The sequence below is a fragment of the Pinus tabuliformis genome, chromosome 6, assembly GCF_031772625.1.
Source record: "Pinus tabuliformis cultivar Carrire ecotype Pingquan chromosome 6, CPIR1, whole genome shotgun sequence".
In the NCBI taxonomy this organism is placed as follows: Eukaryota; Viridiplantae; Streptophyta; class Pinopsida; order Pinales; family Pinaceae; genus Pinus; species Pinus tabuliformis.
Genome location: NC_142292.1, coordinates 1,634,264,930 through 1,634,337,018, shown reverse-complemented (window position 1 = coordinate 1,634,337,018; position 72,089 = coordinate 1,634,264,930). Strand labels below are relative to the sequence as shown.

The 72,089-nt window shown below is 36.7% G+C and overlaps 1 protein-coding gene across 2 annotated transcripts; it reads right to left on the bottom strand.

Moving 5' to 3' along the window:
• Window positions 1-25,535: 25,535 nt before the first annotated feature.
• LOC149265190 (uncharacterized) lies at window positions 25,536-27,933 on the bottom strand. Of its 2 annotated transcripts, none has more exons than XM_089392193.1 (2): window positions 27,714-27,933; window positions 25,536-27,206 (listed from the first exon to the last, which is right to left on the bottom strand). In XM_089392193.1, the coding sequence occupies exons 1-2, from the start codon at window positions 27,805-27,807 to the stop codon at window positions 25,795-25,797; spliced, it is 1,506 nt and encodes a 501-aa protein (XP_089248319.1). In that variant the 5' UTR covers window positions 27,808-27,933; the 3' UTR covers window positions 25,536-25,794. The 2 variants fall into 2 exon arrangements, with proteins under 2 accessions (XP_089248319.1, XP_089248323.1); XM_089392197.1 differs by lacking the exon at window positions 27,714-27,933 and adding an exon at window positions 27,485-27,706.
• Window positions 27,934-72,089: the final 44,156 nt, after the last annotated feature.

Below are 72,089 nucleotides of genomic sequence, written 5' to 3'. Positions count from 1 at the left end.
CTGCCTGCTCCGCTTTCTGTGTGCTTTTGTTAGCTGTGACTGCAATAAGAAGATTTCTAGGTCTTTTGTTTTCAATAAAAGACTCACCTCCGATGCTTTTTCTATTGTTGCTGCCGAATAGGCTCCAGCATATTGTGATAGTTTTGTCAGGTCATCAGAGGGGTCAAATTCCTCCTTCCAAACCACATTGCCCGTGACCGTCTGTTCTAGGAAAAGGGAAGGTTGATCAGTCCTTCTTCTCTTCCTCTGTCGTTTTACTACAACTTTATGCCTTGCGCTATAGAGGACATCCAAGAGAGGAATCTCTTCTACCTGCAAAATGATTTTATCGGAGGGGTCCTTTGGTATTATTTCTACTTCCTTCGAACTGGGTAGGCTGCTGGTTCCACTTGGAACCTGTTGTGAAGTGGTTTCCTATGTGTCTACTGCTTTCTAAGTTTCGATGTCCTTTTAACATTCCAGACTGCTGATAATAGAATCAAATTGTTGCCATTCCTGGAGCAGTTTTGGATCAATATGAGTATCCACATTTACTTCAATGTTGCTCTGTTTCTGCTCTTTAGTCTGGGTCTCCTCCCGCACTTTCTCCTGCTCTTTAGTCTGAGTTTCCTCCTGTTGTTTTTCTTGTTCTTTTGTTGTAACTGTAGGTTCCTTTGACTGTTGCCGTTCAGGCTCACTTGATTCTGTTGTTGGGGTTGTTGCTAACAGATCTAGAGGCAAAGTTTGCAACCTCTGTTCTCTAAGTCTATTGAATTCAACCAACCCTTCATCTTGATATTTCATTCTGGCAAATGCCTTAACCTGCATTATTGACTCGACTGAGGAGAACAGGTCATCGAACATATCTTCTTTATGATCAAACTTTGCCAATTTGGCCTGTTGAAGTGCATTATAGGCGACTTTGTTGTGATAAAATTGCCTATTAGGGAGAGTTGCTAGAGTTAATGATTTTATCTTTGTAGCTTCTTTCTCTGCATGTTTGAAGTCATGCAACGTGTAGACACTGCATCTCAAAGGAAAAGAGGGCCGACCCTGCTTCTTATTTTTCTTGAGAGTCTATGTAACTCCCTAGGCAATGATCTGATAGGTTATTTCCCTCGCTAGCAGTTTATCAGGTATGTACAAGGGAAGGACATGAGGTTCGGCTTGGCTACCGAAAACTCTTATATAAGTAAACTTCTCCTCCCCGAACCATCTTCCTATTGATGTTAAATCAATCCCTGCTTGGTAGGAAATCTTGGGAGCAGGTTTATCAAAAATAGAGTAATGAATGGGTAACATAAAGCCATTGCAGACTTGGTGTAAATGGTGCTTATAAGAAGATTTCCACAATTTCTGATGGTATATGTGAATAGGCATGGGGTCTTATGATGTCCACCTCCAGCCGAGCACGGGAAATTCAGAATTAAAACACAGGGTATCTAGAATATAGGCATTGTAATAGAACAGGGGAATTAACCTTTCAGTAATGCGGGTCTTGTTTCTAAAATCAAGAACAGTTGTTGCTAGTTTATCTGACAGTATAGTTGCCCAATCCATTATTTCACTATTACACGCCAATTCCATCAAGGGAACCATTTCTATAGTGAAATTAGAGGAATCGTGCAACCCCCACAATCTACACATCATTATCACGGCATAACAATAAGTAGAACATAGGGAATCAACCGAGTACTTACCGGAAGATTCATGCTTGTGTTTGGCCGGATTTTGTCTCCAATCCTGGATGGGTTCGGATTCAATTTCATTCTCTTTTCGGAATTTCTCCAAAAACGCCTTGTTTTACTTCTTCTCTAGCTCAGGTAAATGATACATTTGCCTTAAATCATCAGCCTTGAATGAACCGAAGATTCTCCCATCTCTGGTGCAGAAAGTTCTGTCTGTGATTGGAATTTCCTCAATTGCCCACCTCACTACATCCGTATATGGGAGAATTTGTTCCCGAGCTGCTATCCGATGAAGGAAGGAGTCGGCTAAGTCCTTTAAAGTACCATCAGATTTCTGGGTCGCATCAGTAGTGGCTTGTACTGTTGTTACTTCAGTTTCTTCGGCTTCAATTAAATTATAGGTACTTTGCCAAGTAGTTTTGCCGAGACCAGAACACGTAATATCAGATATCAATCCTTTCTTTTTATTTTCTGGATGAGCGACGGCTTGTCCTGTGGCTGGCGCAGTGGAAGCGACTGTGGTTTTCTTAGACTTCTTCCCCATTCTGCTTGAGTTTTCTGCTTTGGAAGAATTCTGCACGGGAGTGAAAATAAGCGTAACACAGAGAATTGGTAGTGAAAATCAAATATGAGCGAGATATATTGATCAATGCGTGATGAGGGATTATCTTTGAAGTGGCCGCAGATACAATCTATGGGAAGATTTTAGGACTTACTATTACATTAAATGGTCGTTTAAAACCTGACAAACCTTTAAATGCCCATCATATCATTAATCGGCCGAATGATTTGTTTAAGCGTGCCTTGGATGTTTTGGCGGTTGAGCGCAGGTAAATCATTGTTCGACAGATAAGGCCTTTAATATGAATTAATCGTAATATCCCTCTGTTTTAACGGCTTTTTGAAGTTTGCGCTTCTGGCTTTATCGCAATCGGGCGTCGGGGAAAGCTTAAATCCTTATATTGGCACCTTTGGAAATCCCCGATCGCCGATAGCGATATCGCATCGCATCGGGAGTATGGGCACTTTACGAACGCATGGATGGTATATCGCCGATCGCCGATAGCGATATCGCATCGCATCGGGTGTATGACCTGGGGTGCTTTAAAAACATGCATAGTATATCGCCGATCGCCGATAGCGATATCGCATCGCATCGGAGCGAAAGGAACTTTATCGCATCGGGGAAAACCAATGGGCCTTTAAAGTATCCTCCTATGTCATTGCGATATGCGATCTTGCGATCGCTTTATCGCAATGATAAAAGATTGATTATTAATATTAAAAGGCCAAAATTGGTTAGTCCAAAAGGTTTTTTATAATGTCTTCATTTTGTTTTCGGACCTTTTTAAATAATACAAGGTTGATACTAATCAAAACTAAAAGGGACTCATTTCATATGATATTTTTTGTGAATAAAAATGATATGAAATGGGGGGTTGTTGTAGAGCACAACATGTTCATAATCCCTTGGGGTTTTCGTATTAATCCCTTGGGTTTATAATATCAATCCCTTGGTCTTATTATTCCCTTAGGTTTAAAATATCAATCATGGTCAACCATTGTCAATCATAGCCAACTATGGTCAACCATGGTTGAATGTCGCATTGTGACAAGGACACTCTCAGCATGAAAATAAACTATGATCAACCATGGTCCAACGTCGCATTGTGATAAATATTGTCTCGATATCAAAATTAACCTTGGTCAACTGTGGTCCAAAATGGCATTGTGATAAGGATTGTCTCAATATGAAAATCAACAATGGTGAATCATGGTTACTTTAGTGTTTATAATATTTATCTTAGGGATTATATACGTTGGGTCTATAATATTAGTCCCTTGGGTTTAATCTTATTCCCTTGGGTTCATTATCCCTTGGGGTTTTAGTATTAATCCCTTGGGTTTCTAATATAAATCCATTAGGTCTATAATATTAATCATGGTAAACCATGCTCAATTGATGCAGGAGCATGAGGGTTGAGGCAAAAAGGCTTCGAACTTATTCCAAAAATACAAAAACAGTTTACAAGCAAAGGAGTGGGATCCTTTAGCTGTCAATTTACAAGCTTTCTAGATAGTATTTGAGCTAGGATTTGGGGATTGAGTGATTTTGTAATTAATTCATGTAGTTTCGATTCAGTTGAGATTCTCGAGGAGAACATCGACCAGATTAGATATTGTTTAAGATTAGGCAAATTTGATATAGTGTTTAAGGATTTGATTGTTAGGATGAAATAGTATTTATGAAAGTTTTGAATGATTGTAAAAGGATTTTTTGACTAATTCGGCTTGTTTTGGCCATATATGATTAAGTTGCAGAAATTAAATCTCTGTGCATTTCTGTGTATAATTGGTCAATCCCAGGGGTGTTTCATCCGTGCGTAGTGTCTCTGTGTATTATTGAATTTCCAGTCAACCCTAAGAATTTAGAGTTCTGTGTGATTGCATTTAATCTCTTTTCGTCGTGTATTAGCAACTGCGGGGTTTGAAAGTGTACGGATTCCTTGATTGGGGTTGAAGTGCCATACTCAATCCTAACCATTGATTTCATTTTCAACACCTTGCGTCATAGTCAACAGCGGGGGTTGGCCCTGTTATTAAACCGTGTGTTAATAGAAGTCCCGTGAGTCGTAGGATCTAAGGGCCTCCATTAACCGATGGATATCGGGTCTTAAGATAATCGAACGTTAATCTAAGTACTGGACCCGAACTTTTATAGACCAAGGGTTTATAAACTTCATTAGATCTGTGAGGGTGGATAAACGTCGTGCACATTCCCGTGCGATATCACTACCGACCATTGGATCACTGATGACCACTGATTGTTCGATTAATCTCACATCGCATCATTATAAGTGAATGGACGTTGTCTTGAAGGAATTGGGAAATGCGATGTACGATATGAGGATCGCCGATTAATATCGCATCGCATCATTCATGAGTAAATGAACCCTACCCTGATGAAATTGCGATTGAATTGTGCGATGTTTTAAGTACTTGTAAGGCACTTTTTGTTGCAGCTAAATTAAGAAGTTTTTCTAATTTAGTAGAATAGATAACTTTAGAGGTAGATGACTGATACTCCGTAGGAAATCCAAGAAGAAATTATGCCTAAACTTGAAGAAATTGTTTTTGAATTTGAACGATTTTCCATTACACGTGCACCCAAGCCACCATTTGTGGTATCATAGTAGCCTAATGACACTGAACAGGATCTCAAGGATCAGAAAAATAATTCCAACATGGCTTTCAGAGTTGGAGGAAGAGGTGGTGGTTGAAGAAGAGGACGACCAGTTGCAAACGCTGAAGTGTTAGAAGCTATGCAATAGATGCAAGCTAGATTGGAAGTGGTGGAAATGGGAAGAGATGCAGATGCTGAGGATGGAAATGAACCTGAAGCTAGAGCTACAGAAGATGAAGAACCTGCAGATGTAACTCCTGAAATGAGATTCTTTGGGTCAGTATTGAGATCCACATTCAAGCCTAGACTTGAAGTCTCAATCTACACAGGAAGTTTGAGCCCTGAGGAATTGATAGACTAGATAAATGACATGGAGAAATTCTTCGATTATGAAGAAACAAATGAAGGAAAGAAGGTGAAGTTTGATGTCACAAAACTGAAAGGACATGTAGCACTTTGGTGGGATGGAGTATAGGTAGAAAGAAGAAGACTTGGAAAACAACCAATTATTAGCAAACTGAAAAGTAAGTTTCTGCCAAGTGATTATCAACAAACATTATTTAGACAGATGCAGAATCTTAGACAGAGATCTACAACAGTAAAGGAATACACAAAGGAATTCTACAAAGTGAGTATAAGAGTAGGACAAATCCAAGATACAGATGAGAAGGTTTCCATATATGTGAATGGTCTTAGAATGGACATTCAACATGAGATAAGTGTACTATCTCCTAAAACAGTAGGAGAGGCTTATCAAATGGTACTGAAGGTTGAAGAAAAACTCATGAGGAAGCAGTCTGCCAGAAATAGAGGTACTTTCTGAGGAAAGGGAAGACAAGGTGGTAGAGGAAGATCTACAGCACCTGGAGATGGAGCTAGCAGCAACTCAAGTCAGCATGCACCCACAAGAGGTGATGCAAGTGGCAGAGGGAGTTTTTCCAGAGGAAGAGGAGGCAGAGGTAGAGGAAGAGAAGTTAGATGTTACAGATGTAACAAGTTGGGACACAGAGCTTATGAGTGCCCAGAAAATATAGGAATGAATCAGAGGAATGCAATTGTTGCAAAAATTGAAGAGGAAGCAACAAAGGTAATATATGAAGAGAATGTACCAAAGAAAGGGGAATCTTTTGTAGTCAACAAAATTTTGTTAAAACTAGCTAAGGAAATTGTTGAACCAGCACAAAGGAAAACCTTGTTAAGGACTGTGTCTAAAGTTCAAGGGGAGTGTTGTCAGATGATAATAGACAGTAGTAGTACAGATAATTTGGTCTCCACATAAGTGGTGGAGAAGTTGAAATTGAAAACAAAGAAACATCCAACACCTTATAAGGTGTCATGGCTTCAAAAGGGATATCAGTTGGTACTAAATGAGCAATGTGAAGTGGAGTTGCAGTTGGGAAAATATAGAGACAAAATCCTATGCGATGTGATGCCTATGGATGTGTGTCATATATTTTTGGGTAGGCCATGGCAGTATGACAGAGGAGCTATGCATGATGGAAAGAAGAACACATACAAATTCAGCAAAGATAGTGTCAATCATACATTGTTTCCAATAGAGAAGAGGATACATCGAAGAAACCTGATCCAAAGACCCTTTTGTTGAGTGGAAAGGAGTACTTACAAAAGATGAGGGAAGATGAGGTAAGTCTTGCATTGGTTTGCAAACAGTTATTGTGATTTACCAATTGAAATTCAAGGGATGCTGGACAGTTATTGTGATATCATTGTAGATGACTTGCCTGATGAGTTACCACCCATTAGAAAAATCAGTCATCACATAGATTTGATTCCATGAGAAAATCTTCCTAATAAAGTAGCTTACAGGATGACTCCCATAGAGAATGAAGAGATCAGGAAACAGGTTCAGGAACTGTTAGACAAGGGACTGGTTAGAGAGAGTTTGAGTCCTTGTGCAGTGCCAACAGTGTTGAGCCCAAAGAAAGATGGAGGTTGGAGAATGTGCATTGATTCGAGAGCAATCAATAAGATAACAATCAGGTACAGATTTCCTTTACCTAGAATCAAATATTTGATGGATTGTTTGAGTGGAGCTAGATATTTTACAAAGTTAGATTTAAAAAGTGGTTATCATCAAATCAAAATTAGAGAGGGAGATGAGTGGAAAACTGCTTTTAAAACCAATGAAGGATTGTATGAGTGGATGGTAATGCCTTTTGGATTGTCAAATGCCCCTAGTACATTTATGAGACTTATGAATGAATTTTTGAAGGAATTTATTGGTAAATTTGTAATAGTATATCTGGACGATATATTAGTTTACAGCAAATCTAAGGAGGAACATGTGAGACATCTGAATTATGTCTTACAGAGGCTACAACAAGAAAAGTTATTGTTAAATTTAAAAAAATGTTCATTCATGAAGGAGGAGTTCGTGTATTTAGGCTTTGTTGTTTCTGTAGAGGGGTTCAAGATGGATCCAGAGAAGATCAAGGCTATCATGGAGTGGCCTTCACCAAAAGGTGTCTTTGAGGTAAGAAGTTTTCACGGTCTTGCTAGTTTTTATAGGAAATTCATAAGGAATTTTAGTAAGATTAATGCTTCAATTATTGACACAATAAAGAAGGACAGACAACCATTTAAATAGTTTGTTGGAGTAGAAAATAACTTCCAACTGTTGAAGAGAAATATTACTGAGAAACCTATTTTGATTTTTCCTGATTTTAATAAACCTTTTCAAGTGAAGTGTGATGCTAGTGGAGAAGCCATTGGAGCTGTTTTGAGTCAGGAGGACAGGCTTGTAGCTTATTTTAGTGAAAAGCTAAATGAGACAAAGAAGAAATATTCTTCTTATGACAAAGAGTTTTATGCAGTGGTGCAGTCTTTGAAGAAGTGGAGACATTACTTGATGTCCAAGGAGTTCATATTGTATTCAGATAACCATGCATTACAGTACATTATGCAACAACCAAAGCTTAACCAGAAGCATGCAAAATGGGTAGAATACCTGCAAAGTTTTAATTTTGTATTAAAACATATAACTGGTCAATCAAACAAAGTAGCAGATGCCTTAAGTAGAAAAAGCATTTTAGTTCAAGAAAGTCAAATTCAAGTGTTGGGTTTTGATTTCCTTAAAGAGTTATATGAGAAAGATCTAGATTTTAAAGAGGCATTTGAAGCTTGTAGAAATCTTGTTTTGTTAGACAGAAGCAAGTGGCTGGATTATTTCCTGCAAGAGGGACTGTTGTTTAAAAGAAATCAATTGTGCATACCAAGTTGTTCTATGAGGGAGAATTTGATCAAGGAGAAACATAGTGGAGGACTTGGAGGGCATTTTGGTGCAGACAAAACTTATGAACAGTTGAACAGGTTTTATTTTTGGCCGAAAATGAGGTCTGAAGTAGAAAGGTACGTGAAAAATTGTAAAGTCTGTCAGTACGCAAAGGGAAGGAGTCAAAACACAGGTTTGTATGTTCCATTACCTATTCCAGATAGGCCTTGGGATATGGTAAGTATGGACTTTGTTTTGGGTTTACCAAAAACTCAAAGAGGAAATGATTCAATTTATGTAGTAGTTGACAGATTTTCAAAAATGGCACATTTTATTCCATGTTATAAAACCAGTGATGCTACTCATATTGCTAATATGTTTTTTAAGGAGATTGTAAGATTACATGGGTTACCTAAGAGCATTGTTTCAGACAGATACACCAGATTTGTTTGACATTTCTGGAGGACATTGTGGAAGAAGCTTGGAACTAAATTGAGTTTCAGTTCTGCTTATCATCCTCAGACTAATGGATAGACTGAAGTTGTAAATAGAAGCTTAGGTAATCTTTTGAGAAGTCTTGTAGGTGAACATCCAAAACAATGGGATCAAGTATTGGCATAGGCATAATATGCATATAATGATTCTCCTAACAGGAGTACAGGGTAGAGTCTGTTCCATATAATCTTTGGAATGCACCCAAGAGGAGTGTTTGAATTGAGAGACTTGGGAAAAGCTGAAAGGAGAAGTGCTAAAGGAGAAGATTTTGCTATAGAAGTTCAAGCAATACATGAACAGGTAAAATAGCAACTACAACACAACAACCTAAAATACAAGGGCAGAGCATATTTGAAGAAAAGAGAAGGTAATTTTGAGGTTGGAGATTTGGTTTTAGCACACCTGAGGAAAGAAAGATTTCCAAAAAGGGAGTATAATAAGCAAAAGTTTAAGAAAATTGGACCATGCAGAGTCTTGAGAATTTTTTTTGCAAATGCATATGAAATTGAATTACCCCCTGATATTGGAATATCTCCAATTTTTAATGTTGCTGACTTATACAGGTATGAAAGGGAACAGGTAGATGACACAATAGAGGATCGAGAAGAACAAGAGATTGATTGGGTAAAACAGTTACCTATAGCAAAGGAATTGAAGCCAGAGAGGATTTTGGACAAGAAATGTTGAAGAACACAAGAGGACAGGAGCATTTTTAGTATTTGGTCAAAAGGAAGGAACAACCAATTGCTGAAGCTACTTGGATGAGAGATTCCATGCTACAGAAGTTGGGCAGTTATGTAGAAGAGCTCATGGACAGGAGCCCATGAAGAATTTTGTCCTCAGGAGTCTGATACAGGGGCACGAGGCTTGAAGGCAAAAGGCTTCGAACTTATTCCAAAAATACAAAAAAAGTTTACAAGCAAAGGAGTGGGATCCTTTAGCTGTCAATTTACAAGCTTTCTAGATAGGATTTGAGCTAGGATTTAGGGATTGAGTGATTTTGTACTTAATTCATGTAGTTTTGATTCGCTTGAGATTATCGAGGAGAACATCGACCAGATTAGATATTGTTTAAGATTAGCCAAATTCAATCCAGTGTTTAATGATCTGATTGTTAGGATGAAATAGTATTTATGAAAGTTCTGAATGATTGTAAAAGGATTTTGACTGATTCGGCTTGTTTTGGCCATATATGATTAAGTTGCAGAAATTAAATCTCTGTGCATTTCTGTGTATAATTGGTCAATCCCGGGGGTGTTGCATCCCTCCATAGTGTCTCTGTGTATTATTGAATTTCCAGTCAACCCTGAGAATTTAGAGTTTTGTGTGATCGCATTTAATCTCATTTTGCGGTGTATTAGCAACTGTGGGGTTTGAAAGTGTACGGATTCCTTGATTGAGGTTGAAGCGTCGTACTCATTCCTAATCGTTGATTTCATTTTCAACGCCTTGCGTCACAGTCAATGGCGGGGGTTGGCCTTGTTATTAAACCGTGTGTTAATAGAAGTCCCGCGAGCTGTAGGATCTAAGGGCCTTTGTTAACTGATGGATATCGGGTCTTAAGATGATCGAACGTTAATCTAAGTACTGGACCCGAACTTTTATAGACCAAGGGTTTATAAACCTCATCAGATCCGTGAGGGCGGATAAACGTCGCGCAGATTCCCATGTGATATCACTGCCGACCGTTGGATCACTAATCATTGCTGACCGTTGGATTAATCTCGCATCGCATCATTATAAGTGAATGGACCCTAGCCTGAAGGAATTGCAAAATGCGATGTGCGATACAAGGATCGCTGATTAATATCGCATCGCATCATTCATGAGTAAATGAACCCTGCCCTGATGAACTTGCGATTGAGCTATGCGATGTTTTAAGTACTTGTAAGGCACATGTTGTTGCCGCTAAATTAAGCATTTCTGCTAATTTAGTAGAATAGAGAACTTTAGAGGTACATGACTAATACTTCGCAGGAAATCCATGTTGGCATTATGATTCAGGTGTTGTCCTTGATGGCAACCCATTCAGGTGATAGATCACTATTCTTGATGATCAGCTCTCTATTTTTAAGAAGGACGCAGGCAATCTGTTCAGAAAGTGCGTCCCCGCAGGTATACCATGCAGAACTCGCGTCCAGGGACGCAGTCCAGCCGTTCAAGGGGTGCGTCCACCCAGTGCACACATTTCAAGACAGAGAAAAGCACGTAGGGGTTTCTTGTGTGGTTTCTAGCCGACGGTTTTTTGTTTCTATGGTGTCGGCTCGTGGTATTGTTCCATGTTTTGGGGAGGAGCTTGCCTATATAAAGCAAAGGAGTTCATTTGGATTAATCATGTTTTTGGTTGAACATCTTATGAGGATAAGATCTGGTCTAGATCTAAACAAGGCGAATCTGATGGACCGAGATCTCTTCGGCTCTTGCTCGGATCTGTAGATCTGATTGTCTGGGTTACTTCTAAAGTCTTGAAATCATCTTTGCCCAGAGGGACGCAGGTGCAGTAAGGGTTCAGGTGCGTCCGGGATGCAGGAGCGAAGCGTTTCAGGAGCGCCGGACGCAGGTGCAGGAAGGGTTCTGGTGCGCCGGGACGCAGGCAGTTCAATAGACTCAGTTGGAGGGACGCAGGCTAGCAGTTGAGCAAGGTGCGTCCGGGACGCAGGCTAGCAGTTGAGCAGGGTGCGTCCAGGGACTCAGGTCAGCAGTTGAGCAGGGTGAGTCCAGGGACTCAGGCTAGCAGTTGAACAGGGTGAGTCCGGACTCAGGCTGGCAGTTGAGCAGGGTGCTTCCTTCTCTTAAAATCCTTGTTTCTCATTGTTGTGTTCTGGGTTTTGGTCCTATTATTGTTGATCTGGTTACTACAGTTGATTGGGTGATTCTCTTACACTTGATGATCAATTAATGCTTATGGATCCAGTTTGAAAATTTATGAAAAGTGGTCCTTGTATGAAAAGAAGTAGGGGGTTGTAGCTCCCTTCCAGGAGAGACTGGAAAACGAGAGAGAGTTGTAGCTCTCTGCAGGTTGCAGCCTGCGTACTGGTAAAGGACTGCACCAGTACAAAATCATTGTAAAAGAATTTCTAAATTGAAAGAAGATAGAGACATATTGCAGCAGGTGGTTTTCTCCCGCATTGGGTTTCCACCTTACATCTTGTGTTCTTTGGTGTGACTGTCTATTTTCTTTGTTCATGCTCATTATTTTATGGTACTGATATGCAAGAATAATTCAAAAGATCAAATAAGGAAGATTTGTTAAATTGCTAGATAATACTGATTCACCCCCCTCTCAGTATTATTTCCAACAATTGGTATCAGAGCAGGTCCTTCAGAAAAGCTTGATCGCTTGAAGGTAGATCGTTCATCATGAGCAACTACGAGAAAGAAGCATCAATCAGGCCACCGGTTTTTGATGGGACAAACTTCAATTATTGGAAGGTAAGAGTTACTGCATATCTTCAATCTCTTGGTACAGAAGTTTGGGACATTGTAGAAACAGGCTATGCTTTTCCTTCAGCTACTCCTACAGATCCAGCTGAGAAAAAGAAGTATGAAACAAATGCAAAAGCAGTCAGTACTCTATTAGGAAGTATATCCCAAACAGAATTCATGAAGGTAATGCACTTCAAATCAGCAAAAGAAATATGGGACAAAATTATCACGAGCTATGAAGGAGATGAACAGGTAAAAGAAGCTAAACTTCAAACTCTCAGGATTCAATATGAGACTCTCAAGATGTATAATGATGAAAGTGTGGCTAATTATTTTCTTCGGGTAGATGAGATTGTTAATTGTATGAAAAATTTGGGTGAAGAAATAAAAGAGTCTATAGTAGTTCAAAAGATTCTAAGATCATTATCCCCCAAGTTTGAATCTAAAGTATCTGCAATAGAAGAAAAAGAAAATCTCCGTGTTCTCACTATGTCTCAGCTACATGGAATTCTAACTGCTTATGAAATGAGAAAGGGAGGTCCATCAGACAGAAGGGAGGCTGCTTTTAAGGCATCAGGCAAAGAAGATCACTATGAAGCAAGCCATGTTCCAGAAGAAGAGGAAGAAGAATCAAATTTTGTCAGAAATCTTCAAAGGGGTTCTGGAAGGTTCAGAGGTAAGCTACCTTTCAAATGCTTTGCTTGTGGAAGAGTAGGTCATTATGCTGCAAAATGTCCTTATAAGGATAAAGGAAAGGAACCAGCTAGATGGAACAAGAAACAAAGTGCAAATAAGAAAAGCTACTACACCCATGAAGATAGTGATGGCTTATCAAACAGTGATGAAGATGAACAAGGTAATAAATATAGGTTGTTAATGGCATTTGAAGATGATGATTATGAGGATGCTGTAGATGTGGATAACCTTTATGATGAAATTACTAGACTCAAGAGATGTATAGAAGAAAAGAACATGATCATTGATACTCTACAATTTCAAATTGATGAAAAGGAAAAACATCTTGAAAAATTAGAAGGTGAAATTGTTGGTCTTAGAAAAGAAATTGAGAAAACAAAAGCTATTAATCTCAAGTTTGTCAAAGGATCTGAAACTTTGGATGAGATTATCAGTGTGCAGCGGTCTCCACTAAATAAGACAGGTCTGGGCTATAATGGAGAAACTTCTCAAGCATCCACTTCAAAAAGTTATCTTGATGCAGCAAGAAGAAATGAGCAAAAGCACAATGAAGATCATCAGGTAAAGCAGGGACAAACTTCAAACAGAAACTATCAGGGGCAATCCAGCTTAAGGGTGAACAAAAGCCACAACCAGCCACAGGTAAAATCTTCCCAGTTTGGTTCAAAAATAGATGAAAATAGAAATTACAATCAGTTGGCCGGTAGATTCAATAACCGCAGAAGCTTCTTCAATGGACAATGCTTTTCTTGTCATAACTTTGGTCACAAAGCAGCTCAATGTGTTGCGTATAAAACAATCATGACTAGGGAAGCTCAAAAACAAAGAAGTATGACAGGGATTACAAAAAAGACCTATAACAGCTTTTCGGCTCTTGAAAATGAAGTTGAATGTTCTATTTGCAATAATTTTGGTCATGAAGACTTTGAATGCAGAAGCAGGTTTCAGGAAAGAAAGGAACAAGAACGGAAAAAGGAACAAGCCTCAGGAACCAAAACATGGAGAATAAAGGAACCTCAAATAGAAAGATGTGGGATAGCATTTTATGCAGAAGGACAGGAAAATCTATGGTACATTGACAGTGGATGTTCGAAGCATATGACAGGTGATAAAGAAAAACTTGAGTCTTATTCTATTTTAGAAAAGGGAAAGAAAGTCTCTTTTGGAAATGATACTCCTGCAACTATAAAAGGAAAAGGTATTGCTCCTTTAAAAGAAGATGTTAAGGCTGGAAATGTTTTGTTTGTTGATGGATTGAAGCATAATCTACTAAGTGTCAGCCAAATGTGTGATCAAAGAACCGAGGTTATATTCAGATCAAATGGATGTCTTGTTCGTGATCTTGATACAGGTAAAACAGTTCTCAAAGGGAAAAGAACTCCAAATAATCTATACATATTTGAAGAAGGACAACAACAATGCTATCTAAGCAAGGATGAAGAGCACTGGTTATGGCATCGAAGGTTGGGACATCTAAGCTTCTCTCAAATAAGGAAAGCATGCAAATATCAGGCAGTTCGCGATCTTCCAGATATCAAAATTCCTGACAACACCATATGCAGATCATGTCAGTTTGGAAAACAAACCAGGACTAACTTTCCAGAGAAAGAAGGATCAGCTAGCATGCCTCTTGAGCTAGTACATACAGATGTATGTGGACCATTCAGGAAAAGAACACCTAGAGGAGAGGAATACTTGATATTATTTATTGACGATTTCTCCAGGTTTGTTTGGTTAGGACTTATGAAGCACAAAGATGAAGCATTCGAAAAATTCAAATCCTTCAAAGCCTTGGTTGAAAATGAATCAGGTCACAAAATTAAGTGCCTCAGATCCGACAGAGGTGGGGAATTTACTTCAAATGAATTTTTTGATTTCTGTGATGAACATGGGATAAGGAGAGAATTCTCTACAGCTAGAACTCCTCAGCAAAATGGAGTTGTTGAAAGAATGAACAGAACAATCCAACAAATGGCTCGTGCTATGCTTGATGAATCAGGAACTCCCGCAACTTTCTGGGGTGAAGCTGCACATGCTGCGGTTATTATTCTCAACAAGACAAATGTTCGGGTGAACAGCACTCAAACTCCTCATGAGCTCTGGAGTGGTAAAACTCCTTCAGTAAAGCATTTCAAAATCTTTGGGAGCAAATGCTATATCAAGAATACTGAGGAGCAGCTTGGCAAACTTGATCCTAGAGCAGATGAAGGCATTCTTCTTGGCTATTCTCCACATAGCAAAGCATACAAATGCTACAATAAAAGACTTGGCAGAATTGTTGACAGCATTGATGTAGTGGTTGATGAGAAGGGATACATTCCTAGGCAAATACATCGTGAAGACATCGAAGAAGATGAAAGCTACCCTCAAAGACAGAATGATGAAGAAGAAGAACCTCAAGAAGAACCTCAAGAAGAATCTCAAGAAGAACCTCACAAAGACGCAGAAGAACGAACAAGAATAGAAGAAAAGACTCCATCCAGATATGTTCAGAAGAACCATCCAGAATCTCAGATCATGGGACAGAAAGAAGCAGGTATACAAACTAGAAGAACAGTTGCAGAAGCTTCAAGCTATTTGGCATTACTCTCCTCTACTGAACCACAAAATGTGAAAGAGGCATGCAAAGATAAATGTTGGGTGAAAGCAATGGATGAAGAACTTGAGCAAATCGAAAAGAACAACACTTGGGAACTGGTTCCTAGACCAAAGGATAAGAATGTTATCGGAACAAAATGGGTCTTCAAAAATAAATTGAATGAAAATGGAGAAGTAATTAGAAACAAAGCCAGACTTGTTTGTAAAGGGTATGCACAGCAAGAAGGAATAGACTTTGAAGAAACTTTTGCTCCTGTTGCAAGACTTGAGGCCATCCGAATGTTCCTTGCTCTCTCAAGTTTTCAGAACTTCAAAGTATTTCAAATGGACGTAAAATCAGCCTTTCTGAATGGAGACTTGGAAGAAGAAGTGTACATTGAACAGCCAGATGGGTTCATTCTTGGAAATGATCCAAATCTTGTATGCCGATTGAAAAAGGCTCTCTATGGTCTCAAACAAGCCCCAAGGGCTTGGTACTACCGGTTGGACAAATATCTTCATCAACAAGGTTTTTCAAAAGGTTCAGCAGATAGCAATCTATATATAAAAGTTGAAAATGACAAATTGCTAATACTTGTTGTGTATGTAGATGACATTATTTTTGGCAGCAATGAAGAAGCTATGAGTCAAAGCTTTGCCTCAGTCATGCAGAAAGAATTTGAAATGTCCTTGCTAGGAGAACTGACATACTTCCTTGGTTTGCAAATCCAACAAAAGGAAGGAGGAATCCTTTTATCTCAAACCAAGTATCTCAAGCAGATTTTGAAGAAATATGGCATGGAAGATGCAAAACCAGTATGTACACCCATGGTCACAGGATGTAGTCTCAGTGCAAATGATGAATCTGCAGCAGTACATCAACCAACCTACAGATCTATGATTGGAAGTTTACTATATTTGACAGGTACCCGACCGGACATCATGCATGCAGTTGGAATAGTTGGAAGATTTCAGGCAAATCCGAAGGAAACTCATCTTCAGGCAGTGAAGAGAATTTTCAAATATCTTCAAGGGACTCAAAATTATGGCTTATGGTATCCTAGAGATACAGATCTCACTCTTCATGCTTATACAGATGCAGATTGGGCCGGAAGCGTGGATGACAGGAAAAGCACAAGTGGTGGTGCGTTCTTTATGGGTTCCAGACTGGTATCTTGGTTCAGCAAGAAACAGAGTTCAATTGCCTTGTCTACAGCTGAAGCAGAATATGTTGCTGCTGCATCTTGTTGCACCCAACTCCTTTGGATGATGCAGACTTTGCAGGATTATCAAATCACTTGTACACCTCCAATCCCTATCTTATGTGACAACACAAGTGCAATCAGCATCTCAAAGAATCCGGTTATGCATTCAAAAACCAAGCACATACCAATCAAGTACCATTTTCTCCGGGAACAAGTACTTGAACAGAAGGTCAAGTTGGAGTATGTTCCTTCTAAGGAACAAGTTGCTGATATTTTCACCAAACCGTTGCCCAGGGACACTTTTGAATACCTCAGGCAAAAGCTGGGGGTTGTTGATGCATCATCTTATTGTTGAACATCTTCTTATTGGTGGTATAGGCTCAGGGGGAGCACATAATGCATTGTTGGCATTATGGAGAAGGAGATCTTGGAAATAGCTGCAATATGTCTCTATCTCTTTCATGGTGGTACGTTGCTGCAGATCAGGTTCATAGGGGGAGCATGAGCGTAGGGGGAGCATACCCTTTGCCCTTGATGTCAAAGGGGGAGAATGAAGCTGAAGATCATGAGGTTGCCATCAAGTCCAAAGGGGGAGATTGTTGGCATTATGATTCAGGTGTTGTCCTTGATGGCAACCCATTCAGGTGATAGATCACTATTCTTGATGATCAGCTCTCTATTTTTAAGAAGGACGCAGGCAATCTGTTCAGAAAGTGCGTCCCCGCAGGTATACCATGCAGAACTCGCGTCCAGGGACGCAGTCCAGCCGTTCAGGGGGTGCGTCCACCCAGTGCACACATTTCAAGACAGAGAAAAGCACGTAGGGGTTTCTTGTGTGGTTTCTAGCCGACGGTTTTTTGTTTCTATGGTGTCGGCTCGTGGTATTGTTCCATGTTTTGGGGAGGAGCTTGCCTATATAAAGCAAAGGAGTTCATTTGGATTAATCATGTTTTTGGTTGAACATCTTATGAGGATAAGATCTGGTCTAGATCTAAACAAGGCGAATCTGATGGACCGAGATCTCTTCGGCTCTTGCTCGGATCTGTAGATCTGATTGTCTGGGTTACTTCTAAAGTCTTGAAATCATCTTTGCCCAGAGGGACGCAGGTGCAGTAAGGGTTCAGGTGCGTCCGGGACGCAGGAGCGAAGCGTTTCAGGAGCGCCGGACGCAGCTGCAGGAAGGGTTCTGGTGCGCCGGGACGCAGGCAGTTCAATAGACTCAGTGCGAAGGACGCAGGCTAGCAGTTGAGCAAGGTGCGTCCGGGACGCAGGCTAGCAGTTGAGCAGGGTGCGTCCAGGGACTCAGGTCAGCAGTTGAGCAGGGTGAGTCCAGGGACTCAGGCTAGCAGTTGAACAAGGTGAGTCCGGACTCAGGCTGGCAGTTGAGCAGGGTGCTTCCTTCTCTTAAAATCCTTGTTTCTCATTGTTGTGTTCTGGGTTTTGGTCCTATTATTGTTGATCTGGTTACTACAGTTGATTGGGTGATTCTCTTACACTTGATGATCAATTAATGCTTATGGATCCAGTTTGAAAATTTATGAAAAGTGGTCCTTGTATGAAAAGAAGTAGGGGGTTTTAGCTCCCTTCCAGGAGAGACTGGAAAACGAGAGAGAGTTGTAGCTCTCTGCAGGTTGCATCCTGCGTACTGGTAAAGGACTGCACCAGTACAAAATCATTGTAAAAGAATTTCTAAATTGAAAGAAGATAGAGACATATTGCAGCAGGTGGTTTTCTCCCGCATTGGGTTTCCACCTTACATCTTGTGTTCTTTGGTGTGACTGTCTATTTTCTTTGTTCATGCTCATTATTTTATGGTACTGATATGCAAGAATAATTCAAAAGATCAAATAAGGAAGATTTGTTAAATTGCTAGATAATACTGATTCACCCCCCCTCTCAGTATTATTTCCAACAATCCAAGAAGAAATTCCACCTGAACTTGAAGAAATTGTTTCTGGATTTGAACGATTGTCCATTACGCCTGCACCCAAGCCACCACCAATCATAGCCAACCAAGTTCAACCATGATCAACCATGGTCCAACGTTTTTTTTCACAAAGATTGTCTCGATATGAAAATCAATCATGGTCAACCATGGTTAACCATGGTCTAACGTTGCATTGTGATAAGGATTGTATCTATATTTAAATCAACCATGGCCAACATTATTTATTTTAGGGTTTATAATATTCATGTTAGGGTTTATATACCTTGGGTTTATAATTTTTATACCTTAGGTTTATTATTCCCTTGGGTTTACAATATCAAGCCATTAGGTTTATTGATGTAAGCGTTTATATTCCTAGGGTTTAATATTATTCAACAATGGTCAACCATGTTCAAGCATGGTCAACCATGGTTCAATGTCGCATTGTGATAAGGATTTTCTCAATATGAAAAGAAAATATGCTCAACCATGTTTATTTTAGTGTTTTTAATATTTATCTTAGAGTTTTTATACCTTGGGTTTATAATATTAGACCATTGGGTTTAATATTATTCCCTTAGGTTCAAAATCCCTTGGGATTTTAGTATTAATCCCTTGGGTTTATTGTTCCTTCTAGTTTATAATATCAAACACTTGGGTTTATTATTCCCCGGTCAACGATGGTTGATTATGATGTCAACCATGGTCCAACATGGAATTGTTATAAGGATTGTCTCAATATGAAAATCAACGATGGTCAATCATGTTTATTTCAGTTTTTATAATATTTATCTTAGGGTTTATATACATTGGGTTTATAATATTAGTCCCTTGGGTTTAATATTATTCCCTTGGGTTCATAATCCCTTGGGATTTTAGTATTAATCCATTGGGTTTATAATATCAATGCATTGGGTTTATAATATTAATCATTGTCAACCATGGTCAATCATAACCAACCATGTTCAACCATCGTCAAACAAGGCTGGATATGGAAATCAAGCATGGTTAAGCATGGTCTAACGTTGCGTTCGAAAAAGATTGTCTCGATATGAAAATAAATCATGGTCAACCATGGTTGACGATGGGCTAATGTTGCATTGTGACAAGGATTGTCTCTATATGGAAATCAACATAGTCAACCATGTTTATTTTGGGGTTTTAATATTGATGTTAGGGTTTATATACCTTGGGTTTATAATTGTTATCCCTTAGGTTTATTATTCCCTTGGGTTTATTATACAAATCCCTTGGGTTTATTGATCTAAGGGATCATATTCCTAAGGTTTAATCATATTCAACAGTGGTTAACCATAATCAACCATGGTCCAATGTCGCATTATGACAAGGATTGTCTCAATATGAAAATCAACCATGCTCAACCATTGTCAACTATGGTCAATCATGTGGTTTTAGTATTAATCCCTTGGGTTTACTTTTCCCTTCGGTTGATAATATCAATCCCTTGTGTTAATAATATCAATCATGGTCAACCATGGTCAACCATAACTAACCATGGTGGGATGTCGCATTGTGAAAAAAATTGTCTCCATATAAAAATCATGGACAATCTTTTTTAGCCATGGTCAACCATGGTTGATCGTGGTCAACCATGTGTTATAGAATCAAATATGTTCAACCATGATCAATCGTGGTCAACCATGGTCAATCTTGGGTTTTTGGTATAAATCCCAATCGTTTGTTATTCCTTTGGGTCAAACATAGTGAATCATAGTCAACCATGCTCAAGCATGCTCAAATGTCACTTTGTGACAATGATTGTCTCAATATGAAAATCAACCATGGAAACCATGGTCAACCATGGTCCAACATCACATTATGACAAAATTAATTATTATTATTATTATTATTATTATGTAAAGATGAATTAATTTTTTATTTTTTTTATTTAATTAATTAATATTCATATCATTATTATTTAATAATATTTAATTAGAAAAATATTATTATTGTTTAACAATAATTAACTATTATCATTATTATTAAATTATATAATATTATAACTATAATAATATAATATAATATATCATTATATTATATTATATTATATTATTATATTATTATTATAATAATTATATTATATTTATATTATATTATTATAATAATAATATATTATTATTATTATATTATTATGTTAATAGTATAATAATATAAAAATTTTATAGTATTATTATCATTTATTATTATTATTAATTAATATTATTAATATAATATTCATAAATATATAAGAATATGGTTGTTATTATTTATATAGTTATTAATAATCATAAATAATTGGTCTTTAAAAAAATACATATAACAAATTTTTAATTTAGACTTTTGTGATCCATAATAATTGTAACATCATCTTTTGGAAAAAATCACATAAAAGAGAATCTCGTCAACGCATTTCGAACTAGCCAGTGTGGTTCATCTTCAGGACAAGATGAGGAACCAGATCTAGGCAATGCAATAAATAGATGTAGAGAGCAGCTAACTAGCCGTTAGGGAGTAACAACTAGTTTGACTAAAGGAAAAATTATTAGAATTTAAGATTTGACCAAAAAGATAAAGGGAATTTAATTAAAGAAATTAAATTTATAAAAATGTTATTAAAATAAATTTTTATTAATATTAATAATTAGTATTATAAATCATGTAGTTATATTAAGTTAACTTTACCATTATTAATAAAGTAATTAGTAATAATAATAAAAATAATTAGCCCCTTATAACCATTTATTATTATATCTAATATTCTAAAAACTTATTAATAGGTTTTAAAGATATTCATAACCCTAATTATTAACTAATATATAACTAATTTTAGAATATTATAAGTAATATATATTTGTGGGATTAACAAATATTATTAAAATATTAGGGGGATTAAAAATATTAAAAAAAAAAAGGTAATAAAAAATATATATAAAATAAAAATTTAGGAAGAAAGAGCAGGGATCCAACATTTGTTGATACTTCAGTCATCATCTCCATTCAAATTAACAGGCCTCTTTTCAATTCCTAAGGCCTCCCTAAATTTACGATGATGGAAATAGTCAATCCTAGAAATGACCCTTGCCTCTTCAATGCAGATGTAATGATTGGTTTTTTCCACATGTTCTGCCAAAGTGGAGGAGTGAGACCTTCCATGCTTGATGTCCACAGCATGCTCACAAATCATTTGATTTATTGATCGACCAGTCTCACCAATATAAGGAGTTCCACATGAACATGGAATGATGTAAACACCCTTCCCATCCTTCGGGTTAACCGGATCCTTAACAGAACGAAGAGAAATCTGAATCATGTTGAGGGGCCTAAAATAAGAATGAATCTTATGTTTCTTCAAGATCCTAGTGATTTTATCAGTGGTCCCCTGAATAAAGGGAAGATGAACTCCGGAAGACCAATCTTTGGGATCAATCTTATTCTTAGGACCTTTTTTAGCATTTAGAAAAGCCCTAAAACCTTGGGACCTACTATAACCATTCTTATTAAAAAAAATTAGGAGGTGGGATTTTTCATCTTCGAGGTGGTTTCCACTAGACACTCGTAACACTCGAGTGGCTAAGGTGTTGAGAACACCTAGCTTTTGAGCAGGGAAATGATGGGAACTAGCATGGAGATATTTCTCTGTGTGAGTTTTCTTTCGAAAAGCTTGATGAGAGAAAGAATCGTCATCCTTCTTTGAAATAAGAACATTAAGAAATGCCAGGCTACCATCAACTTCGAATTCCATGGTGAACTTTATGTAAATCGATTGATTATTAAGATGATGGAAAAATAGTTCTAACTTATCTATACTTAATAACAAAATTGAATTTAATAATTCTAATGATAATATTAATATTAATATTAATATTAATAAAAATTTTGAAGTATATAAAAATCCCGAATTTAATAATTTTAATAATAATAATCTTTCTTCTATTCCAATTTCTTTAGATAATATAACCAAGGTTAAAAATGCTTCTTCTTCAAGCAATAAGGTTGTTAATCTTTCCAAATTTTCTTTTGATTCCCATGTTTTTAGTCTTTTAGAAAAAGGTTTAAACTTTGTTGTAGCTCCGAGAAAAATTCTTGTGCATGATATTATTTGTGACATTGAATTCAGGATTAGAGATTTACTCGATTCTACCAAAGATATCATTAGACAGGATTGTGCGGTTATCCTAAGAAAGGTGAAACCCCCTAGGAGCAACCTTAGCAAGCTTGATTTTGAAGCTCTCAAGGCCTTGAACAATAACAAAGACATAGTTGTTCATAAACCCGACAAGGGGGCATAGTTGTTATTCTTAACAAGAAGGATTACCGTGAAAAGATGTTAGATCACCTTTGCAATAGCGAGAGCTACAGAAAGCTTACTAAGAACCCCCTACAAAAGGTTTCTAAAACTGTTGCTCTAGCCATAAAATCTAGTAGCACCATTAGCTCCCTTAGCAAGAAGCTTATCGAGAGAAACCCTCTCACTCCTAGGAACTATGGTCTCCCCAAGATCCATAAGGAAGGGATTCCCCTTCGTCCCATTGTCAATACTATTGGAGGACCGACTTATCTTCTAGTGAAATTTCTTGCTAATAAGCTCAAACCCCTCATTTTCCAGATTGAATCCTTTGTTAAAGATTCGTCATCATTCGTTAACGAGTTGAAGGATTTTAGATTTGATCCCGATGATTAGCTGGTGAGTTTTGATGTGGTCTCCTTATTCATTAATATCAGTATGAATGAGGCCATTGATGTAATCAATCGTATTACTGATCCTGATACTGCTTTTTTAGTTAAAATTTGTCTCACCTCTACTTTCTTTAGTTTCGAAGGTGAATTCTATGAGCAAATCTGCGGTGTGGCTATGGGTTCTCCCCTTTCCCCTATTGTAGCCAATCTCTTCATGGAGGACTTTGAATCCAGGGCTTTGTCTTCTGTCTTTTAACAACCCAAACTTTGGAAAAGGTTTGTGGATGACACTTGTGTCGTTTGGTCGCATGGTAAAGATAATTAGAATTGTTTTTCCATCATCTTAATAATAAATTGAGTTACATAAATTTCACCATGGAATTCGAAGTTGATGGTAGCCTGCCTTTTCTTGATGTTCTTATTTCAAAGAAGGATGACGGTTCTTTCTCTCATCAAGTTTTTCGAAAGAAAACTCACACAGAGCAATATCTCCATGCTAGTTCCCATCATTTCCCTGCTCAAAAGCTAGGTGTTCTCAACACCTTAGCCACTCGGGCGTTACGAGTGTTTGACGAAAATCACCTCGAAGATGAAAAATCCCACCTCCTAAAAGTTTTTGATAAGAATGGTTATAGTAGGTCCCAAGGTCTTAGGGATTTTCTAAATGCTGAAAAAGGTCCTAAGAATAAGATTGGCCCCAAAGATTGGTCTTCTGGAGTTCATCTTCCCTTTATTCAGGGGACCACTGATAAAATCGCTAGGATCTTGAAGAAACATAAGATTCATTCTTCTTTTAGGCCCCTTAACACAATTCAGAGTTCTCTTCGTTCTGTTAAGGACCCGGTTAACCCCAAGGATGGGAAGGGTGTTTACATCATTCCCTGTTCATGTGGAACTCCTTATATTGGTGAGACCAGTCGATCAATAAATCAAAGGATTTGTGAGCATGTTGCGAACATCAAGCATGGAAGGTTTCGCTCCTCCGCTTTGGTAAAACATGTGAAAAAAATAATCGTGAAATCTGCATTGAAGAAGCGAGGGTCATTGCTAGGATTGGCCATTTTCATCATTGTAAATTTAGGGAGGCCTTAGAAATTGAAAAGAGGCTTATTAATTTGAATAGAGGTGATGGCTGGAGTATCAACAAATGCTAGATCCCTGCTCTTTCTTCATATATATATATATATATATATATAAACTTTTCTTCTTTAATATTTTTAATCCATCTAATATTTTAATAATAATATTTGTTAATCCCCAAATCTATATTATTTATAATATTCTAAAATTAGTTATATATTAGTTAATAATTAGGGTTATGAATATCTTTAAAATCTATTAATAATAATAGTTTTTAGAATATTAGATATAATAATGTATAGTTATAAGGGGTTAATTTTTTTTTATATATATTACTAATTATTTTATTAATAATGGTAAAGTTAACTTAATATAATTACATGATTTATAATACTAATTATTAATATTAATAAAAATTTATTTTAATAATATTTTTATAAATTTAATTTTTTTAATTAAATTCCCTTTACCTTTACCTTATTGGGCTAGCTAGTTGCTCTCTATATTTATTTATTGCATTGGCTAGATCTGGTTCCTCATCTTGTTCTGAAAATGAACCACACTGACTGGTTCTAAAAGCCTAGATGAGATTCTCTCTTATGTGATGTTTTCCCAAAAATGCTGTTACAAACACATAATAATTATTAATGCGGTTGCACTATGGTTAATATAAGCCTATCCGAAGATCAACCACATTGGTAAATGTGGTTATGCTAGTTATAAATGATTGAAAAAATTCGGGTTTGAAAAATTCGGGTTTGATAAATTTTTCAGTTTGAAAAAAAAAAACTTCTGAGATAACAGCTCAGATCGAGTCACAGTTTTGACAATCTGAAATTTTAGCTGACAGTGAATTAAACAAATATTAGAAAAAACTTTAGCTATCAAACCATAATCATATTTCCGTATCAGGATCAAACCATAATCATATTTCCGTATCAGTTATGAGAATGGACTTTGGGGAAGGAGGGCATCCAATGTTTGGCCTTATCAACATACAGTTAATCTCAAATGAAGCAATAACGAATGATTCTTATTTATGTCGACAGTGGCTCCCATATCTGCAGAGGATCCACGTCGTCTACAACAGGCGCCTCCATATTGGCGTTTTCATTCTCCTGAAGTGAATAATGCAATATAGACCTTTACCACTTTTTATATTATAATATTATGTCTTTTATCGTGACAATTCCAATATAATCTATTTTAATCAATATCGACTTCTTTTTATGTCAATATCAATCTCCTTTAATTCTTGGCATACTCTTCCCTTTTCTTTATAAATTAATTTACTCATCTAAGACTTTTCCATATATACACTTACTCATCTAAAACTTTTCCATATATACACGATTAACGCTTAAAAATCATAGGTATTAATTGAATTTACAAATACATATATTTAATTTTATTTTTTTAAACAGGAAATTACAACTCTTCCAAATATACAAATTCAGTCATATACACTTCCGAGAATCTATCGCCTGACACCATCGCTATCTCTCCCAAAGACAGAAACTCATCGCATATACATAGATGATAGAAGGATGACAACATTTTAATTTGTTTAACCATCGCCATGTCATTATGGCCGACACACTTAATCCTCGTCTCCCACGAAAATAAAATCAATTTCCTTCTCCACTACCATTCGGGCATTCCACTGGTTGACAGTTCCTTCTTTGCTGTTGACGGAGTTTCTTTTTCTGCTTTCTGGAGCTTCTGTTTCTGCTTATTGCCGGAGATGAGGAATTTTCAGCCACTGGAGGCTTCTCAGCAATAGAAGAAACAAGAGAAACGGCCACATCTTCCACTGGAGGCTTCTTACCAGTTGAGGAATCAGCAAATTGAGCCACATCTTCAACTTCTTGCATTAATTCACAGTTTCTTCTCTGTTGTTGACGGAGCTTCTTTTTCTGCTTTTTAGAGCTTCTCTTTCTGCTTATTTCCTGCGATGTGGAGCTTTCATTCGCTGAAGGCTTCTTCAAGGTGGAAGAATCAAGAAATAGATCCTCACCTTCCTCTGGTACCTTACTTTTATCAACAAAAATAGCAGTTGAAGAATCAGAATATGCAGCCAAATGTTGCGCAGGAGGTTTCTTACCAGTTGAAGAACCCACTGGTGCCTTCATTTTATCAACGCGAATACCAGCCGATTCAAGGTTTACAGCCGAATTTTCTATTGGTACCTTACTTTTGTCAACGCTAATACCAATTGAAGAGTTGGGAGATACAGCCAAATCTTCCAGTGGAAGCTTCTTACCAGTAAAAGAATCAAGAAATACAGCGACATCTTCCACTCGTACCTTAGCCTTATCAACACTACTGTCAGATGAAGAAGCACGATGTACAGACGAATCTTCCACTGGTACCTTAGTTATATCAATGCCAATACGAGTTGAAGAATCAAGAAATGTAGCCAAATTTTCCACTGGCACCTTAGTTTTATCAAGACGAACACCAATATCTGCTGCATATCTCTTTAAAAAGTAAGTTCCAAGCAGCATAAATGCCAGGCCTAGTGAGCTATTAAGCGTATCTCGATGGTCACAGGCGAGACGAGAAGCAGAACGGACGCCATCCATAGCTGCAACTTGCCCACTTCTTCCTGAGGCCATTCTTTTAATAATGTATCCCGTCCTGCAGTATATTGCAAAGTCCTCACAGTTGTTAGAAAACAGATCGTAGTTTCCAAAACCATGTTTATGCAGATACATTGCACGGTGAATGACTTCGTCTGGGGGATCAGACTGTGCAAATGTACATGTTCCTCCTCGGACTTGTGCCAAAAATACAGCTTTACTAACACCATACTCAAATCGATGCACAGGTCCTCCCTCAAGAAAGCAATCTAAACAGGACCAGATCACTCCACTATTTCCATATTGGAGGCCGCAGCTGTCAATAGATCTTGGGCAGCTCAGATGTTGTTTTGGTATTGAAGTAGAGGCAAATGAATTAATTAAACTGACCCCTGCTCCAATTTCTTGACCCGACCCTCTTGTAAAATGGACAACGTCATCATCCCCAACAAAAATCCCTGTGTAGGATCCCAGGGAGCATAAGATGTGAGATGAACTTAAATGGGAAAGCATGCAAAATCCAATTACATTTATTGCAGAACAGCTAAGCAAAGTCATTATGGTAGACGAGAACAATAAAGTTTAAACTACATGGAATCAAAGTGTGGATCCAGGTCAGTTGGATGCCAAAACAGAAATGGCATACAAATTTCAACTAAAAGTAAAATGTTGCAGAGAACGAGCATAACGATAATTGGCAAACAAACCATAACTCAAACATGAGGAAATTAAACACCTGGTAGTTTCTCCAACCTAATTTTATAGATAGAGAGAGATGCCATTGAAACTAGGATAATGTTGAAGTGAACTAAAACCAGCAAACCGAATGGGTTATCACACCATCCATATCCATACAAATGTCGCGGAACCAATTAAAAACAAATGCATTAAAACCCAGAAGAATGTAAAGAGTTCTCAGTAACTATATTGAATGTAAAAGTTATGCTTAATGCGAGGAAATGTACCGTGGTGAGCATATGTGTAAGCTGTCCTCCATGAGTAAACATGGTCGCCAGCTCTAAGATCCCTCCTGTCCACCTCGTTGAAGAGAATGCCCATTTAGATTATATTAAGTGAGCTGGATCAACAAAGTCGGTTGATTGATGGCGCAATGCAGAAGACTCCCCCGTTGTTGAAATAGCAAGCGAACAGCTCCCTGTTGTTAAATAGCAAGCGAACAGCTTTCCGATTTGCAAGACGATGTGGTAAATTTAGGCCTAACCATCGTTTATACATGTATGTCATTTGATGGCGGTGCTAAAGCGTAGTGGGACGACCCACCACCAGGTTCCGCGAAGGGCACGCTTGCTTGCCTTTTCTTGGACTACACGCTATGTTATCACGAGAAATTTCCAAAAGGCGGATACATGATGGAATGGGCACACTAGTGTTTGGAAATTGCCAACCACTTTAGCGTCCAAATGAATTCATGGATCCATGAGTTTCAATTGAAATTGTTAGTTTTGTGTATGTTGAATATGGATATTTTGTAAATAAAATTAGTGTGTAAAAGATTAGTGACATGTGAATGGGCATTGTTGAAAGTAAGGGGTGGATCATATTGACTTATGGTTGAAAGTCTTAGTTATGTGTGTTTCGAATATGGATATTTTCTAAGTAATAGTAGTGTTTGGAAGAATAGCATCATCTGAATGGACATTCTTGAAAGCAATGGTGGATGATAATGAGTTATAGTTAATGTCATGTAGAGGTTACCCATTATCCATTCAGTAGTTGTTGTTTATGTGAACATGTTTTTGTTCATTATTGTAAGGTTTTTTTTTGTATTTGGATATTATGTTTTTCCATATGTTACATGTTTATGGCAGTTATTAAAAAATACTAGTGGATTGTAATGAAAGAGTTGAAATAAGTGATACAACATTGTGAACAACCTCATGGTTGTCATTTTATAGTTGAATAATTGTTTTTGTTAAAGTGATGTAGAAGTATTATTAATATTTGAAATATGTAATTTAATTGTGGAAATTCGTTAGTAGTAGTTTACATGGGAAAGGTTATTGATAATAATATTTAATAAACAAGATTGCATGTAATAGTGGAAGATGAAGCCAAGTGATATACATTAGGTGGAATTAACAGAAAGTGCAATGTTTGTAATGAAGAATGTCTCTTGATCTTCAAACATCCTTTTTCAAGTTTCAATTGAAAAAACAAGTAGCAGATTGTAATGGATGAGGTGAGAAAAGAAATATAATATTGTGAAGAACATTGTGGTTGTCATTCCATATTTGAAGATGCATCGAAATTTGTTGGAGGCATTGAAGACCCAAAGAAGCAGCAATGAACCTGGAAAATGTATATTTTGTTAAAATTTCTAATATGTAAATTAATTGTGGAAATTCATTAGTAATAGTTTGCATGTGAGTTTTGTTAAAATGAAATTGGAATGATGGAAATGAACTTACCTTTGTCATGGGGATTTAAATATTGTTAGTCGAAGATGCAAGGTGAACGATCACATATCGAACACCATTGGAGATTTATGCGTAATTGGAGATGCATATTTTTTTATTTCCATTCTTCCCGTATTTTTCACATTTTGTCACGTTGATGAATGTGGTTGATGTGTTTCAGGGAAGATTTAAACTGTAGTAATAATTGTATAGTTGGACGGAAGCGGTATAATGGTACTGCTGGATTCGGTACCGGAAGAAATCTGTTTTGTATATGTTGCAATGTAAGTATTGATGCCTCAATTTCATCCCAATAGTTATATAGTTGTGCTATTTCTAAGTCCATATGTCCTGTTGCAAAAGAAAGAAAATGTTAATATCAAGTGTATAGAAAATATAATGAAAATGTAATATTTGCAACCATGTATTAATAATGATTAGATTTGTTTATTGTCCAAAGATATGAAACCTTAATAAATAAAAGAAACCTTTTGGTGATGTTAACGTATGGATTGGAGAAGATTGTATGGAGGTGGCATTGAACGGAGAATTTCTTCTGCATGTTTTTTGCAAGCAATGTTTTTGTTGTCCTTCATTTTATTGTAACGATCGAAACTGAATGTGGGGCAAATCCGGAGATCTTGTAGAGAAGGTACTCTTGAAATTGCTCTAAATGTGAGACCCTGGCATTCAATTTTCCCAATGTCAATTGTTGCTTTTAGCAGTGTCATACCTTGAGATTTATGTATTGTTAATGCCCAAGCCATCTTTAGTGGAATTTGCATATGTCCATTTATTTTTATTACTGGAACAGGCAAGTGAGTGAGATTTCTTTCATCCCAAGGAGGCCCGATGCATTTGGGAAAAGCCACGACAACAAATGTTGGAAGTTGTGGAGGTGCAGTTGATTCTTTGTAAAATATGGTTATAATTTCTTTGAGGGAACTGTTAACAAGTCTGGCTGAAACCCAAAGGTTGGAAGTTAGCATCACTTTTTGGCCATTGCATAGTAACACAATTCGCTCAAGCTGCTCGTCTTCTGAGGAAATGTTGGAATATGTGTTGTCATCTTCAACAATGGATCTTAATACGAAAGTGTTTAGTGATTTTATAATTTGCTTATTACGAACTGTTGTTTGAGATTTTGTTGGAAATTGATGCATGGAATCATGGAAGGAATGTATTTCATCTTCTGATAAGAAGGAATCTATGTGCGACATGAGTATGTTGCAGTCATCAATTGTTGGATTTACATTTCTAATGTTCTGGAGGATGTTCCTGAAATTAACCAGGGTGATGTTGTCGCCTTCTTAACGAAATATTGTGTCTAATGTGATGACTGTGTTGAATGTGTTCCACAGTGCGCTTCCATGGCTCGTGCCTGCATATAGAGGTATGTCTTTGATGGGTGGTAACTGGCCGAGATCACCAACCAATATAATGGAACAACCACCGAAAGGAGTGTTTCTTTGCAGTGGAAATGCCTCTTGAAGATGTTCGTCAATATGGCTGAGAAGCTTTGGCCCAATGAAGCTCATTTCATCGATTAGTATGTACCTTATATGCTTGAGTTCTTCTTGGAATTTCGCAAGAGCATTGCCTTCTAAGGGCGTAAGATCCTTTATAGGAAGGTGGAGGGCAGAATGGATTGTCGATGCTTATATGTTGAAGGCGGCAATGCCTATAGGGGTGAGGAGCATGATCAATGAAGGTTTTAGGCTTGCAAGGGTTATGAGCATATCTTTGATGCAACTGATAAGGAGGGATTTTCCTGTACCAGCAGTGCCCTGTATTATCATTCTGAGAGCGGTTAAAATATCCTTCTTAGAAAAATTATTAGAAATAATATTTAGAGCTTTTCTTTGCATTAGAGATAATGTAGTAAGGGTCGTCAGGATATGTTGATGTGTTTGAAGAATGCGTTGGATGGAGCAGCTATTCTTAATGAATTGTATGGCATTATTTTGTAGATCTAATGGGATAGTGGTATGATTCCAGTTATGGTTGTCATCAAAGCCACGAAGGCCAAGCATGTCAAGGTCATTTATGAGGAGCTCGTTTGTAGGGTATAATTGGGAGAGTAATTCCCATTCATTTATTTCCATGGTGTCTGGAGGATTGGCTTCATGAATAATTGAGTTATAATTTGCAACAGATTCAATATCAGATACTATGCGGTTTTGATGCCAAGGTTTGTACAATGGACAAAATGTTTTCCAGTTTGTGATGAATTCTGCAGCAGAATCTCTTATATCTTGTACAATATGGTGAAAGGGTTTGTATAGCATAAGTTCAACTCTACAAAATTCAACATAGCAAGGTTTTGTTGTGGATGGTATGGAGGAGTAGCATGGTATGACCCGAATAATTGCTTTTGCAGGTCAAAGTTTCCATTTGTTTGTTTTACGACGAGGATCATATGACCAGGATCTTGCTACTTCTATAAGTGATGTGGATTCTAGGGTAGATGGGCGTTGGATATATGTTTCTATGACGTGTGGGGATGTAGAAGAGATGGTGTTAGTTTTTGGAAGGCACATATAAATTTTTTGGCTTACATATAAAGAAAAGAATGATCAACTACGCAATCTTAATGGTAATTTTTGCAGCATATGGTAGGTTTCTTGTGCTCCAATGTCACAATCAACAAGGATTTCTGCAAGGAATTTTCGAAATGCAGATGTTGTTAGGTCAGCAATGGGTGAAGCGAGGACAATTCTACATAGCATGTGGTGGAAGCTTTCAGATTTTTTTTTTATGCTTTGGATGCATATTTTGCAATATATTTTTATACAACATGTATGGAGAGTATTGGTTAGCAGTCAACATTTGCATGCCAAATAGGTAGGATGGTAGGGTTATGGGTATTGAGTCGATCATCATTGCGAACAGGGGTGTATGTTTTTTTTCCATTGGAGTCAGTGAATAAGGATGATTTTGGATGTAATTCCCATGGTGCTTTATAGCAACATTCAAATGAGGATCCTTTCTTTCTTAAGCATGTGCTTTCGGTACATTTTGTGTGATGTTCAATGCAATTGATGAATTGTTCATAATCATTGAAAGGATTGGTTATGAAGATTTGCAGCATGGACAATAGACAAGGGTCTTCTGTATTTTTCCGAGCAATTGGTTGGTTTGAAAGCAAAAGGATACAAGGGTTCCAAGCTGAAATATATTTGTCTAAGAATTGCCTAGCAATATCAAATGCTTTTGTGTCTTCCCAATTGAGGCTTTCCATATTAGGTGTATTTTCTATCCAAAGGATACCATGGATGTGTGCAGATCCTCTATGTTTCCATTCATACCTATCAAGTATGCATTTGTGTAAGATAATTTTGTAGTTGATGAGGTATGATGTTTAGAGGGTTAAGAAAGAAATGTGGTAGAATGTGTACCTGTACTAGTAGTCTTTTGTTTGCAAGTGTTTCTCTAAGATAAATTCACAAAATGATGTGAATCTATGGTGCATATATAGTGATGTTAAATGTGGGTTAGATATAATGTTATCGCTTCTCCATTTTTATTGTTTTGCAATATCAGAAGGTTGACATTCGAGCATGACTACATGAAGATCAGGCCATTTTTTATCAGCTGCACTTAATGTGAAGAAGAATGTCGGGAAACTGAGTTGAGATATCATGTATGTTAGTTCATTTTTAGCTTTGTGCCAAAAAAATCTTGTTCCACGTAAAGAGAAATTGAATCACATGACTTTCTATGCCAATTGCTAGTCCGGAAATTGTTCTAATCGGATGTTTAGATCTTGAATAGATGTTGGAAAGCTATCTGCGATGTTCTTTTTCACAAAAATAGAGGTTGTTGCTTGAATGTGATGTCGCATCATGAGATTATATGTGTAATAACGAAAGTGTGGGTGCTTGAGAATCTATTATCGTAGTAACATATGAGATGAAGTGGGTATTCAAGTAACCGCACTGGTTTCATTCTTGCTTGATTTGGCATTGTAGCTCCTATGGGGAAAATGGTGGGGAAAGCCATAGAGAGTAGACCTTCTGTGTTGTATTCATTAATTGGGGATAAGCCAATTGGTGGACATTCAATTGTAGTATCAGAATGGTGGTTGTAAGCATGTAAATAATGGAGTATTTCTTGGATTTCTATATTTGTATTGGGAATAATGGGTATGAATGATGATGTTTGGTGTAGGGATGGGTTTGCAGAATATTTAGTGCGCTCAAGTAGTGGTTCAGGTGAAAGGTGGATAGTTGTTTCTGAGGTATTTGAATGGTGAAGGGAGGAGGAGACATCAGTGGGGATTGCTGGTAAGGGTGTTAGTGTGTTGTTATCAATACGAGGATTCTTATAGTATGGGTCATTTGCCAATTTGTATTTTAATGTAGCGAGAACACGATGTCTACTGACAATGCAATCATAAGCATGATGGTCACTACTATGATGGGTTACAATTAGAATGTCCAAGTCTTCAACAAATCGTGGAAACATGCTTGCGATTTTTGTAATGTCTTGTGGAAAACAAATTGTGTGGCCACTATATTTATATTGGCCACCACGTGCATGTGTTACCTGGAGTATAGGGTTAACCCTAGCAATGAGAATTTCTTCTATTTGTGAAAGAGACGTAAGGACAGCTGGCTGAGGAGCAAGGTCCATGTTGTTTAATATTGAGAACCGATGACCCTTTGTTTTAGACATGCATTTGGAGCAACAATACATTTGGTTCGAATTGCGGATTTGTATTCTAGGATATGATTCAAGACAAATGAAGCATGGGAATTTAGGTGCAAGTTTATCAATCTTTGCACGGAATTCTCGTTGTGCTTGATTAGTGTAAACATTATTGAAAGCATGTGCAAAGGAGGGGTTAGGGCAATGAGGTATGGATATGTTTGTTTGAGAGGTTTGTTGAAAAGATAGAGAGTTTGATAATTGTGAAGGAGGATTGTTTTCGGGGTGGAAATTGGGAAATACGGAGAGGTTTGACGGCCAATGTGAATGTTCACCATACGTTTCAGACAATTAATGTTGGTTTTCCTTCTGCTTTTTGTTTTTTTTTACATTCTGTGACGCCTTTTTTTGCCTCATAAAGCTCACATCGACGTGCATTTATTCGTTCTTTATTTGTTGCATAGTATCTTCGAGCACGTTCATCATTACAAGAAGAAGGCATTTGAAAAAGCTATGGTACCTATAGGAAAGAGAGGGGAAAACATGAATGTTATTTGGAGAGAACAACCATGTTATTGTATAAAAGCGAAAGAGGAGAAACAAATTGAAGTTTTGAATAGCTTTATGTGAATTTTTTATTTGAATAATGTGTTTGAAAGAACATTTAAGTAATTTTCATTTATACATGTAGATAAAGTGTAGTTTTCATTTGGATGTGTAATGTAGTAAGTTACCTCATTTGTTAAAAGAAATAAGATGAAAAGAATGTGAATAAGTGTACATACACAATGCTAGATACAATGGAGGACGAATATTTATTTCAATACTAAATAAGAGAATTTGGAAAGAAGGAATGCAATAGTATATGGTGCAAAATTGTATTTATAACATAAGATAATAGAAACTGTCAGAAAACGAGAAATAGATTTTATGATATCTATCTACGATATTGACATGTTATCAATTGCTTAAAGGATGTTGTTGCATTCCGTTGTGAAATGCAAGTTTTCTTCTTTCATGATAACACATTTCAATCGTGGTATTCCTTTAAATGTTTCTGTCTTCACTAATAGTGTGAAGATATGATCTGTCCATAATGCTTTGGAGGAAATTTCCTTGATTAGATCTAGATCTGAGGATAACAAATAGAAGTCTTTGGCATTATTCCCAAGAATTGTAGATCCCGCATCTTCGAAAGCAATAGTTGAAGCTAATTCACCAGTGTGATCTTGTATGTCGATCTTAAGTAAGTATTTGTAATCACAGTCAGTTACTTTGGTGTTTTATTTTGGGCAAAACCACATGCATGTATTTTGTGGAATAAGTTTTTTCATGCATTTTTTCCCATCAACGATGGACGGGAAAGAAATGTAGTAAAAATTGTCCATCCCAATTTTTATTATTGTACCCTTCAATTGGAAGAATGATGGTTTCTATGAGGAATCCATACTGTAAATATCAACAATTGTTCTTTTTTTGGTTAATGGCCAAAAGGAGCTAAATATCTTGTTGTCAAGGATGTAGAAGCTGCAGTGGAACCTTCTCTTTTAAACCATGACTTTAGTGCATGGGCCTCTTCAATGTCAGGATCTACAAGAATAATAGATCTCGTTGTAGTGCTGACATTTTTTCCATTAAATTCTCCAACACGGGCAGACTTGATTGCAATGATGGGGTTATTTCCTATAGCACATAAGGAGGATATTTCTTGTGATACGGCATCAAAATTTCCTCCCCAAAAGATTGCATCCATGTTATACCCAAACATGTCTTGAAGGTGTAGTGTTTGTTTAGTAACTTCAAAGTCATCTTTTCTACGTATAGTGCACACACTGGAAATGTCAGTGACAATACCAAGAATATCAACAACGGAGTTGAAGTTTGTTGTTCTGATATCATTGATTGATTTTATATTCAATTGCATTGTTGTCTTATGCTTTTTTTCGCTGGCAACATGCTCTATGGTAGATGTTGCATTTAACAAAATTTCCCAGTCATTGTTTAAGTGGTTGTATTGCTTATTAGCCATTCCCACATTCCCTTTAGAGACAATGTAGACATTTCCAAGTTGGATTTTCTCAAAAAAATAATCAACGACATTGTTGAAACAAGTAATATGTATTTCTCCACCTTCTGTATCGAACAGGTCAAAGCCAAACACTTTACCGGGTCTATATTGATTCTGAAATTGTCGAAGAGTTTTCTTCCTTTGAACGTATCCTTTTATGCACCAATTTGAATGGTAAGGGTTTAGTGATTTGATTGGAATTTGGACTGAAATGATGGATGGGGTTGGAGTAGTTGGAAGAGGGCAGTGCCTTTTTGATGAAGGATCTTGGTTCAATGAGGAGAGAGTGTCTTCTTCAAATGTGATCGGGATACTCAAATTTTTTGGATTACCAATTGAGGGTGTAAATGAAGCAGAAATCTCGAAGTTTATTAGCTTTATAGACCTACACGGAAAATGAGAGTCATAAGAATAATTTTTAGAGGAAGTGTTATCGATAAAAATTTTAAAGTTGAAATAAGAAATTTATAACAAACTTACATTGATGGAACAATAGCTGAAGTAGTCCAACTTTTAAGATTTATAACAGAACCCTTTTGTAGCAAGCCTCTTGCTACAAGGTCATCGAAATCTATTGGAAGCATAAGGTGTTTCATATGTGTGCCATCAGAGATGGCAGTGGGATATCGTGGAGTTTAATTTTGCATTGATTGTATGGGTTCAAGTTCAACAATTTGTAAGTATGGTTGAATATGAGTTGATCCAGAGAGCATTGAGAAAATAACATTCTCAGTAAGGTTTGTTGTCATTTTCTGAAAGTAGAGATAACAAAATGAGTATTATACAAAGCAAAACTCATAAATGTGGTTTTCTTCGCGTAATATGTTTAACATTCATTACATTCCTATAACACTACATGAAAATTTATGAACTAAAGGGCAAGAAGCATGTTCAATTTGTTTGTAATTGAGTGGTTATCTAGGCTTGTAAACATAAAAATGAAGATATTTATGACAACAACTTCCATATGATCATTCTCTTTCAAACATAGTTAAAGCTGTAAATTGACAATTTCAGAACCCTACGCATGTTAGAAACAATTAGACAGGCGTAACATACTTAATACTATAAATTGAAAATTTCATAAACTAGTGTATGTTAGAAACATTTCATATGAAAAAATCCTATTAAGGTTGAAACCTAAGCTACGAAATATGTTCTAAATGATATAGTCTCCACGAAATGAAAAGTGGAGAAATGGAATTCAATGCATACCAACATTTCCTTTTCAATAGAAGTAAGATTTGTGCCAAATGCATGGTGTTTCAAATTTTTGTAGTCTACAATCTAATAATTAAGCTATCCAAGACAATTTGCCAATTGTTAAGTAGCAGACAAAGATGTTGCCTGGATGAAATATCATTGAATATTTTAACAAAAAAATGTGTACAAATATTTATAGGCACACTCCTTATACCTCAAGTTTTTTGGTTTCAGCTTTAGCTTTTGAAGTCTGCAGATTTATCCAAGCTTCAATTCTTGCTTCTTCTCGCTGATATCTGAAATTTACAGACAAAGAATAATTATGAAGAATAAGAGGAGAGTGACAGTTTAGCAATAACATAATCATATTATATTGCAAAGTATTGATGAAACCATGGTTAAATCAGTACAAATATTCTCAATGGAAGGAAAGATACAAATATTCTAAATTACTATGAAGAAAATATATTAACAATGTTGTCATTCCTATGACAACTATATTAAAGGGACCTATAATAACATTAATGCAATTCATATGACAACTATGTTAAAAGAATCAATTTCAAATAATACTCTATAACATGAATAGTTGAGCTTGTTGGAAGACATTGCGACATTAATTGGAAGATTATATGACCACATGAAAATTATATGTGAGGGTTATTGATAAAGGTAGAGAAGGATGAGAACATTACAAATGTAAGAAATGGATAATAAAACAAATAATAATATAAAAAATGCATTGCTTTCTAGGATGAAAGAATTTTAACATTAGGTGGGTAGGTATTTTATTCTTTTTCAAATCACGTCACACACATGAAAACCACATTAATTTTGTGTTGGGTATTTCATATTTGTGTTTGGGTATTTTATATTTCTGTTTTGTGTTGTTGCAGCTTGAGAAAATGGTCAACAAAGTGGATTTATTCATATGGAGGACGAAAATCATGAGGAAAGATAGATGGCATGTGACTGAATTAGATCTTTGTCGTGAGGTATAACAGGACTTCAATCATCCCAACTCAGAATTCAATGAATTGTTTGGCCCAAACCTTTCTACCAGTTAAATCAGCAATTGAATTTAGAAAGTAGTAAAAACCTGCCACATTAGACAAGATACTACATTATATATCTCCAGATTAGCAATCTACTTGAATCCTCTATATCTGACCATTTTTGTTTCTACCACTGAGTTGTTTATATTAGCATTTTTCTGCTAACATTTCGTGTATAGTTGTTGTGTATTGAGTCTAGTCTAAACAATAAACAACATTGCACAGAGACTACATCCATAATCCAAACCTTTCTTTCGTTGAACTGTCAAAATAGACCAACCATACCCTATATTGTAATCGAAACTACATATTTCAAAATTTCAGCAAACCATTACTCTATTCTTTTCTAGCAATTGGAAAAGTCTATTAGTTCTGCAAACTCTGATACAAAATTAGCATTACAAATCAATTTTGGAAGTGCCATTACACTTCATAGAAATTTCAACAACGATTTATCATTTCTTCTACCCAGAGATGAGATTGGTAATCAAGCATTGGCTGGAATAATTGACACTGATACCCAAAGGCAAGCCCTTTGTGCTAAATGGATCATTAGATAGTTAAGCATGTTGATGTTCATTGATGGCCATGGACCTTAGAATTGGATTCATTCCAAACAACCAAAATATTAAATTAAGCATGTTGATGCTTACTGACGAATGAAGGCCAATCCATAGATTAACTCAGCGTCCTGGAAGCATAAGTCCAGGATCTCAAGTTGGACAGAAGGTTTCCATTGAACTTGAAAAGACCTATGTTACACAGTCCTTGTTAATTATGGATTGTCCTTACATTATGATCTATGCCATCTAGGTCTCCTTTCTCCCTCTTGTAAAGCATATTTTTGAGCCCTATAAAAAAACTCAAACTACATGGATGTAGATTGAATCCGTTTCCCCTTTACTAGACTCATGGAAATATAATCTAGTAAGAAAAGGTGGAATGAACTCCCTTAACTACCAAAATTACCAAATCCAAATCAAAATACTTGAATATGTTAAAAGACTACCAAGACATCGCAATTGGCTTGTGCAAGGATGAACTTCAAAATTCAATCATCCCAACTCAGAATTCAATGAATTGTTTGGCCCAAAACTTTCTGCCAATTAAATCAACGATTGAATTTAGAAAGTAGTAAAAACCTGCCACATTAAACAAGATACTACATTACATATCTCCAGATTAGCAATCTACTTGAGTCCTCTGTATCTGACCATTTTTGTTTCTACCACTGAGTTGTTTATATTAGCATATTATCTGCTAACATTTCGTGTATAGTTGTTGTCTATTGAATCTAGTCTAAACATTAAACACCAAAATTAGATGTATCATCCTAACTAAGGCTGCAGAATGTACCTAATTTCTATTGATACAACAAAAAAAACTCAAAAACTAGAGGAACTGCATTACAGAAGACAATAGAAATTGTATATTAATACCCATCAGGATCGAACCTTTCAGGACTCATATAAGCATAGGTGCCCACGAAGGAATTGCACTGAGCCAAAGTGTGAGCCAACTCAGTTCTGACAACAAAATGGATTCTCAAACCATTCAAAACAATGTGATTGAATACAGAGTAGAAAATTAGCATGCTAGAATATAGATAAACTTAACCATTTGAATGGAAATAGGAGGAAATAAGGTAAGAGTTGTGAAGCTAGTAAAGCATTTAACCTAAGATAGTTCATTCTATAAATATGTTAAAAGAACATATTTTGATGAGTCATCTGAGGAAACCAAACCTGTTTAAATAAACTCCCATGTTCCCTAAGTATTCTGGGTGGAGAATAATTTTGACTGTGTAAAAATGAGATGAACATAATCATTTGAACCGAAATAGGAGGAAATAAGGCACCAACTCAGTTCTGACAACGAAATGGATTCTCAAACCATTCAAAACAATGTGATCGAATACAAAGTAGACAATTAGCATGCTAGAATATAGATGAACTTAATCATTTGAATCGAAATAGGAGGAAATAAGGTAAGAGTTGTGAAACTAGTAAAGCATTTAGCCTAAGATAGTTCATTTTGTTTATATGTTCAAAGAACTTATTTTGATGAGTCCATCTAAGGAAACCAAACCTGTTTAAATAAACTCCCATGTTCCCTAAGTATCGTGGGTGGAGAATAATTTTGACTGTGTAAAAATGAGATGAACGTAATCATTTGAATCGAAATAGGAGGAAATAAGGCAAGAGCGTTTTTCTGAAAAGAACTGGAGCTTTGTCCTGAGGCATAGTAGAACTAAGGCATAGCATGACTGAATTGGAGCAATGTCCTGAGGTATAGCAAGGTTCTGTTTCTAAACAATGTGATCGAATACAGAGCAAACAATTAGCATGCTAGAATATAAAATGTGTTATATTTGAAATGAAACATAACATAATAACAAAGATAGTATTATGAATGTGATTGAAAATTGGATTCTCAAACTATTCAAAACAATGTGATTGAATGCATAGGAGACAATTAGCATGCTATAATATAGATGAACTTAATATGAGGATTCCATGCCAAAATCCATGCCAAAAACTGATGTCCTTTCTGAAAAGGGTTCTAATCTTTATGGTAGTAATATTTTGAGGTTGTAATATATGTGTTTACTTCTTGCACTTTGATTTTTGCAATTTCACTTTTAACTGTACTTGAAGCTCAAAGGTTACTATTTTACAAGAAGTCCATAAAAGATTTACACTAGTGACTATTTAAAAATGGCCTGGGACAGATTTGGACAAAAATCTATCCATGTTTCTCTAGCTATAAAGAATGACCTACTTCCCCTAATTCATAATAACCATTGTCCTAATAAATTATTCTTAGAATACTTCCTCTTCCCCATATTCCCAAAATAAATAATACTTGTACTTGAGTGACAGACACCAAGTCATTAGAAAATGAAATTATAGGACAATACATTGAGTCTCAGATGTTTCAAATAGGATATATAGCATTCACATCTGGTTAAATATTTGTTGAAGCTAGGATATCCCATAGGTCCTCATTGCCTTTGATCCTTAGTTAAACATTCCCATATTAGTTGTGAAGCTAGTAAAGAATTTAGAATTCCATAAAAGATTTACAATAGTGACTATGTAAAAATGCCCTGGGACAAATTTGGACAAAAATCTATCCGTTTCTCCCAAAGAACAGTCACAGACCCAAATAACTCTCAAAATCTAATGGTTGATCATCTCCCATAGATAGAGGAGAGGAGGATAGGTATAAATTTCATTTCTATGAGAGGAGGATAGGTATAGGGAAGCTCAAGCCAAAGGCAATTTTCCATCAATAGTTTTTATTGGAAACAGAGTATGCAAGGTTCTATTTCTAAACCTAAACCTATTTAAATAAACTCGCATGTTCTTTGAATGTTGTGTTTCTTTTCATGAAAGGAATATCATCATGCATAAATAAATATAGAGGATTATATGGTTAATTGAAAAAATATTACAAGTAAAATAAATATAATTGTATATAAAAAAAATTTGAAAGTATAATAAATTTAAAATTAAAAGAAAATAAAAATATTTTAATTCTAATTATATTTTTTTGGAAATGAGAAATAAGTATATATTTTAAATTTATTTTTACTGTTTTTACAAAAATATAAGTAAATAGAATTATAAATTGGATTATAATTTTATCGAAAACTATCTTTTTTAAATGGTAACTACGAAATCTTTTTCTCCAACAAATTGTAATTCTAAAAAAAATTCATAAATAATTTTAAATTTTAAGATTTTAATAAAAAAAATTAAGTAAACATATAAAAAATAAGATTATATTTTATTTTATTTTTCTTGTTTTTAAATTAAATTTTAAAAAATGATTAAATAAAACATATTTTTGAAATTGATTTTTAATTTCAAAATTTAATAAATAATAAATAAAAGGAATATGTTAGCATTCAACCAGAAGTAAGTATGATGGATATTTTGCTCCTAGAGTGTCAAGGATTGGCTCTCACAATAAAACTACTCCTCCAAAATAAGTTGTTAAAATTATTCCTCCAAAGTAAGTTGTTAATCTGATAAATCTTAATTTCATATTTATTTAAATCTCTTTAAAATATTCACCACCAATGGTTTTTGTAATAGGTGGCCATGAAGTCACCATCTATCGATTGGTTATTTTATAGAGATGAGTTTTGGTAACATGAAAAAAGAGAGAATATTGTAAGCCTCTCTTGAGAATTAATTCTATTTCATTTGATTGGGTTTTGATCTTGTTTTGATTTAGTAAAAAAAAGAAAATTAATATCACTAACCTGTTGAGGTTGCAACGTAACAGAGGTGTGATGGAGCGAGTAATATTTTCTAAAGAAAAAATCATGATCAAGTGTGTCGAATAATGAATAAGGCATTAGAAGAGGTTAAGAAGGGAGAGAGAGAGAGGAGCTGGAGGAGTAAGGGAAAGATGATACAACCGATGGTTTTAATCACCCTTTTCTACATCAATATAGAACTGCAATTGTGTTGTCCACTTTGCGATATTGGTAGTGTAATTTGTTTACATATTTATGCAATGTCGTTATTATGAGTGGCTTAGATACATGTAATTAGATATATTTATATGTTAATGCATTGTTTGTCAAAGTTATATGTTGTGATATTATGATTGTCTTATCTATGTGTAGGTTTTGATCTGGATCTAGCTAAGGGGTCTTCCACCTTCCTACTTTGCGCTCTCCAGCAACATGACACCAAGACTTGAGGTAATAAGTCCTTCTTCCTGCTTTGATTCTCATTTGTTTAACATAAATATGCATGCATCTTTGAGCCAACTTCAGCTAATCTAATAGTCTGCCAAGGACCCCGGGAAGATCCTTGAGGGTTTATACATCCCCAAATATCCGTTCATTAATCCCTATAGCATAATTGGTGACTCTGCTAGGGCCTACACTTAGTTCCCAGTTTTCTCCTTGAGGGTTTATACATCCCCAAATATCCGTGCATTAATCCCTATAGCATAATTGGCGACTCTACTAGGGACTACACTTAGTTCCTAGTTTTCTCCCAAAAATTTCCTAGATATCTCTTTCTTCCGAGCCTTCTTGTACTTCTTCATCCCATTTCTAAACACTCAGGACTATACAACACCCTTCTAGTCTGTGTGGCAGCGTCATCAAGTCACCCTTGTTCAGAGCATCCGCGATGAGTCACCATCGCATCCATGGAGTCTGTTTCACGTCCCATTATATCATGTCATAGTATCCCATCCATCGTTTCATATAGTTCATCCTGTGTTGCTCATTTTGGCCTCCAATCATACTGTCCCCATCCCCTCTGGAGTTGAGTCAGTTGCTGCAAGGTCAACCATGCACTTTATGCTCTGACAAGGGAAGTCATCTATTTGTCCCCCAGTCCTACTTTTCCATTATCCCTAGTGTCAGTCCATCAGTCACATTACTATTTTTCCTCGTTCCTTAGTTGAGGATCCTTATTGCCTCATCTATTGTGAGCCCTATTCTATCGACATTAGCTCATTTATTCCAGAAGAACGATCTAGAGGGTGGTGTACCTTGGTTCCAGCTTCCATTCTTGTTCGGTGCCTCGGATCAAGCAAAGGGACATTATTTCCCTTCCAGGTTCCATTCTTGTTCGGCGCCTCAGATCAAGCAAAGGGACTTATTATTTCCCTTTGAATTGGTCATTTCATGTTCATGATTCATACACTTGATGGTCTAGTTATGCAACATATTGTACTAGTGATTCCTGGGTGTGTGTGAGATGTTTCAAACCTCATGAGGGGGTGGCCCTTCAGGTAGCCCCCCACATGCCCAAATGCATTCTTATTATGCTACAGCCTCAGATGCAGTTCCGCAAAGTTGATGGGTTTTGTTCCTACTGATCACAATGTTCATATCATGCACGTATCCTTCAGATGATCCATTCAGTTCTGCAAAGCCCTTCCCTATCGAGCAGGGTTTCTCCAATTGTTCTACCCTCCATCCCACCCATTTTTTGAGGGATGGGCCATTATATCTCATGTACTCAGATATTATTGTATTCAGCCCTGACTCATGTTATTCCAGGTGCATTGTGTATATGGGATACATTGTATTATTTTCTGGTTTTGTTATTCCAGCATGTCATGTACCATTCAGCATGTATTTCATTGCTCAGTTTTATGTTTCTAGGCACACCATTATTTTTGTACTAAGTTATCTCGGCGGGTATGGGTATGCCTCCCCTGCCTCATTGAGGTTCGGTACCACAACATAAAATGATACTTGCATTAGTGTCACCCCCTCTGTCCCTATCCTCTTTCACTTCAACTTTATTGGTCTCTCTCTCTAACTCCACTGTGTTGTCTAGTGATTACGTCCTGACAATGTACTTCGGTCATACATTTTGCTCCTAACACTCATACGTTGGGGGGCAATCTGTTATCACCAAAAAATTGATCATCTAGCCTAATTTACTAGATGAATCGAAGTATACATGTAAAGCCAATTTTACCATAGTAAAATTGATTTCACTGTGAGAACTTACTTAATAAACCACCTTTGTTAAGTAATTTATAATTAAACCCATGAAGAATAATTAAATAAATCACTATTTATTTCATTTTCTTCTAGGAATAATTAATTAAACCATTGTTCAATTATTATTCCTTGTCATATTTGACCCAATCATGAAAAACAAATAGATAAATCATTAATTATTGTATTTTTTTGTAAGAATAATTAATTAACTACTAATTAATTATTGTTCTTTGTAAAATTTGATTAAATCCCTTAGGAATAATTAAATAAATCATTATTTGTTTATTATTCCTTAACCAATTCGTTGAGATGATAAATAAATCATTTATTTATTTATTATTTCTAAATAAATGTTTAAATACTTTTTCCCTCCTAAGAAAATATAATAAAATATTCCAAGTGGTTATTCCAAGAATGGGGTTAATAATATTTTATTATTGCTCATTATTCAATGATAACTCAACATTTTGTTATAAATAGAAGGGTTTTCCATTCATTATTCACTTTTGATTATTTTCATTGTTGCACTCATTGTTGTAACTTTGATTATTTTCATTGTCACACACCATATTTTTGCTAGGTTTACACATTATAGAGAAGAGAGACTCTACACAAGTTGAAGACGTTTGAGGATAGACAAGAACCCATCCCATCGAGGGGGACTAGTAACATTTATTTGTTCCCTTCACAGGTGTTATAATAAAAACTATTCTTTGTATATTTGGTTTCCATTGAATGATTGGAGTTATTACTGTTTCTTTTTGTTTTTTAGCTATGATTGTGGCATAGATCATGGCTTTGGCAGGTTTTGTTTCTATCAGTTTCTGCAGATCTACAACTTTTAGCAACCATTTATATTGTTGATATTCTTTGTCATCTGCAATCTTAAGTGGGTTCTTTTCGTACATCTTTGAGAAGAAAACACTACAACACTTGTTGATAAGGAAGGCCCCTCAACCACCCCTTTTGATTCTGTCTTAACAATTAGTTTCTCCAGATAAAATGGTCCCATGTGATCGCCCTAGGACCACCCCTTATCCTATTGACCACCCTGTGAATTTCTCTCCTTCACATGCACCTCATGGGTGAGCGGACGGGCTCACATCCTCATCCTTTTCCTCCTAGTGAGCATCCACCTTCATCTATTCTCTCACCCGACAGAGAGCTATAAGCTCTGGTCGATTCTACTGAGTCCCTTGAGCCTTTTACCATCAAGTGATCTTTTTTCCAATATCCTAAGCCTACATATGGATGTCCCTCTCGACAAAATGGCACACACCGTAAGAAGAGGCCTCCATGTTTCGAAAAAGTGGTTGAGTGAAACAACATTGCGCTATCCCCTTCCTAGGACCTAGATGCTGGAGGTGAACCATTTAGCATTGATACCACTTTCACTATCGAATGGATTTCTATTTCTGATGTCCATGGTACTCGGTCCTTAGAGAGGACACAATCGATGATGGGGTTCCGCCATGACCATTATCTACCTAAATTTCCGGGATATGGGAGCGCCCCATAAAATCTGCTCTCTCCGTGGTTTTGTTCAGTCATATAACCAATCTATGATACTTTCTCAAGAAACCATGAAAAAGCGTGATAAAGCATGTGAAATAATGCTCTCTTTTTATCCTCAATGGCTAGTATGTGCATCGGATGCCAATGAACTCTCGGGAGGTTTGGGGGTGATGTGGAACCCCAACATCTATGAACTAAAGGCATACAATTCGTGTGCAAGTATCATATTATCTGGATATAATTTGGGGTCAAACCAAAGAATAAGGATTATCAATTCTTATGCACCTTATACTGGTCAAAGACTATATTGGGACCAGGTGGCTAAATCTAGACTGTTAGGGCTGAGTTCGCTCATTATTTCTAGGTATCTAAAATTTTCATTGGGGAAGTCGGAGATTTGGGGCATTAGGGTGCGGGAGGATATATGAACTACATATTTCATAGACATGATGAAGGCTCACACACTGGTTGACATTGCACCAGATCCCTTAGGCCCCACTTGGCGGGATGGGCACACTGGAGGGGAGGGAATTTCTAAGAGGATTAACAGATTTCAAGTGAGCTAATCTCTGTATCATGATCTATCTAACTTGGAATCATCGATTCTCCCCTCCACCATCTCTGATCATATGGCTATTATGTTATCGTGGAGCGAGGAGCACTTGAGGAGATCATACCCATTTAAATTTAATCCAATATGGTTGCAGATGAAGGATTTCAAAAATCTGGTAAACTCAGCATGGAAAAGGCCATTGCCTCCTGACCCTATGGACTTTTTGTCTACCATATCCACTAATATTTTGTTGTTAAAAAGGGAAGCTCGATCGTGGATTTTGGAAAAAAACAGAGAGGAGATTAAAAATCTTTTGGAAATTGATCATTCTATCATACTTTTGAATGACCCTTTTGATCCTCTATATTTCTCCGATACATACAGGGGCAATATTATTGAGCTGGAAGGCATTAGAAATTTGATTTTGTTGAATCAAGAAGCTGGCATTCATATGAAAAGTTGGGAATTATGGGTACAAGTGGGGGATAAGAACACGAAATATTTTCACCAAAAATTCAACATCAAAAAGAACATTAATTCCATCAGGAAAATCCGAGATGCTGTGGGTAATATCATCTCCTCACAGTATTCTCTGGAACATGCAGCGATATCACATTTCAAGAGCCATTATATCGACCAAGAACATGACTTACTCTCTCTGTCTGCATTTATTTCTCATATTTCGAAGATGTTTTAGGTGGAGGATAACAATATTCTAGGTCATCCCATCACTAAAGAGGAGCTGATTGAGACTATGCGCGACAGTGTTAGGGACAAAAGCCCCAGACCGAACGGTTGGGGGGTAGAAATTTTTATTCATTTATCTGATCTGATGATTCAAGATATTCTAGCGGTTGATGAGGAATCTAGAATAAATGAGTTTATTTGTGGGCTATCAATGCCACATTTATTGTTGTCATTCCTAAGAAGGAAAATCCATAATCTTTTGTAGATTTTAGGCCAATATCCCCCTGCAACACTGTGTATAAATTGATTTCTAAACTGATAGCTCAGAGGATGAAACCGATTATGACGAAGAATATCACTGAGGAATAGTTCGAGTTTATTAAGGGTAGACATGTTCAAGATGCAATTGGTATTACTCAGGAGATTCTGCACTCCATAAAAGCCAGGAATCTTAAGCCTTGCCTTCTCAAGGTGGATTTGACCAAGGCATATGACTTCATTGACTAGGAATTTCTTAAACTAGTTTTGATCAAAGCAGGTATGTCCTCATCAAATATTTGCTGAATTATGGCTTGCATCAAGACCACGAATTTCGTTGTCATCATAAATGGACTTCCTTCCCTTTTCTTCTCAACACACAAGGGTTTGAGGCAGGGATGTGCTCTATCTCCAATGTTGTTCCTCATGGTTATTGACAGTATGAGCAGAAAAGTGTGCGATGCTAGAGTCCAGGGTATAATTTTTGGAGTTAGATTATCTAGGCATATTGACATCACTCACTTGATGTTCATAGATGACTTCCTATTCAAAGGACAAGCTATCATTTTTGAATGGATAGCTATACATAACATCATTAAATATTTTGGAGAGGCATTAAGACTATGTATGAATGGACCGAAATCTATTCTCATACATAATGGCATTGTAGGTACAGAGATTAAGGACAACAGTTTACCCTTTGGGGTTGGTACCAGACATATTGATAAAGGTATTACATACCTGGGTTTCAACCTGAAGCCCAATAATCACTGCAACAAATATTGGGATTGGTTAGTAGAGAGGTTCCACAAGAAACTAGACTGCTGGAAACACACATGGTTGACTATTCGAGGTAGAATGATCCTGTTAAAAGTAGTACTACACAATATAGCAGTATACTGGATGCACCTTTTTCAACTTCCTAGGGAGGTTATTAAAAAGATCCAATCCACCATGGCGTGATTTATTTGGGCCAAAACATTACTTTCAGGGAAGTTTCTTTTGGTAAAATGGTCTCTCATTGCTAGTCCCATTGAGGAGGTGGATGGGGGATCATTGATCCTTTTGCCTTCAACATAGCACTGATCATTAAGAATATGTGGAGGGCAGTATCACACACTAGAATATGGTCCCATATCATCAAAGAAAGGTATATGTATGGGTAATATTTCACTACATGAATTTCTGGAGGGGCTAAGAGGAAAACTATTTCATCATATATCTGGAAAAGTATGATGAAAAACATACACTGGCTGATGGAGGTTTCTCCGATGGGAGGTAGGGGATGGATCCAAGATCAAGATTGGATTGGAAGTTATTAAAGGTATGGTGGGAAACCACACATTATCTTTTCAGATCCTTAATTTTCTTCATGATAAAGAGATTATCTTCCTAAAACAGATTTTTACATAATGATCACTGTATTGACCAACAATCATGGATTCGTGTTGGGGATATTTAGATGCCTAAGGAGTATGTTTGGGAATGGGAAGTATATATTGCTAATCTAAGAAATGTGGGTATCTCCCTTAATTATCAGGAGGATGAAATGACATGGGGGGGTTGCCTCAAAAAGGGACACCCATTGGTAAAAGACATATACAACGAAATACAATGGATAGAGATGGGGAATCACTTTCCTACATGGGTTCATTTATATGGAAAGGGAAAATACCTAATAAAATCAAATGTTTCTATTGGTTGGCTATCATGGATCGATTATTAACCTGGAACAACCTACAACACAGAGGGTAATCTGGCTCAGGGATCTGCCTTGCTCTGCAATAATATCATTGAAGATAATGTTCATCTATTTTTGCACTTCCCTTAAGTGAAAGTGCTTTGGGAGCAGGTATTGCACATTTTCGGAATTATTCCAATATAACATTCTCCATCATTGAGGTGTTGTTTCAAGAGGTGGTTCAAATCCCGTGATAGATACAGATTTCTACCTTTGTACCTTATTTGGTCCATCTGGCGTAGTAGGAATGCACTTTTATTTGAAAATAAATATCCGACAGTAAGGGAGCATGTCATTAAAATTGTTGCATATTTCAAGGAATATGGACCATCCATGAATAGTAGTAAATCTAGAATTTTCAAATGAAGAGACATTTGGTAAACATATCCAGTGGGTTTCTTTGATGGTGCATGTTGTGGGAGGAAATGTAGGTGCAGTTCCTACATAGTTATAGAACCAAGTAAATACTACCACTTTTGGTGGGAAGGGGGCAAGGCACTAATAGCAAAAAAAAGATCGTTGCGCTATGGGAGTACTGATCACAGCAAAATGGTTGGGATTGGAACACATACAGATCTATGGTGATGCAAAGGGAATCATAAACTGGTTCAAAGGACATAACAATTTTAATCCTCCTATATTAACCAATTGAATGAAGCACGTCACAACGTTGGTAAGAACTTATCATCATATCTATTTTGATCACATTTACAGGGAGCAGAACTGGACTACAGATTTATTATCAAAGAGAGAAATAGATAAGATGCTTGGTAAGTTTTCCTTTTCTGTGTATGAACAAGGAGCCATGAGAAATGCGAGCAACATTAACTTTTATTAGAGCTAGGAGGCATAATGATATGTTTTTTTGACAATGTAACGAACATCAATTATTTGCCTGTGGAGATCTCTCCTGTCAAATTTGTAAAGAGAAAGATATTTTAGTTTTTTGGACTATGGATCAAAGATCTTAGGTTATGGATTACTCTAGAAAAAATAGGAGATATGGTAGTTACAATTGTATTGTAAGGAAAATAAAAGGGGTTTTTTTGCAGACAAATTGAAAATCTATGAAAATTGTACTATCTGTTGTATTAATATAATTTAGAAGCATTTTTTTCCTCTTAAAAAAAACTACAAGGTGCAACAGCTAAATCATGGTTTAGGTTCTATTCTCTATAGAGGTAGGCATGAGTGGAGCAGTGCATGACGAGAGATGGATTTTCAGATTTCCAAATCCAAGCATTGAGAAGAACAAAAGAAAATCTTAGGTTATCTGTTAAATTTTTTTGGAAAAGTTTTTGGTCTATTTTCCAGTATAATTTGTCTAAAATTCAGCAGGGATCCAATGGAATTACAGGTTTAAGGGGTGAATTTTTCAAGATGATAAACCTATATATATGGTAAAAAAATACGTTTTAAACAACACAAATCAAGATTTGATTATAATTTTTTTCCAACAAATTATACTTCCCACCAACAAGTAAACAACCTCAAACAAAAAATGTCTATTAATCTATTGTAATATATTCAAATATAAGTAATACTTCGACCTCACCCTCACCCTCACCCTCAAACGCTGGCTACTTGTTTCGGATCGCACTCGGCCCACGAGAGACTCTTGTCCCCAAAGTGGACTAAATCCACCTATTTGTCGTTGTTTATGTCTTAGTGACGAAGAAAACAATTATTTGCTAAGATAAAAAATGAACTCTCCATCACCGTGCAAGGAGTTGAGTGCGAAAAAAACATATCGTCTACTACATTGCTTGCTCAGTCTTGAACATGAATATTTTGAAATTATCAATCCTTCAACTGAGATGTAACTTTGGGTTATAATCTTCATTCCAATTACAACATTAGTTTAGTGAAATGTCCCTTTCGTGAGCAACAAGATTACCGTATCCTCATAATCGAGAAATATTTTAAAATTAGCAATCCTTAAATTTGGATGTAACCTCAGACTTTAATTTTCATTTTATAAATATTATCATGCCAACCCCTACCTTTAGTTTAGAGAAATGTCCTTTTATGATAAGAAGATTACATTATTCTTATAGAATAAAATTCAGGGTTGGTCCAATCGAGGACACGTAAATTAATTCATGTAAAGTTTAAGCGAGTGTTGTTGGGATGCATTGGTTTCTTAATTATAGCGGTTTTGAAGAAGTTCATCCCAAGTCTTTAAAATAGTTTTGGAGTATTATTAGCATATTTGTTTACCTGGTGAATGTGAATGTTGATTCGATGAAAGGGTGGTATAGAAGATTATATGGTTAGATGAAAAAATATTACAGGTAAAGATAAATATAATTGTATATAATAAATATAAAATTAAAATTAAATAAAAGCATTTTAATTATAATTATATTTTTTTGAAATGAGAAATAAGTATATATTTTAAATCTATTTTTATTAATAGTATTTTTACAAAAATATAAGTAAATAGAATTACAAATTGGATTATACTTTTATTGAAAATTATTTTTTCTAAATGGTAAATATGAAATCTTTTTCTTCTGCAAATTGTAATTCTAAAAAAATTTCATAAATATTTTTTTAATTTTAAGATTTTCATAAAAAAAAATTAAGTAAACATATAAAAAATAAGATTATATTTTATTCTCGATAGGAGAAATCGATTGGCTTGAAGGGGGGAGAGCTCTGCAACTTGAACGAGGACCGAAATTGATGCTAGGGTTTTGCATTAGGGTTCCATGGTGGGACGTGCAGGGGGAGCGCCACTCCCTCCTATAGGTAGGTAGTCACAGAAGGAGGCAAGGAAGCAGGAGGGAAGCATTTCAAAAAACCATCTGGAAAGATTTCAGAAGTAAGAGGCAAGGAGACAAATGGAAGAAATGAATCCCAGGATTAGGAAGAGAATCAATAGGAAACCAGTAAAGATAAGGAGAAGGGAGGCGATAGTGGGAAAACGACTTCCACAAGAACTACGGGAGTTTGCAAACCCAAATCGAGCACCATTCTCTGGGTCATATTGAGTGATCCTGCGATTCAAGCACACAGGGATCATATGAAAGAACATGTGATCATCTGCAAGTTCATGGGGTTATGGCCAACGAAGAAGGCTTTACACATTTGGATTAAGAGCCATTGGAAGCCAAAGCGAGAAATACATTTACATCTGGGTTCTAAGGGCTTCTTCACAGTGGTGTTCGCGAACCTAGAGGACAAAGACTGAGTGTTTGAAGGGGGGCCTTATTTCTATGCTGTGGCAGGTCTCTACATGAGGCCACGGATGATGAACTTTGTACCTGAACATGAAACATTTACATCTGTACTGGTTTGGATTAGACTATACTCTCTACCTCTGGATTACTGGCTCCCAGAATCTTTGAAAACTATCGACAACATGCTGGGGCATTTTCTGAAGATATCAGAGGCAACTCTCAAAGGTAAATACACCTCCTTTTCCCGAATATGTGTGGAAATGGATCTATATGGAGCCCTTCTGGAAGCAATAATTTTAGAGGTATATGATGAAGATTGGGTGCAAATGTTGGACTATGAGCACATACCTTTCAGGTGCTGCAAATGTCATGAACACAACCATCTGTTTAGAGACTGCCCAACAAACAATATGGAAGGCAATGGGAAAACATCATTGGATAGAGATCACGAGGGTTTTACCAAGGTTGGGGCCAAAGGGAAAGGGGGTAAACGACCACACAAGAAAAGTAGTGAAGAGAGAAACACAAGACACAATAGTTTCAAAATCCTAGAGCAAGTAGAGGAGAATGTGGAGACGGTCCAAGACAGGGAGAACACATCCAAGGAGGAGGAAACAGAAGCTAAAATGGAGGATATCACAGTAAACAATCAGCAGAAGGAGGATCCACCAAGCTTCATGGAGATCAGTAAAGACTATGAGATGACTCCAAGTGAGGCAGGAATAGAGGACCATGAACTATAGGAGATTCTAGACAGGGAAAATCTAGATGTAGAACTATTTCTGGAACAAGGCAGGAACAAAGGAGTGGACTCCTTGCCGAAAGAAGACTATGATCGAGTTCAACAGCTCTTTCTATGGAGGGCACAACCGAAGGGAACTGGTGTCAAGAGAAACCACGAAAGCTAGGAGCAAAGTGGGGTCAAATTAATGGAGAACTCACAGGCACAATCTCCAAAGAACTCAAGAAGGAAAAGAGGAAGGAAAAGACAGAATGAACTGCTAAATGAATGTGGAAAATTACTGATTAACTCAGGTAAGATGAAAGATCTTACCAACTATTCCTTTACTAACCTTTCTTAATGAAGCTTACAACATGGAACATTAGAGGTTTAGGTAGTAGAAGGAAACAAAGGAATCTGAGTAAGAGAATTAAAGAAGAAAAACCAGACATGGTCTTTATACAGGAGACTAAATGTTCAATGGAGAAAATAAGAGAAATCCATAATAAATGGTTAATCAAGTATGAGTATTTATAGGTCAAGGCAAATAACTCGGCAGGTGGGATTATTACGTTGTGGGATCCACAGAAATTTGGAATCTTGGATGCTAAAGCATCCAGGAACTATCTATCTCTTGTATGTAGTCTGGTAGGTGATAAGGAAACATATATGATAACAAATGTTTATGGACCCCAGAAGCAAGTAGATAAACTCAAGCTTCTTACCTCCCTGGAAAATCTAAGAGCACGGTATCCCAATATGCCTTGGATAGTTTCAAGTGATTTCAATATGATAAGATCTCTTTCGGAAAAAAAGGAGGCACCAGACAGTTAGGCAGAATTTCTGAAGCCTTCCAAAATTTCATCATGAACATGGGACTAGTGGACACCGAGACCATAAATGGAACCTTCACGTGGAATAATAAAAGGGGAGGGGCATTGCAAGTGGCTCCAAAACTTGATAGATTTATCATCTCTAAAGATCTCCTCCTCACAAGACCAACCATCATAGCATCCATTTTGCCCTTTGGAGGTTCGGATCATTGGCCAGTTCAGATCAAATCTACCTTTATGGGCACTCAAAGGAACAGGCCATTCAGATTCGAGAATGCTTGGCTCTCACACCCCAAACTCACCAGCAACATTGACAAATGGTGGAAAGAGGATCTGAATATTCAAGGCACTAAAATGTACATGCTACAACAGAGACTAAAATATATTAAATCCAAACGTAAAGCTTGGAACAAAAAGGAATTTGGCGATATCCTCAAGGCTAGAATTGAGACTGAACAGAAACTACAGGAAATCAATCAGATCATTATCACAGAGGACTTCAATTAAGAGAGGCAAAATCTAACTAATTCTTTGCGGGAAGAATGGGAGGATCGATGCTTACAAGAGGAAACTTACTAGAGACAGAAGTCTAGGATTCAATGGATCAAAGAGGGAGAAAGAAATACTAAGTTCTTCCACAAATCCACTATGGCCCATAGAGCACATAATAGAATCACTAAGATTAAGGATTCTCAGGGTGTTGAGCTTGTCTCCCACAAGGACATGGAAGAAAATCTAGTACAACACTTCTCTAATATTGCAAAGGAGCCAATTTAGGATAGATTTAGCTTCATCAATCAATTCACCCAATATATCCCCAAGTTAGTCACTAGAGAGGACAACCACAATCTCAACATGCCAATCTCAGAAGAGGAGGTCAGTGAGGTGATCAAGGAACTGCAAAGTGGTAAAGCCCCAGGCCCGGATGGATTCAATGTTGATTTCTTCAAAGCCTGCTTGGATACAGTCAAAAATGATATCCTTGCAGTTGTGGAAGACTCAAGAAAATATAAAAAGGTTCTGAAAGCACTCAATGCTTCCTTCATAGTTTTAATCCCCAAAAAGTAAAATGCTATTACTCCGAATGGATTTAGACCCATAGCCTTATGTAATGTGGTGTATAAAATCATCTCCAAAGTGGTAGCCAACAGACTCAAGCCCCTACTACCTTCCCTCATCTCGGAAGAGCAAACATGCTATGTGGAAGGACGAAAAATTCTCAACAACATCATCCAAGCACATGAGGTGGTACACTCTCTCAAAAGCAACAAGCAAGTAGGCATGATTATTCAGTTCGACATTGCAAAATCCTATGACAAACTCAGCTGGTCTTATACCAAAGCTACTCTGAAAGCATATGGCTTTGACCAAAATTGGATTAGGTGGGTTATGGCACTAGTCACCACGTCCAACTTTTCCATTCTGCTTAATGGAGCCCCGTCAAACACATTCAATCCCTCCAGAGGGCTCAGACAAGGTGATCCGCTCTCCCCTTTCCTCTTTGTCCTCATGATAGAAGGGCTAGGCAGGGCAATCAAAAGGGCAAATGTTGAAGGTCGAATTCAGGGGATCAAGCTTACCTCGAATGGAGAAGCTAATACTCATCAACAATTTGTGGATGATACTATGCTGCAGGGCATACCCACAGTCAGGGAAGCAAAGGCAATCAAAGATATCTTAAACGACTTTTATGTGGTAGCAGGCACAGAGGTAAGCCAAAACAAGTCCAAAGTTTTTTTCTTTAACATTAATATTGCTATACAAAGAAACATTACTAGAATTCTGGGTTTTCAAAGAGATCAGTTGCCTTCCAAATATCTTGGCATTCCTCTTACTGATAAACCTCTCAGTAAGAAAATTTGGGAACCAATTTTAAATAAACTTCAGGACAAAATCAGCAAATGGACATGCAGATATTTAACCTTAGCAGGGTGACTTGTGCTAACATAGGCGGTCTTGCAACCCATTCCCATTTTCATGTTTGCAGCTATCCCTTCTCCTCAAGGTATTAAGCAGAAGATAAGGAACATTTAAAGGGACTTTCTATGGGGCAAAGGGGAAGAGAAAAAAAAATGGGCCTTAGTTTCCTGGGACAATATCTGCAAGCCCAAAAGCCATGGTGGCTTGGGGCTGCATGATCTGGAAACTCTCAGCAAGGTTTTGGGAGCTAAGCTTTGGTGGCAATGGATCAAGGAGCCGAATGCCCTCTGGGCCAAGCTTTGGAAACAAAAGTATGCCAATGTTATGAAACCAGCTCAAGAAAAGATAGAAAAGATAGATCAACGCCTTAGAATTCAGCCTCTTCGAGGGGGCAACCTCCTTTACATTACATAAATGAACAATTCTTGGATGATTCAAATGACAAAACCTCCTTTCTATATATAGGAGTCTAAGGAGTCACAATATAATCCAGCCGACCTAACAATAATAATATAAAGCCACAAAAATAACAATAGAGGGATTCTATGGGGCACAGTAATAACAATATGGGGGCAATAGGGGCACAACAATATTAATAAGGGTTATAACTACAATAGTAATGGGGTAATCACTAGTATTATAGGGACCCAACATGCCCCTCTCCTTCAAAAAAGTGTTGTCCTCAACGCTTGAGTAGTTTTGGATACTTCTGCATAAAATTCTCATCCTCCCATGTGGAATCTTCAGCGGATAAGTTCTTCCACTTGATAAGATACTCTGAAATTGATCGATTTCGTAGCTGTCGAGTTCTTGTTTCTGTGACTGCTTCTGGTTCCAATATAATTTTTCCTTCCTCGTCAAGTTCTGGCAATATTGTTTGAACTGGGAGCTTGTCGCCTATAACCTTCTTTAAACATGAAACATGGAAAACTGGGTGCAATCGAGAAGCTGCAGGAAGCTCCAATTTGTATGCCATAGTACCAATCTTTTGCAACACCTTGTACGGACCATAATACTTTGGTGATAATTTATTATCCTTCTTAGCTTGCTTGAGGGACATTTGCTTATATGGTTGTAGCCGTAGGAATACCCAATCACCTACATCAAAACTTCTTTCACTGCGATGTTGATCTGCCTGTTGTTTCATTCTATTCTGTGCCAACACGAGGTTATCCTTTAAGAGTTGGAGGACTTGTTGTTGATGTTCGATGTGATGTTCCACTGCCTGAACCTTAGAATTTTCTCTTAAATATGATGTGATGGATGGTGGTTGATACCCATAAAGTGCCATAAATGGGGTCATTTTTGTTGTTGTATGGAAGGAAGTGTTATACCACCATTCAGCCAGAGGCAACCATTTGACCCATTGTGTCTGTTTATCAGATACAAAGCAACGAAGATATCCTTCCAAACATTTGTTTACTATCTCAGTTTGCCCATCAGATTGAGGATGATAAGATGAGCTATGAGCTAACTGAGTACCAAGACAAGAAAATAATTCTGTCCAAAAATTTCCAGTGAAAATGGGATCTCTGTCACTTACAATAATCTTTGGGTTTCCATGTAGCTTTTGAATTGTTTCCATAAATGCAGTAGAAACTGTACTGGCTTTAAATGGATGTGATAATGCACAAAAGTGTGCATACTTGGTAAGTCTGTCAACTACCACCATGATGACACTCTTTCCCTCAGACTTGGGTAAACCTGTGATAAAATCCATTGAAACCTCCTCCCAACGTTGGCTTGGAATGGATAAAGGTTGTAATAGACCCGGTGTCTTAATTGTTTCAACTTTATTTTGTTGGCAAACCAAACATTCCGCCACAAACTTTTGAATATCTGATTTAAGGCCATCCCAAAAAAATTCCTTCTTAACCCTGTGGTAAGTTTTTAAAAATCCTGAGTGCCCTCCTAAGGGAGAAGTGTGCAATTCCATAAGAATCTTTTGTTTTAGCTGGGAATTCTTACAGAGGTATAAGCGATCTTTGTACCATAACGAATCATTTTTCCAGCTAAATGTATCAGACGTACTGGAATCTTGTTGTAGCTTTCGAATAAGTGCCCACACTTCTTCGTCATTCTTCCATTCCTCCCTTGCTTCGTTTATCCAATCTGGTTGGATAATAGAAATGGCACACAACAATGCTTCCACATCCTCATCCTTTCTTGAGAGTGCATCTGCCACCACATTTTGCTTCCCTTTTTTGTAGATGATTTCAAAGTCATAACCCAACATCTTTGTGACCCACTTTTGTTGCTCTTCAGAGGATAATCTTTGTTCTAAAAAGTATTTAAGGCTATCATGATCCGTTTTTACCTTGAAGTGTCTTCCCATTAGGTAGGGTCGCCATTTCTTAAGTGCATGGAGTATTGCCAACATTTCCTTCTCATAAATAGCTTTGCTTAAAAACTTTCCCTTGATTGGACGACTTTCAAAAGCAATGGGTCTTTCATCTTGCATTAGAACAGCACCAATTCCATTTCCTGAAGCATCACATTCCACAATAAAGGTTTTTGTGAAGTCCGGTGTAGCTAAGACCGGTGCTTGGCACATTGCCTCTTTAAGATGTTCAAAGGCCTTTGTTGCTTCCGGAGTCCATGAAAATGCATCTTTCTTCAATAATGTTGTTAGAGGTGCTGCTATTCTCCCATAATTCTTAACAAACTTGCGATAATACCCTGTCAACCCAAGAAATCCTCGCAGATGCTTTATGGATGTGGGGATTTTCCATTCCTTAATGGCTTTAATTTTGCTAGGGTCTACCTTAACTCCTTCATGAGATACAATATGACCCAAATATTCCACCTCCTGGACTCCAAAGAAACATTTGGATCTTTTTGCATATAATTGTTTCTCCTCCAATAGTTGTAGCACCCTGTCAACATGTTCAACATGATCCTTCCAAGACTTGCTGTAGATTAGTATATCATCAAAAAATACTAACACAAATTTTCTAAGGAATGGTTTGAAAATTGAATTCATCAAACCTTGAAATGTTGAAGGTGCATTGGTAAGGCCAAAAGGCATGACCAAAAATTCATAATGACCCTCATGAGTTCTAAATGCTGTTTTGGAATGTCTTCAATCTTCATTCTGATTTGATGATATCCTGAACGAAGATCCAACTTGGTGAAGTAAATTGATCCATGCAATTCATCCAGTAATTCATCAATGACAGGAATGGGGAACTTATCTTTAATAGTGAGCTTGTTGAGCTCCCTATAATCCGGACACATGCGCCATGATCCATCCTTCTTGTGCACCAATACTACTGGAGCAGAGAAAGAACTTTGACTCGGTTGAATTATACCAGCCTCTAGCATTTCTGCAACCATACGTTCAATTTCACTCTTTTGGACATAGGGATATCTGTACGGCCTGATGTTTGGAGGAACACTTCCTGGAATCAGATGAATAGCATGATCATGATCACGCATAGGTGGGAGACCTTTGGGAGTCTCAAATACCTTGGAATGATTGTCCAGGACTTTTTGGAGATCTGGAGAAATAGATGATTCCAATGTGGAAACATCTAGCGAACATAATTGTGCAATTACACCTCTTTGCTCCTTTTTTAGAAGCTTTGTCATACCATTAGAGCTGATTATCTTTCCTGGTTTCCCTGCAATACCCCTTAATTCAACTTCCTTTCCTTCACAGAAAATTTGATGAAAAGTTCTTGAAAATTAAAAGCTATTGTACCCAAGGATTGTAGCCATTGGACTCCTAGTACAACATCAGCACCTCCCATTGGAATGGAAAGCATTGGGCTAGTCAATACATATTCTCCCATGGATAGCTTGATATTATGGCACTTTCCAGAGCAATTTATTGTTCCTCCATTTGCAATCATCACTTGACACTCTGGTGCTGGATATAGGAAGCAATTCAATTCTTTTGCTACCCTACAATGAATAAAATTGTGGGTGCTTCCTGAATCAATCAACACTATTACCTTTTTCTTCTTGATTTGTCCTTCTATCTTGATGGTTTGAGGAGTGGTAATTCCCGCCAATGCATTACAAGATATGGTCGGATTTATTTGTTCTTCATCTAGGCTTTGTTCCTGGAGTATATCCTCTTCTTTTGACCTTTCTTGCTCCTTTTCTTCTTCCTCTTCACAATCTATGTAGAATAATTTCTTCTCAGCACACTTATGACCTTTAGTGTATTTGCTATCACAACTGTAACAAAGCCCTTTTGCTCTTTTTTCTTCCAATTGTTGTGGTGTCAACCTTATAGGTTGTGGAAGACTAGGGGAAACAACACTTCCGTCTTTATAGTTGTGAGTGGTATGCTTCCTGGTTGCCATAATTTTGCTTTCCATTTTTCTTGCTAACCTGAATGCCTTCTCTAATGAATCAGGTTCCCAAAGGCGAACATCATGTTGGATATTATCCTTTAAAGACCCTATGAACACATCAATCCTATGCTCCTCTGGAATATCTTTTACCCTTATGTTCAATTTTTGGAACTCCTCAATGTGCTCCATTATTGAACCCTTTTGTTTGAGACTTATCAATTGGCTAAAAAAAGTGTTGCTTTTTGTATCCTCATAATGTGCTATCAATTCTTCCGTAAAAATTGCCCAAGTGATAAATTGTTTACGAGAGCAAAGCCATTGATACCATACAAACTGATTTGGTTCCAAATATAAAGTTGCCATACGTACCTTTTGTGTGTTTTGCACATTATTGAGATCGAAGAATTGCTCCATCTGTAATATCCATGTGGCAGGATCCTTGCCATCAAACTTCCTCATATCGATTTTTGGAATATGGTGAGTCTTCGATCCAACATTAGCATCTATGGAATCATGATTAACATTTCTTTTGTTTCATCATGAGTTTCCTTTAGTACCCTTTCACCCTTAGGGACCATTTCTTGTAGCAACTTATTCATATTTATCTTCAATTCGTCCATGTCTGTCTTCAAATCTATCTTCAAATCATCCATCTTAGCTTCCACATCAATCATCTTAGCTTCTATGCCTTTCTTTAAACAGTCCATCTTAGCTTCTACACCTTTCTTTAAACCATCCATCTTAGCTTCTACATCTTTCTTTAAACCATCCATCTTAGATTTTGTTCCTTTTTGTGCAAGGGACAGTTGTTGCACTTGGTCTTGTAATTTTGATATATCATGTTGCATTTCTTCCTCTTCTTCATGAGTCATGCTAGAGCTTTCAGGTTCCTTACTAGGTGTTTGCATTTTCTTTCCTCGGGGCATCAGTTACCGATAATAATGCTCTACTATGCCCTTTGAATTCCTTCAAAATAAATTTTCAAACCAAGCTTAAGCAAAAATTTAAGAAAATCTACACACCTTTTTTCACTTTGTAGGAGCTCGATATTGCCTCTGATGTATCTCTGTACTTTCTAATCATCTAGTTCTGAATTTGTGAGCTATAGTAGCCCTCTGTGTCCTCTTTCCAATGCCACAAGTCTGACCCAAATTGGATTCTCCAAGGAAGAGTTATGTGAAATCTCCCACAGTGACTTGCTTATAGACTAGTTCAGTAGAGCGAACTTGTACGACGTGCCACGTGTCACTGTTTTGACCTTTGGATCTGAAACATGCATACAAGAAACTACAGTCCGTCCTCTTTCTGTACCTTCTTACGAAATTTCAATCTGATCCCCAGAGAGAAAGTTATGACGATTTTCCCCAGGTCACCTGTTTTGAATGTAATTCAGGAGTTTGCAAAAAGACCAAATTCCTCAGATCATATCTCCGCAAATATTGCGCAAAAAGCTCTGAAATTTGGACCCAAGGTTCAGTGTGATTTCTTCTCAAATGGGTTTTTTTTGCGACTTCTGAAACGTCACATAAAAAAGTTATAGCGAAAATGCCACGATGACCTGTTTGGAGCAGCGAAACCCTAGAATCCAAAGCTCTGATACCAAATGTTATGAAACCAGCTCAAGAAAAGATAGAAAAGATAGATCAACGCCTTAGAATTCAGCCTCTTCGAGGGGGAAACCTCCTTTACATTACATAAATGAATAATTCTTGGATGATTCAAATGACAAAACCTCCTTTCTATATATAGGATTCTAAGGAGTCACAATATAATCCAGTCGACCTAACAATAATAATATAAAGCCACAAAATAACAATGGAGGGATTCTATGGGGCACAGTAGTAACAATATGGGGGCAATAGGGGCACAACAATATTAATAAGGGGTATAACTACAATAGTAATGGGGTAATCACTAGTATTATAGGGACCCAATAGCCAAGCACTGACAGGAAAAGGATCTTATTAGGACAACGGGACAAAACAGAGGATCACACATATGGAACCTTGCTTGGGAGAACAAAAGCATTGTTCAGCAACATTATTTCTAGGAAATCAGAGCGGGGGATAGAGCTCGATTCTGGGAGGACAGTTGGCAATAGCAACCCATCCTCAATAGGATTGACCTGGTAGCCCTCAAGAGAGACACAGATAGCAAAGGCTTAGTACTGGTAAAAGATTTCTGGGACCAGGGAAGGAACAATGAAAAATGGAGGAAGTGGAAGGAACTAAGTTACAGTGATGAGAATCCTTTGAAGCCCATGGCAGAGGCTCTCACCTTGGACTTAAAGCACAGATGGATTCTAGACATGTCCTCCTCACACGACCAATTAATATGGGGGAAGAACAACGAAGGTAACTTTAATCTCAAAAAGGCTAAACAAGCAATCACAGGATTCAACTGTGTTAATGCTGATAAAGTCTAGAAGGAACTTTGGCAAACTCCCCACTGGATGAAAATTAAGCTATTCATCTTGCTTGTGCATCAAAGGAAGATCCTAACTTGGGACAACCTCCTAAAAAAAGGTTTCATTGGCCCTTCCAAATGTCACCTATGTGGCTCTCATGAGGAAACGATTGAGCACCTGCTCAACCTCTGCTCTTTTTCTACTAAGGTCTGGGATTGGGTGGCCTCAAGCTTCCAACAAACCGACAGGGATAGTCTCAGCATATCCAACGCTCTAACAAACTGGAGGAAGAACTTCTCAAAGAATGAGATTACCAACAAAGCTTGGATGCTAGTACCTGGCTTCGTTATCTGGAATGTTTGGAAAGAATGCGACAGGAGGATCTTCACAAATAAAGCCAGCGAACTCGAGCATATAATTAATCAAATTCTAATTCAACTTAAAGAAACAGTCAAGAGCCTTTTGAGGTCAATTCCCTCGAATCCTCCTCTGCCTCACGAGGAGATTATTATTCTTAATTCAGGTCTTCAATCCATCAATCCTCATGGAATAAGGAAGGAAGTGAGTACCATTAGCACAGGGGCTAGTAGATGGCAGCCCCCTCCTCAGGGCTTCCTCAAAGTAAACATTGATGGAGCTTCTAAGGGCAATCCGGGGGACGCTGGCTTTGGGGGTGCTATAAGAGATGCTCAGGGGCACACAAAATATATCTTCCATGGCCACTTGGAAAAGGGTACCAACAACACGGCTGAACTTCTGGCTTTAGACCAATGCTTGGAAATCTTGCTGGAGGAAAATTTACAGAATGTTATCATTGAAGCAGATTCCGATTTAATCATCAGAGTAGCCAAAAAGATTCACAATGGAACTTCGCTAGATAAAGTGTTGAAGCACTGGAAGCTGTTGCAGGTTTTTCACCGAATCCACTCTCACTTGTAGACCCTCAAAACAATCAGATTTGTTCATGTCAGAAGAAAGGCAAATATGCTTGTAGATTGGTTGGGCAACGAAGGTGTGGCCAATAAGGATAGGGATTCTCAGCGTGCATGGGAATTTTTACCTGAAGAGAAACTGTGAGAGGACTGTATCATCCTGGCAACCAAAGATTGGGATTTATGGATGAACAGTGCTGATTGAAGGGATCCGGCAACCTAATTTGTCTACTATTTTTGGATATGGTTGATCTTCACAATTTAGTTAATTTTACGATGAATAATGTAAGTTTCAAGTCAGGCAATGAAGCAGATCGGACTGCCTGGGTGTCTTTGGCTCAACGGGTTTCTGTTGGTGACTCCAGGCAGAAGGCTTAGTAAGGCCCTCGGGATTGTTTTGGCATTTTCGCACAACCAAGCACTCAATACCACAAGTGGTATTTCGTGCGGGACTTAGATGGAATCTGGTATTTGGGTAGGTGCATGCAATTCCACCCAGCGGATAACACATGGCATCGAGAGGTGAGAGAAAACTGCTCTCATCGTGCGGTTAACCTTCGTGCTTCTGGTCCGTGTGATATCCCCGATGACCTTTGGATCGGGATTATGTATTCAACGGCTGAGATGGGTTGTGCTTGTCGCCTTAGGGTTCTGGACCTGTTGATGTTTATTGGACCCAGTTTAGAGCTGCGGTCAGGTCCGTGTGCTAGGGGCAGTAGGGTCCACTTTGGGTTCCTGTATGGACCCCGGGCTTTCCGCGAAACCATGAACACAAAACCACAAAACCTTGTGTGGTATATCGCGCGGGACATGGCTGGTATCTGGTTTTGTGGAAGGTGCATGCGATTCCACTCAGGGGGTAACACGTGGCATCTAGAGGTGAGAGGAAACCACTCTCATCACCCAGTTAACCTCCGTTCTTCTCATCCGCGCGATATCCCTGCTAGTCGTTGGATCGGGACTTTGCTTTCAACGGCTGGGATTGGTTGTGCTGGTTGCTCGATTGTGGGTCCCTTTGTGGGTCCCTTTGCTTGTTGACCGTTGGATTGGGGTTCTGTTTTCAAAGGCGAGGATTGGTTCCTGCCTGTTGCCAGAGGGTTTCGAACCTGGTTTGTTCTGTGAATCTTTTACCGTTGCCATCGGGTTCGTCTGATGAATGTAGTAGGAACCACTTTGTGTTGTTTGTAAGTTTCTTGTAAGCTTTGATCCATTGTTTTTTGCCGCCTCGGCTGTTTGGGCACTCTGTATATTATGTAATTTGATCAGATTAATAGAAGGTTCGTCTCTTACTTATAAAAAAAAAAGATTATATTTTATTTTATTTTTCTTGTTTTTAAATTAAATTTTGCAAAATGATTGAATACAACACATTTTTGAAATTGATTTTTAATTTCAAAATTTAATAAATAATAAACAAAAGGAGTATGTTAGTATTCACCCAGAAGTAAGTATGATGCATATTTTGCTATTAGAGTTTCAAGGATTGGCTCTCAGAGTAAAATTATTCCTCCAAAGTAAGTTGTTAAAATTATTCCTTCAAAGTAAGTTGTTAATCTGATAAATCTTAATTTCGAATTTATTTAAATCTCTTTAAAATATTCATCACCAATGGTTTCTGTAATAGGTGGCTTGAAGCCACCATCTATCCATTGGTTATTTTATAGAGATGATTTGTTGGTAACATAACAAAAGAGAGAATATTGTAAGCCTCAATTGAGAATTAATTCTATTTCATTTGATTGGGTTTTGATTTTGTTTTGATTTAGTAAAAAAAGAAAATTAATATTACTGACCTGTTGAGGGTTGCATCGTAGCAGAGGTGTGATGGAGCGAGTAATATTTACTAAAGAAAAAATCATGATCAAGTGTGCCTAATAATACAAAGCTTTTGTGAAGAACAATAATATGTATCATTCCCTCTTCCAAAATGGCATGCCTCGTAGAAATGGCAAGAAGTGTTGAGCAACAATTGCCATGTATTCCTATAGTATAATGACTTTATCCCTGAATCCATAGACATGCATCAAACATTGAACTGTATGCATGCACAACTTTGATTTAAGAAGGAATTGAGGTAAATGCTTAAGCCATCAAGAAACAGTTTACCAGAAATAGTTGTTTGATTATTTTTTGAACGTACCCTCAAGCTATTAGTTTTCTCTTAATAATTAAAATTTTATCTGATGGTACAAATTAGTACACACTTGAAATAGTTGTTCTCAAAAGAGAACACCAGCCTAAATATTTGTGTACATTGTGTGCTTCCTACAAAATGTCATACTTACTATTCTAATTCCCATTAATAATCTTACTAAACTAGGTTAGTAAATTTTTAAACTTACATTGTAAAATAAATTTCAAACCTATATTAAACCATTAATTAATACATATAAAAAAATTAACTTAAAAGATATAATCCATTGATAGAAAAAAAAAACTACAATAATCTGCTACATATTTAATTCTACGTTACACAAATTTATAATTAACAATAACAATTAATATAGCAATTTCCAATAATAAAAAAAACACCTATCCATATAAATCTTATATATATATATATATATATATAAATGTTGTTTTTACCATTTTTTACTATATTGTCATAAATTATATATAAGTCATATAATTCCTCTTAATTAATTAAAAAAAATCCAGATTATAAAAAACCATTTAACATTTACCGATTTTTATATTATAATATTATTTTATAATAACAACTCCACCGACTTTTATAACCTACTTTTTTTAATCAAATATCAATTCTCCTTTATTTTTTGGTAATCTTTTCCTTTTCTTTATAAATTAATTTACTCTAGGTAAAACATTTCCAGTACATAAGTTTTAAAATACCATACCCATGTTAACTTTTAAAGATCATAGATATTAATTGAATTTACAAATACATATATTTATAATTAGATTTTTTAAACAGAAAATTACACCTCTTCCAAATAGACAAATACATATAGTCATATACACTTCTGAGCATCTATAGCCTGACACTATCGTTCACTCTAGGAACACGGAAACCTACCACCTAGGACAGTCCATACACAGGATGAGAGCATTCACCACGCCATGTCATCATCGTTATTATGGAATGGACACACTAGTGTTTGGAAATTGCAAAGCACTTTTGTTAGGGGTTCAAATGAATTCATGGATCCATTACAGAACCATGTCATTTTTTTTTTCTAAGGAAAATTGCTTAATTTTCATTAAGATTTTTAAGGAAATTACAAATTGTATGTCTAACATTAGAGCAATGCTTTCACTACTATCAGCAGGTAAGTCAATCCAGATGTTATGGACATTATATTTACATATTTTTTCATTAAACTTGAAAGGTTAAAAAGCCCATGACCATATTTGCAATGTTAGAGACTCTAGAGCAAAAATGGATTGAACCGCCTCTTAGATGAAAGGTCTGTGGTAGATGTGGAAAAAGTCTTCATCCCTGTACTTCTGAATTATCCACTGTCTTCTTATTCTCTGGTCAGCTGCGTGGCCTCTTTGGAAAGAAGATCAGTGACTTCATTTCTTTCCCTGTAGATATGAGAGAGCAGACAAAAGACTCAAACTGTGATTTCAAATCAATGGCTTCTTCCACCAAGTCTCTGAGTGTGTGCAAGTGACAATTATAGATCCCATTTATCCAGTTTATAATGCGCTGAGAGTCTCCAAAAATTTGAATATTGTGGCAGTGTTTTTATTTGGCAAAGAGAAAAAGGTGTCTGAAACTGTTTAGTTTCACAAAGTTGTTAGTGCCTCTCCCTACTACCACTTTTATTTTGAAGCTCACAGACTCGTTTAGGTGTAGGACAGCTCCTCCGGTTGGGCCGAGCCATCGAAGTACGCCCAAGGCTGAACTCTGTCTATTACTTCTGGGATTATTATCCGAGGGGGGCGCTGTGCTTGATCCTTATTTATTTCCTTGTTAAATACCTTGATTTTGCACACTCCTTACAAGTCTACAAATCTGGAATGGTGTGGACGCTTCTTTGTTATTCGCATAGCTTCAGCTTTGTCCTCAAGGTTTCCCATTTCCGACCGTGCCATTCTTGTTTCTTATCCAGCTTTTCGAATCGATGTTGTGGCAGACCTTGCGTGGCTTATGGCCAGAACGGTGCTAGGTTCAGTGCTTTGGCGATACGGTAAAACGGTTTCTTCCCTTAAGTTATTATTTTTCTACTTCTATTGCAACTTCTCGTATCATTTATGACACTAATGTTTCCGACCTTAATTCCAGTGTGATTTCCACAAGCTAGACATGAAAGCCAGAGTTTCTTTTCTTGAAAATCGGGCTTTTAATTCTGGTTACCTTTCCTTTCAGGATTTTGCACGGATTCGCGCGACCCATTTTCCGCTGTTTGTCCGTGTTTCGGTGGCTGGAAACTAGATTTTGAGCCCAAGTTGGCATATTGTTTATAAAGTTGAGAACAATAACTTTTGGGCATACATATTAAAATATGCTCATTGCGTCATGGGTACTGGTTAGCAGCTACCATTCATCAATTTCCATCAACTACACTCATGTCTGATTTCCATGCAGCTGGTTATCACAATTGCAATCCACTCGGTGGTCAACCCAACACTTTGGTGCATATTGGTTCACAAATGTTTCACTGTTCTTAACATTGAGCCCTCATCTGCCTTGGGCAATTTTATGATCTTTCTGGGTTTATTAGTGCCCAACTCGATTACTAGTAATGGCTCGAGTCTCCTATAAAAAAAAAGCAAAAAATCTCCGTCCAACAACTGATTTAGCAGAGAAGGTACAAAAATACATATGTAGAGTTTTGTTTTTTATTTTATTTGTTTATGTATCAGATATTTTGTTCAAGTAACTTAACGGTAGTTATGAGATTTATGTATGACATAAATATTTTTTCTCTATTGGATCTTAACATATAATAACGCAGAAATTAATATATTTGGAATCAAATTATGTGCAAGTAGAATGTTAAAGATTGCAAGCTTTTGATCAAGTGAGACATTTCAATATTGAAAAATGGTGAGAAACGACAAGGAGAGGAGAAATAAATATGCAAGGAGAAGAGAAATAAATATGCATGAAACCTGTGTAGAAGGAAACAATCTTAGCATCAAATGCTCATTTCATACCCTTGGTCCACCTTTTGGGAATAGAGTCTCTGTTCCGAGGCAAGGAAAGTGTGTAGCTTCTACCATAAGAGTTCACCATGGTACCTCTGAATGGTGAATTAAAGTTGTTATATCAGCTAAAAGAATTATTTAATCAATGTGCAACAAAAAATCCACTTCTCTCTTATCAAACGTTGTAAAGTTGTTATGTCAATGACTAGCTTATTGATATATCTATTTCATTGCTCTACTTTAAACTAGTTCATCCAATGGTAAATTTTGAATTTGTCATTTTGGAAAAAAAATTGAATAAACCTCCCATGTCACCAACTACTCAAAATGCAAAGAAAAATCTAATCACCTTAAGAGCAAGTGGTAAAAGTATGTAAGCTTTTGATCAAGTGAGACAATTCAATATCTCAAAAGAGCATTTTTTTTTATCAGACATTTGCTATTGGACTTGAAAGAGCATATTTGTTGTAGAATCTGTAAATTTGACATAATGTAAGTGATTTCTCTTCATCTTCTACTTTTGAATGACATTTTGTTTACTAATTTTTTTTTATTAAATGATCTTATATATGTCACCGTTTTTTTTTTAAATTTATACATTAAAAAGTTGTTTTCTTTACAACATCTTAGGTAATTACTAGATTTTAACCCAACAAAATCTGAAATAAACCACAAAATTTACCCAGAAAACCCAAAATTTAATCCAAAAAAATGTGATTTCCTTAGTCTTTTACCTAAATTTTAGCTTGAATTGTTAAAGTGAATATTGTATCCTTTTGACTGTAATGAGTTTGTTGGTTGTAAATTAATTTAAAATTTGTTACTCATAAAATTTATCATCATATTTAAATTAATTGTATTGATAAATTTGTATACTTTAGAAGCAGGAGTAGGTTCTCAAATTCAAGCGTGAAAATATATTGAATCTTCACTCTCTCTTTTTAATTATCACCATCCAATATTGAATTAACCACTCTACAACACCACAAACACTGTACCATCGAAAGACCGAACCGCGATCCTACGGATCGACTAGCTGCGGGGTTTGCAGGCTGTGAAAATTTGGGAATGTGCAGGGAGGTCGGGGAGGCAGCTCGAACTCGTAACCTATCGTCTCCATGATGGTATTATCTGTGACTTTAAATTCAACTTTCGTTGGCCAAACCCTTTCAGATTTGGGCGAACAGTTCCCAGGTCGCATGGGAGTCACACGCCTCTCCTTCTTGAACGACCATTATGTCATGTTTAGTTGGGTATCCGTCGCTCATTTGTATCTGCTTTATATTTCCTTAATATATAATACGAAAATTTTCACTCTGAAAAAAAAAAAAATGTTTATTTGTATCTGCTTTATATTTCTTTAATATATAATATGAAGATTTTCACAAAAAAAAAAAAAAAGAGGATGGCAATTGTCAATATTACTATTGGGAGTTGTTTTTATGAGGTTTTTTGGAAATTTTTACAATAGGTTTTTTCGGTGTAATTTATTTAAAATTCGGCAGGAATTTATTGAAATCACAAGTTTGATGGGTAATATTGTGCAATCGAAGTCCCTTAGGGGTTTTCCAGGGTGCTGAATCCATATATATAGTCAAAAAACTAGTTTAAATTGTAAAAATTCCAATTAACAGCCCAAAGATCATCAATACCGAATATTTCACAAACAGAACTTAATATGATCTATTGTTTAAGATGACATACCTTGATTAACAGCGGAAGATGTAATGGCTGCCATCTTCTTTCTTCTGACTCCTGACGGTTACTCTTCTTCTCGGAATTCGGTTTCTCTTTCTAGCCCTGTTTCTTTATGCGCTTCTTGATGGAGAAGAATGCGACTCTTGTTAGGGAGAGAGAGGACCCAATCCTTTATATATCATTTAACTCTAATAACAGCCCAAAGATCATCAATACCGAATATTTCACAAACAGAACTTAATATGATCTATTGTTTAAGATGACATACCTTGATTAACAGCGGAAGATGTAATGGCTGCCATCTTCTTTCTTCTAACTCCTGACGGTTACTCTTCTTCTCGGAATTCGATTTCTCTTTCTAGCCCTGTTTCTTTATGCGCTTCTTGATGGAGAAGAATGCGACTCTTGTTAGGGAGAGAGAGGACCCAATCCTTTATATATCATTTAACTCTAATCTGGTACGTCCATCATATACCAATTCAACGCTTAAGATTAATCACAGATCTAATGCTTTAATTATAGAATGATCTATCGGGTCACATTAAGATTAGAAACTGCATAACGTTAAAAGTAGAAACAGCATTTGCAGTTTAAGATTAGAAACAGCCATTTGCTGTTTCTAATAGCAGATTTCTAACATTCTCCCACTTGACCCGACTATTCATAATATTAAGTGTTGAACATCATACTATGATAAATTGCTGAGAGTTATGGCGGTTGTGCACTATTAATTCAATGCATTCCCTTCCATATACTACAATACCAGCAATCCATCAATTCATACTCATAATTTATATAAAACAGCATAATGGTCCACATAATGTCTTATATCATAATGATTAAACATAATATCTTTATAAGACTCTTTCTTGTTTAAAATTACATAAAATACGTACTACTACATTAAAACAAGAGACACATAATTGTATATCAGAAACACATAAAAGAGCTCAGAATGTCACACATCAATTATTATTAATACAACCAAGACCCATTCTTTGAACATGTTCCTTAAATTGTCTTGGTTGTAACCCTTTCGTCAAAGGGTCTGCAATCATAAGTTCTGTCTTGATGTGCATGATTGACACTCTTTGTTTCTGAACCTCATCTTTCACAACAAGATACTTCAGTTCTATATGTTTGGCACCTTTAGAGTACTTGTCGTTCTTTGAGAAAAATACTGCTGCAGAGTTATCACAATAAATTTTCAGCGGCTTGCTAATGGTGTCGACAACCGCAAGTCCTGAAATAAAGTTCCGCAACCATAATGCATGAATTGTGGCTTCAAAACATGCCACAAATTCTGCCTCCATAGTGGATGAAGCAACGATAGTCTGTTTCGCACTTTTCCATGATATGGCACCTTGAGCAAACATAAACAGGTAACCAAAAGTCGATTTTCTAGTATCGATACATCCAGCAAAATCTGAATCGCTATATCCAATCACCTCCGCTTCATTGGATCTTCTATACATGAGCATGTAATCTTTCGTGCCTTGTAAGTACCTCAAAACTTTCTTTGCAGCTTGCCAATGTTCTCTTCCTGGATTACTTTGATACCTCCCTAACATACCGACCGCAAA

Coding starts and splice junctions, on each gene's coding strand:
- LOC149265190 (XM_089392193.1), bottom strand. CDS start 27,807: ATGGGCATTCTCTTCAACGAGGTGGACAGGAGGGATCTTAGAGCTGGC. Junction 27,207..27,713: donor TTACACATATGCTCACCACG/GTACATTTCCTC, acceptor GATCCTACACAG/GGATTTTTGTTGGGGATGAT.